Genomic DNA, 60948 nt, shown 5'->3' with positions numbered 1-60948 from the left:
TTTCAGAGCGCTTGGAAAAAAGAATCAGCGGATTCAACAAATGCCTCTTTTATCATCTCCATTGGAAGGACGTCTTGTGTTTAACAATGAAGTGACACCCGAAATGATGCTTGAAGAGTCTGAAAATGCCGCTCCACATTTCCCTTCTTTGGAATAGCAACGGCACACTGACAGATGAGGCAAACGCACGTATGACATAGTGAAATATAGTGAAACAAATCCTCCTCCCATTCTGTATGGAAGTGGTAGGTTTTAGGCTTCCAGCTACGGCACTCATTTTTATACCCTTTGTTGTATTTAGTTTAAATAAATTGGAGGCTAGCTACGCAGCAAGCTAACAAGTTAGCGCAGTTTAACGCGCATGTCTCATCTGTTTAGTTTGGCCTTTGATTAATCTGTTACATATTTACTACATCTCGTATCTTTTCTCCGAGGTTCACCTGGAGAGTAACATTGCAGTCGGAGCCTACAATACCAGCATCGCTGCTTGAACAAGGTTGTAGGATCTAGATAGCAATAGTCAATATTATCTCCAGAAGGTAAAGGGAATCAGCTTTCCTTCGTGAAAGGTGAAATATAAAATAGCTTTTTTGGAGTCTACTGCCATCTTCTGGTGAAATATAAAATGCAGTGGTCAACAGAGGCTGTGGACCAGTAAACATTTGAAAGCATTTGGCAATAGAGTCAACAGAAGCTGCGGTCCAGTGAAAATTTCAACGCGGACCGCATTTGTCCCACTGGCCACACTTTGGACACCCCTGCTTTAGAGTATTTGTGTTTTGACCCTACCTGGTTCTGGTTTTCCACCTAGTCTAGTCCTTTTGTCAAGTCTAGTTGCACATATTTTTACTTGGCTAATGGATTCTACTCAAGACCCACAAACATCACAATGTGCATTCAATAAAGTACCAAGACTGGGAGGGGAATGCGAGAGAGTAATGCACAACACAAAACTTTCTTTTTTTTAATAGTGTTACTATAAAGTACTATCATAGTACAGGGCTGCTGAAATTCCTTATAACAGATCACCCAAGGCTCTGAGTGCCTGGGGGCTTTGAGGTGAACCACTCTTAGTACAGACAAGTCCAGATGCACCACAGTGATCTGAGGCATAGATCCGGGGGTGCCGTACCTAATGTCCCTAATAACAATAATGATCTCTGATGATAATGCTTAATAGATAATGAATATTAATAATTAGCTGATACTAATTATGGATCATATAAATAAGTAAATATTTCAGTAAGGTGAGATCTTGACATTCTAAAATGTAGTTTCTGTTCATTTACTGCTGTGTTTTTGATTATTGTATTAGTGTAAAAAAGTAGCGGTGAAGGTGGTGGCACACAGGGAGTGAGAGGCAAGAGAATGCTAAGATAATCTTTAATTGTCACGTTGAGGACCCCGGCCCCTCCCTTTTGGGCGTGTGTAAACGTTGTCCACGTGCTTTGTCTGCGTCCGTGTATATACGTGGTTAGGGTTTTGTTGTGTGATTAATAAGTCTCACCTGTGAATCTTCTCGTGATCACGTGGGGCTAATGTGGTTTGTCTATTTAATGTGCGCTCGCGCAGTGTCCTGTGCTCGTCGTTGTCTATGTCTGCACGTAGTGCTGCTTGTAGGAGTGTTTATCGTGCGCTATTGTGCAATATATGTTTAAAAATAAAAGTGACGTCTGTCGCCACAAGAGGGATTCGTGTCTCATCCTTCACCCCGACCCCATCGTCACATTAATGTTGATTCTATTCAACACAACGTTAACAGTATCTTTATTGTCCAGAACAAAAGAGGGCAAACAAGAACAGTTGTGTGCAAAAATGAATAAATGGGTGAGTGTGTGTGTGAGAGAATAGTGCTGCACTTATTCACACACCGCAGGAACTGCAGGTGCTGTATGTGTGTGTGAACGAATGAGGGTGTCCCTCCTGCTGGATGACTGGCGCACCATGACAACAGCACTATGTACATTTACTAAAATACTCAATGTTTTTTGCATTAGAACAATGGGCTTCGTGGCACAACATGATTTCATTCTTAAATTCCTCATTTTGTTTTCATACAAGTTTGCTTTGTGAGATTGTCACAATCTGCCACAATCTGCTCTCCCTCAGGCTCGTCTGTGTGTCCATATATGTTCGTCACACTCATTTCACCTGTTCCTTGTTGTTAGTGTTGTGTCTGTATGTTGTTAACGTCTGTGAATTTAGTTGTGCGTCTGTGTCATGGTTTTTGTTTGTCGTTGTCTGAAGTCAGCCCTTTTGTCCATGTTTTGTCAAATAAACTTTGTATCGTTCAAAAACACTCTTGACTTGGAATCCTGCCTCACCATTAAACGTCATTACATCAATACACTGTTCATTCAGAAAATGGTTACAAAACACCAGCATAAAAGAACGTTCAAGAGTACAGAGAAGTGTTCATCTTTAAAAAGACAATTCTTTAAAAATAAAAACAGCATTGAAGTGAAATAGGTATAAACAATTGGTCAAAAATAGGTTTTATCTTAGGCAGATTTAACGGTATGTGACTCATATGGGCACTCTTTCATTTAATTTATGTCTAAAAGAAAATAAAACATACAAGAAAACTGGTGAATTCTATATATTTCCTACAATGTGAGAATAAATTTTCAAATTGTATTTTCTTGCATTTCTCTATGTTCTAGAGTTGCTGTGGCATATACAGGTTTTTAGGTCTTGTAGATTTTCTTATTGAAGGCTCATTGACACAGATGTTATGAAATGCCAGAGATGCCTGGAGAAAAGGGTGTGAACCTAAAACTAAACCAAGCTATTGTGAAATTAAGCACTTTTTCATCAGGACACAATGAATCATATAACAAAACAATATTCTACTGATAATCATCCAAATGCTTTTATATAGTAGTTAAACCTCCATGTAAATTAGTGGTTCAATTACCTAGATTTTAGCCTTTTTTCTAACAATAACCTTTGATCAGGTCACATTTTATGAGCCATTCAGGAGGAAAACATTTCTCTTATCTTTAATCTCCCTTATTAAGCCTATTTCAGTGTTCGGTGTTAAATTTCATTTTGACTTAAAGTAAAACATCATTTCTACTTACACAGAAATACAAGCATAGAGGTACGTAGAAGTACATAACTTATATAGTTTCTAGATTTGCAGTGCATCCCGGTGTCTCAAGGTTGAAAGGTCACTTGCTGGGGTGCAGAGAGCATGTAATCTCTAAGGGAATAATTGATTAGTTTCAACATATGATTGTTATATATTGCTCATTTCTCACCTCAGTGGTTTAATAAGAGTAAAAGGGTAGACTGGTGCTGCTAGCACATTGTACTCATGCAGCGAGGTAAGCTATCTACATTTTATTTATTTTGTTGTGGACTGGAGCTACGAGACTAACATAGCCAACAAATAAGTGAAGCACTGCTGTATGGGAGGGGCACACAGGGGACCCACTGTGTGTGTGTGTGTGTGTGTGTGTGTGTGTGTGTGTGTGTGTGTGTGTGTGTGTGTGTGTGTGTGTGTGTGAGGTGGGTGGGGAGGAGATCGTAAATTAAAAGTAATTTTAAAAATAAATGAAAACACAGGGCCTCCACCAGAGTATGTGTGTGGTACAGAGTGAGAGTGGAACGATGCAGTTTGGCTCAGTGCAAAGAGCAGGTTGCAGTCTGCTGGTAGTTTCCCTTTATTTCAATAAAACATGACACATTTCTTAAAGTGTTGGTTTAGTTAAGCTAAGAACAAATGTTTCAGTTTATTCTAAAACCACTGACTTGAACAGGAAGCAAGGAGTGAGTAGACAGAGACAGAGCAGAGCTGGAGCACAGGGTTTGCATGCACAGGGTCTGCAAGCACAGGGTCTACATGCACAGGGTCTGCATGCACAGGGCTGCATACATAGGGACTGCAGCACATTCTGATGGGAGAGGGCAGAAGGAATAAGAGCTTGAATGGAGTTGGAGCAGAGTGATCACAGAATTTTGTGCATCGCCACTGAAAGGTAACTTATACCGCACATACTTTTTAGTGAACACTTTTTAGTGCTTGCCTAAACTAGCTGTTACACAATATAAAATAGCAAATATGCTTGTGTGGTTTCTGACACTGTATTTCATACTGTTGCTATTGGCAAGGATGTATGTATCGCCTGCATTAGCCTTGTAGCTCCAGAGCTAAAGATATGGATAGCTCACCAGGTCGGGGGGGGGGGGGGGGGGGGGGGCTCTGACTTATGAAGTAACGGGAAAATTGTTTGTTTTGTTAACTTTATCACTTAAGTTATTTATCGTTCAGCTTTTTCAGATTCATTCTGAAATAGAACGTACCTTTTTCAGTGAGCCACTGGAGGTGAGGATGGCGTAGATCATCCAAAGGGGAACCAATAGAGTTGAAGACAGCGTGAACCATGAACCAATAGCATAGCCCCACCAGGGGTAATCATACATGTTGTTAAACTTCAGAGGAGTGAATTTGACCAGAGAGAAGATAAATGTAGCCTTAAAAAAAGAAAGCATTTAGAGTTCAGGAAAGAATTATGGTATCTATACCATCTATATATCTATGTGACTTCATGAATTAATGTTAATTTTTTTCCCTAATAATCTGAAGATAAATGTTACACTTAAAAATTATTGTATGTAACAGGCTATCGCAGATTTATATATGCTAGGTTAATGTGTTCTTAAATGTTTTTTTCCTCTTATACAAGGTGCCAGAAGCAGAATGACTAAACAAATAAGCCACCAACAGAAGGCAAATGAACTATGCACTTTTATCTGCAGATACCTCCAGATGGAGGAAAGTTATGGCAGTTACATATTCACTAGATTATGAGGCATCAGGTTGTTGACTAGTTTGCTGCTACAAGATTATTGTGGTCTATGTGACCTAATGGTAACTGTAGAGAGGAGGACTCTGGAGATAGTGGCAATAGGTGTAACGTGGAGCATGCAGGAGGTGGACAACATCCAGTGGCATAGTCATTTGCCAACACCTATAACCGTCCGAGACATAGTGTACAAAAATATAACAAACAGGCTAATAAAAAGGCAAGCTAAAGATAACAGCTATACGAAGGAAACAAACCATGAACATGTCATGAAGACTGTAAGACAACAGGGCTAAGTACGGTGACCTGCATGGAACAAGGGAAAAACGTGTGTGTGACTAACAAGGAACTAAGCTACACATAGATGTTAAAAATAACCTGAGACGTCACAGGTGAAATGAAAACACACATGAAGAACAAAAACAAATACATGATACAGGTGGGGGCGGGGCCAGACGTGACAATAGTCAGCATGACAAGGAATCAGGTGGAAACTGGATTACCAGAAACTAGGCTTAAAGTCTTATCCCTGGTATATCTTGCCAATCTGTTGAACTGAGTTGACAATCCTAAGTACTAACAGAGCCTACTAATCACATCGACTTATCAAGTATGTTATCAGAATTAAAAATATGACATACTCATTTACAGATGTCTTGAAATGAAAGGATGATCTGCTTAAAAGGAACTGGTCATTCATACTTGGCATGATGAAGAGCTCTAAGTGCTCTAAGTTTCATTTGGACACTTGCTGGACTCACTCACAGTCACTGATTAAAATACAGGGGTGTTTCCCCAACATGCTATAAATATCTTGTGACGTTGCTGAGTGAGCCAGACGAAGGCAATGTGCAGAACAACTTTTAATAGCACAGGCTACAGCACATTAGCGCTTTAGACAACAAACAAACAGCGCAACGTCGCGTCTTCGAAACAACAACTGACAACGAGACACACACTTAACCTCACGGACCACCTAAAGCACGTTACCAAAAGCCACAAATAACTTTAGCACACACGTTGGGCACACACGGAAGTACATATTTGGACAAGGACAAACGTAACACCATATGGACAAGCCGGAAGGCAGGAGTCAGGGGATGTACCATCACATACATCAGATTGTTGGAGATCTGGCATCTTATCACAAATCTGGAAACTATAATTGTCAAAGCACTTTGTAATAAAAATACTTGTATACAAAAAATACAAGTATATTTTGTTCAAATTTGTCTTGTATATAACTTTATTTAACACAGACGTTACAAATGATAGAAAATGGCTCATAACAACTATATTACTATATTGGGCATTTCATTTAATGGTAAAGTCCTCAAAAGAAAATGGTTGAGAGATGCTAATAAGATTGGGGCATAATTAATAAAAATGAAAGCAGTAGAGTGAGTGACTCAGATCACAGGTCACTAGACACCCAAGGTACGCATTTAAGGGACAACTGCACAAATGCATGCATGTAAGCTCATAGTCATCCTTCCACATGGGCAAGCAAACAAACAAACAAACAACACACACTCACACACACTCATATCTTTAAAGACTCCATCATGTTGTTTCCAACACATAGAATATTATGACCTGTACAATTAAAATTTTATAGCCAGCATATGAATATACTGTATATAATTCTAACAGATAAGTCACAAATAACTGATAAGCTGATGATCAGTTAAATACTCACTGTGCAGACTAAAGGGGTGATGTACTTCCAACAGTATATTGTTAAAGACAATGGTGGATAGCCAATCATGTCAGTAATATCATCATGAAGACGATCAGCACCTAGAAGCATTGAGTAATACCTTATCGCACAGTAAAATGATTAGAAAATAAAATCTAAACATTTACATAAACATATTCATACAATATTTATATAATCCCAAACATGAAAAATATTCAATACTCCTCAACATTATTGAAACTTTCACTTGAACTGGAAGAAAGACAAAAGGCAGTGAAAGAAAAATAATATTAAATAAATTACCATGTGACCACTATTTTGTTCAAGCAAATTAACACTTGGGTGACTTAAGACCCAAGTACTGATCACACTACTGTTTATAATACATTCAACTGATATATAGATGGCATCAATCAGCTACTGAATATTTCACACCACCCAGAAACAGGCTAATATAAACAAATGTAGATGGAGTACTCACCATACACCCATCCTACACACACTGACTGTAGAATGGCAAATAGTAGGAGGGTCATCCCACTGCAAGCATAATAATCAAACAACTGGAAGATGTACAAGCCGCCCTGCAGAACAAAAGCAACATTCACTGTAACAGATGCAAGTCTGAGTTGTGTTTATTAGGGTCTATATTATTGCATAACAGCAAAGGCAGCAGAAGATCAAACAAGAACAGGAACGTATGCAGAAAGAATAATTAATAAATTAATAAATGCAGATGCCTTCATGCAATGCTCAACATCTACCATAAAAAGCAGCTGTATATATACAAAGAAGAAGACAAACAAGAAGCAATTGGGGGCAATTATGAGGATCTCTGGGAAGTGACATGATAGGTGTGGTAGGTGTCAAGAGGGTGGAGACAGAAAAGGACATGGAAACCTAAACAAAGCACATGCCAAAGAGCAAAAAACAGTCATATTGCACAAGAAAGAGAACCACAGCAAGACATAACACTTGTCACCATAGAAACCATGACACCAGAAGGGGGAACCTTGACATTCACATTTAAATCATGGGAACTGAAATGTTTATTAAAGCTAGACATAATTACTAAACTGGGGCTATTGAATGTACAAATCACAGCCAGAAAGCTACTCATGGTAGACCATATTATCAACAATCACTGCAATAGTAGATGACTTGACTGAGGGTGGAGCAGGTTAAGCATCATCACCTCTGTAACCATCACCAGGCCGATGAAGAAGCTCACAGCACAGATGAGGAGGAGGAAGAGCTTGCGGCGGTGACCCAGGAGGAAGAAGGAGGGGTACATGTCGGTTATGGCCGTCATCAGCGACTCCAAACCCACAAACTGGAAAGGGAACAGAAATAAATACATGTGAAGTTACAATCAGATAATAGTTGTCATAAACTTTTCACTGGATTTTATCGTGCTGACCTCACTGTCCAGGCCAAGTAGAATGATCATAACAAAGAAACAAATGGCCCATAGCTGAGGAATAGGCATCATTGCAACTGCTCTAGGGTAAGCAATGAAGGCCAACCCTGGACCTGTAAAACAATAACAACATGTTTATGAATGACTACATTCAGTAATATGTAGAAGTATAAACAACTTGGCTGAAAGGTCTAGTCACCTGACTCTGCCACAGTTGAGATGTCTGTTCTCTGCTCATAGGCCATGAAGCCCAGCACAGAGAAGATAGCAAAGCCAGCCACAAAGCTGGTGCCACTGTTCAGCAGGCAGAGATACACACAGTCTCTGCAAAGTAGACATCCAACATGCAATCTCTGGTCATTTTTACCCACATATCACGATTTTTTAAATCAATTTTGTTATCACTGTGGTCTAGTCATAGACACTCAAGTCACAATTTATTCAGCATGTCCATAGAAAAATCAGCATCAACATGCATCAATATGAATTCAACCTATTCTGAAACTATTCACTGAATTAATCACTGTTTTTTTTTGTTTGTTTTTTAATTAATATGGAACTATGATTTACCCATAAGAGCATATGCGAATTTTGAAAGGTAAAAGGAAAATATGCTAAAAAGCTTTGCAATGAGAATTACGGTACATATTGTATACTTCCCTGAGATAACAGAGGACAGTATACTCTCATTTATGTAGTGAGTTGTTTTTGTGTTTAAATTTTGTCAGTCAAGTTCAAAATGGGTAGGCAACCAACATGGAAGGCTGAATTGCCCCTATTAACCTATGGGTTGAATAAACTGTCCCTTTGCCTGGTTTCATTTAAATTTGAAAATTACCATAGTGATAGTCCAATCACCGACTTGGGCTGGGTACTTAAATTTGACACCAAAAAAGCACCAACTGTAGCATGTCAGGGTAACGCACAGCGATCATGAAGCAGACACACGTGCTAAAGGCGATATGCTCACAAAGCTAGGCAGATATGTAAAAGACGTCAAACGTCTGGCTTCTAAAATGTTACTGTGAAAAGTTTCAGGTACAATGAAACTGGTAAAACTGGTAATGTGTCAAATTTTATGAAACATTTGATTGCACATTATTTGCAATCTCTGACAAGAAAAACTGCAGTTCTACTTGTGCTAATTCAATTGCCCATGGAGAAACAATCCACGTGACTGTAGCAGAAAAGCTGAAGATGTCAGTTGAGAGTACCAGCAACTACTTTGATTTGTTATAGGATTACAGCTCTTTTCAACTGTTGATACACAGATAATTTCTTTTAGCTTTGTGACATACGTTTAACAATAATGTATTTGTGCTTTGTGAATATGTTTTATTTATTTCTATATTCAGAGAGATGACAAAAGCATTAAATCCCAAGTTCAGAACCCATCCAGATATATGTTGTCAAACAGGAATACCTACCTGGTATACAGTCGAAAAGAAAATCTAAAGATATCACTGGAAAAAGTCAGACATGTAGCGCTTCTCTGCACAAATATGAATGTAGAAATAAGGAGGAATAATTTGCACAAGGTTTCCTGCTCTGTTCACCATCTTAACCCTGTGTGCTCAGAAAGTTTCCGTAGCGCCTGCAGTGTCTCACAGAACTGCTAAAATCCGAACAGTGGTGGAATGGCTGAAAAGGACTTGGCAAAGCCTTTACTGCAGAAGAAATTATGGGTATACATGTTTGTTTTCTCTTAACAGTATTATAGAGATGTAGAAATAGACTAACTAATTGGAACCAGCTTGAAGATAAGAAAAGGAAAGGCACAGGTAATAACTGTTTAATGTCACTTCTACCTCACAGTAAATAATATAAGCCCACAAGTTATTTCCACTACTGTCCAAAATCTTGGAATCACTGGTACATTTTAGCCATGAATATGACTTTGGTTGCTCATGTGGCGATATAAAATATCACCATAACATGTATGAAATTATTCTACATTATGTTAAGATTCCTTAGTATAATTGTTATAATTGTGTATTTCATAAAAAAATTAAATAAATTTATGTATGATATCCAGTGGATATTATTCATATTGAAGACCAAGAAACATGGGCCGTTAATTAAATATATTGTTTGTGAATAATTATTTGTGAATAATTACTTTGTGTTTGTGGTCAAAATTAGAAAAAAAGTAATTTGGTATCGATATTGAATTGTTTTGGTGTTGATATTAAATTGTTTTGGTATCGATATTGAATTGGAAGTATCGTATCGGTGGACAGATTTATAACATGTTCTATATACTGGTTTTACTTATTTGCGATTTAGGCAAAATATGCATTGAGTCCTTGGACTCATTTTTCCTACAAGTCATGTATGTAAGAGAACATCTTGCGTTTTTGTCATACCCATGCTTCGTAGCTAAGTTAATGCTTTCTGGTAGCTTGAGCAAGCTGAGTTGAGTTTGTTGCCCATCCGAGTCAAATGCTGATTCACCTCTTCAGGTTACATTCAGTATTGAAAGCATCCAATGTTACATAACTGAATTGTTTGCTACATTGCATTGAAAAATTAGTTTTTTTTTATGATTTCAAATTTATTGCCATTTATATTGATTATATTTTGTCAATGTATTTATCTTGTCAAATTAAAAAACACTTAAAGATTGAAAAGCTAGAATACTCACAGGCCAGAGCTAATTTGCCATGTATGTCAAATATAGCACGTATTGAGCATATATGACATTACAGCAGGTACTACCCTTTACAATGACTGAGCAGGTCTAGACTTCTCTGCTGCTGGTCTTCCATGTCTAGACTAGTTCTATGGGTACTCTGTGCTCCATTCGGGTGCCTGTTTCTATTGATACTCCTCTGCCCCCATGCTAGCTAAATGTCACTGGGTTCACCTCTGGGTATCCTTTACACACTGGCTGAACAAGCCTGGTTTTGCCACTCCTGGTCTTTGCCCTTCAGTGGCAGACGGGCCGGGTACTGCTGCTGCTGCGTCCTTTACATCGACTGTGAGTTTGTGTTTGACTGCTGAGCGAGTGTGTCTGCCTTCACCAGAGCTGCACTTCCATTCATGCTATGTGAATGAGCGTGGTTTCACTAGCGATTCTCTGCTAGCCTTGCTGCCTTCCTATTTATGCTGACTGAGAGTTTTTCACTGCTTCAGTTCCCTGGACTTGTGCATTCGCTGTGCTGCCTTAGGCTCCTGCTTCACCTCTCAACATACGCAAACAGGTGTCATACTTCAGTGCTACTTCAAGCTATTTTTACAATAGCAAAAAACTGTATTCATCCAACTGTGCGTCATGCAGGGACATGACAAGGTGCATGAAAAAGGTGAAGGTGCATGAGTCTTGGAGATGTGTCTTTAGTTCACACACTGAATCTTTTGATACCACCTAATTTTTGTTCAACGTTAGGAATTTTAACTAAACACATTTCCATCGACTCTGCAAGAATATTTGGTGTAACTTATGCGTTGTGTAACTTAAATATGGGACGTTGTCACGTGTACCACTGGAGTGGTATGGGAATGAACTCCGAGCGAGAGAAAATACTAAAGCTCTAACTTTATGTGCACCCGCTTCCCGCTCTGGGCAAAATGGCATAGATTGCTCCCTGTTCACCTCTCAGTCCACTCCACACTGCTCCCATATTCTGTTCTGGACTACCTCATACACTCAAGCCCATTCTCTGTGATCTAATGGCAGTCTCTGTAACCTGTATGCTCCAGACAAGAACGTCTAATTTTAATTACATTTGTAAACCCTGTTCTATTAGACAAGGTAGTGGTCACTAATCTGCAATACATCTGCAATACATCTGCCTTACATGTTTCGTCCTTTAAATACCTTGCTCTTAAATATCTGAAATATTAGAACTGATTACTGCTTATTGTTTTTTTGAACTCCTTATGCCTGTAATTTATTGGTCATTTTAATATCCATGTAAATGTATGAGTTTAAATTTGCAAAACACGTCTTACATCATGTTTTCATCTTATACAGTAATAGACCTCACCAGCCATCACAGGGCTCAAAGACTTGAGACCTGTTCCTTTCTGATTATCTACATCCTCTGTTCTTTCTGCTGTCTGATGATATGATCATTTAGTTTACAGAAGGCTATTGGTTTGGGTCTCCCTAAGAAAACTAGTCTTAATGTTCATGCAGTTGTCTACTGTAACGTTGCTAGGATAGAGGCACGATACGGAGGTGTTTTGAGTGGATTTATATAAACAATGAACAAGGAGGGGAAAAGCAGCACAGGACTTGTAGACATTGACTGAGTAATGACACCAACAACATGCACACTTAAATACACATACACTAACCACGCACACAAATCATGTTAACAAAACAAGGAACAGGTGAAATGAGAAGACGCACACACACAGATGCACACACACAGATGAAGACACACAAGCACACACAAGAGTAGTGGGAGCAGCTACCATAACAGTTCCATTACTATTCAATCCCAGAGTGCCTAGCACCAGCGGACTGTCCCCAGACCTGCACTCAAGGATGGGACCAGAGCGCCAGAACTGCATTGTCCAGAACACCCCAGGAGCAGATGCTCCAGGTAGGAGCCGGCTGGCATGCCACACCTACAATGCCCACTCAGGGACTACAGGGGGCAACACACACTCAACAAAGACAGGAACTGACACGATGACAGGGACAAAGACAAGGACAGTAATAGGAAGGGGCAACACTGGGACACACACAAAGACAGTCATGGGGACACAGACTGGGACAGAAACCGGCATAAAGATAATGGAGGATCCTGGACACCATGCTGGGAGCCGGATGCTCATAGGGGGCGCACTGACCCTCAGGGCCTTGAGCAGGTTCTGGGAGGCGTGCACTGGAAGCAGGGCAGTGCACACTGGCCTCTGGGAGCAGAGCCCTCCTACTCCACCTCCATGTCCAAGCCAGAGTCACTAGACGGTTCCTCCTGTTCCATCGATGCCTTTGACCTGCTTGTGAGCTCCCCAGTTTCTCCTATGAGCACTCTGACTTCTCGTAGTAGGACGGAGACTTGAAGGAAGCTTGGGAGAAGCCCCCTTGGCAGGAGTTCCAGGGCTCCTTGTCCCATGGCTAATAGCCGCAGAGGACTGTACCGTTGTGAGGATCGAGACAGGATGCCGAGGCGTTGTTTTCATTTTGAACAGATTTATTTAAACAATCAACAAGAAGTGAACACACAGCATGGGACTTGAATTAAACAAAGATAGAGAAATGGCATATACACATTAAATACACCATTCGCACATGCAACACAACATTAACAAGACAAGGGACAGGTGAAACGGTAACACACACCTACACATATACGAATACAAAGGAGGAGATAAGGGCCGGCTACCATTACACCTACACTGACCATATGCTTAGATGCAGGACAGCCCTGAACACTGCCTGCTTTTCCTGCATTTCAGCTGTTATACATGGTACTGGATTTAGGTCTAGATTGCTTTTCTCTACCATTAACAAACTTAAGCTGCCTGTGATGTCCCCGTCCTTCCATTAATGGAGTATTGCAATGTTTTTCTTGGATTTTTTAAGGACAAAACTAACAAACTCAACATTTCTTCCCTGTATTTTCAAACTTAAACATGCTGCTAAACAGATTTCTCCCTTCAACTCCACCCAAACTTCTCACAATTCTGATCTAATAAAAAATTCTCTATTCCATAATCAACATTTCATCCCTGCCCCTTAACAGGGGTCCTCACACTGGGCTTCACACCCCTTGGGTTATTCCACTTCTGACTGTGACGCTGGGCGGTGGCAGACGGACGAGACACAGAGTCCTTGTTGCGACAGACGCCACTTTTATTTGCACACGTGGATTGCGCAATAGCGCACGATAAACATTCAAACATACAACGCGACGTGTAGACTTAGACAACGACGAGCAGACCACATCAACCCCACGTGATGACGAGACAAGCCACAGGTGAAACGGATAATTACAAGACACACCCGCACCCACGGAGATACACTGACGCAGACGAGTAGACGCAGACAACGTTAACACACGCCCCAAAGGAAGGGTTCGGGGACCGTAGCGTGACACTGACACCATGTGTGATGAAGGCTGAAGGCCGCCGACCTACCCAGGACTTGAACCCAGAGCTGACTGTAAGTAAACAGGAGCTCTGACCACTAGACCAAAGAACCAGTGATCGCCTCCCTCACACCATCCACCTCCTCCCCCATCTCAATCACATGTAGCTATTATTATTATTATTATTATTTATGATAACGGGTGATGCTATGGATGAAATAAGTAGCTTATAAAGTTTAGATCGATGGAAGGAACTTCCATCTGCTCCTGATGGGCATTAATAGGAGATCATGTATAATTGATTAATTCTCATAAAATCCTGATTCAAAGGGCATACAAAATGAACATTTAAAGGCATTTAAAGATAGATTTTCTTTTGAGGCTTTAAGATTAAGATTGGCTATACATGCAGCACATGTTTGTGTCACACAAACTGGAGTCTACATTGTCTCTTGTGCTTGTTGTTTTGATGACCCCAAGCTGCTACAACCTTTTTATTTTTAGACTGACGTTCTCATACATTTTGCATGCACTTGTGTCCCTGTCTGTGACTTTGGTCCTAATTATCCAAAATAGCCTGAATTTGAAGATGTGAGCTTTGGACACACATTGCTCTGGATTCTCAGCACAAAATGTTCTATCAAGATTAACCATGGTGTCACACACAGTTCTTTTTCTCTAGATTTGATCCTTTATCTTATCTTTAGCCTTATCTCTCCAGTTTTGCTATTAACAACAGTGGAGATGTTTTTTGGAGATGTAAATGTAAATGGAGATGTTTTGTTGGTGCAGGAAACCGCTCACATGTTCTTATTTGCCTCCTCTGGCTGCTATTGAGAATTGTTGGGAAACCCTGTCTGGTTTTCCTGGCCTTTGTGAACCCTAAAACCCTAAATTGTGAATCAACTTACACTTCTAATGTATGTTTCAAAACATTTGCAAGATAGACCAAACCAAAGGAAGATGTTTAGAATGTTATATTTATTACTTTGTTATATTTATTTAATTTGAGCTGAGCTGTTCAAACTGTTTGCTTTAGATCTAAACTTAAATAAGGTCACTTCTTCATCCATAGCATCACCTAGTATGATTAAGTTTAATACAAATGTGAGCAACTAAATAAGTAGACTCACCTTTAATGATGGCCAGCCTTCATTTTTTTATTGCCCGTTTGTTTATTGAACTGTATCATCCCCTCGTGGTCAAAGCTGGTATAGCATGCTAACTGTTAGTCATTAGCTCCTCTGTGACATTTATTTAACAAATTATTCTGAAAGATCACAGATGAGCTAATGGCTAAGATTCACATTACCATTTGGAGCAGCTAAAATAATTTTATTTTGCTGGAGGATGATGAGAATTGATGGAGAGCTCCACAGCACATCTTACATTATATACAGAACGTAGCTGTGCTCTCTGAACATTTACAATCTTTTTTACACTTTGAAAGTAAACATCTTTGATGCAAATCCCCAAGTCATTCACACTCCACCCAGCAATTCATCCTCTTCCTGCCTTTCAACTTTTAATGCTATTGATTTTCTTTTAACGATATAACTACTGCTTCTAGATTTACCAACTGCTCTAAATCCCTCACCCACTAATCCTAAAGCTTGCCTAGCTGTTTTTGTTCATCATCTCACAACTAGTGTTAATAAAGTAATGCTTGGTCAGGTTCCCTCGTTCTATAAGACCGTAGTACTCATTCTGCTTTGGACTACTTTACCTCTTACAGTACTGACAAAAAGCAGATTGTCACCTTCTCATGTTACACTTCTATCTCCGTTCTAAGACATCCCACTCGGGTTGCTTTGGTTTTCTTTTGTGTGCCTTTTTTTTTTAAATTCATGATAGTGTCTGTCTTCACACCCCACCCTTGTTTAGTCTCTTGTGTTTAGTCTCTTGTGTGGTTGATTATTGTAGTAAGTACTCTTAGTTTATATGCTGTTTGTGATCTTGCTGTTTCATGTCTATATTGCCTTTATGTCTCCCCTGTTCAATGTAATAGGTTTTTGCCTTCAGTGTTAGGTTAATGTTTGGTTTGTCTTTGTTTATGTCAGTATACTTTCTGTAGTGTTAGTTGTTTTGTTAAACTATTTTAGAGTCTGCACTTGTGTCCAGCCTACCTTGCCAGAACATTTTCAGTTGATTATTTGCAAATGACCTGTGAACATAAGCCATGTTAAAATGGAATTTCACCGTTATATGGATAACATCCAGATTAATCTATTAAAGGTCTGTCCCTCGTGCAACTGGAAACTTGATTATTTTAAAGGAATCACTGGATATAACATAAATGCTACACGATGTTAAATAGTAATAGCATGCTTGTGAGGTTTGAACACTGTCAGTGACTGCTCTAATATTCAAATAGTATCCTGTAAGGTCACTTATCGTGGTCAGAAAGTGCACATAAAGTCTACATGGCTACTGAGAGAAAATATGCTTCTTTCACCCCTTTCTTTATGGAGGTCTTTATTACTCTACGTCTGCCATCTGTCTACCAACCATGAAGTAATACAATCAACCCCCTAATTTGGCAACCATCATATGCCTGAGAATTATTGATGGTTGCCAATCTTGCATAGAGTCAACACCTCCCTCCTTTGTTTGTATAGTCCTTTTAAGTCTTAACCCTGAGGTGACGACTTTAAACCCTCCCCAAATGCTCTCACCCTTATCCCACATTGGCCCCTCCTTAAACTCCTCTTCTTCCTCCTTCCCCCTCCCACATTTCTCAATGTATATAAGGTCCTCCCAAATTAGATTACACTGGGACTGATCGCAATCAACCTTATACCATATACTCTGTGTGTCAATAAACCTATCAACACAGAAGCCGTCCAGTTTCCTGACTCCTGAATCTGAACCTGATTCCTGAAGGCAGAATTTCTAACACTGCAAGATTTAGTGTGGTTAAAGTGTATACAAATTATCTACGTTCATGAAGCATGCCGGTTATTGTAGATAATTGCACATGATTTCTTATGAGCTTAGCTTGCTCACTTGTAGCAGTTGTTGTTGTACTTGTTGTAGCTTCCCAGAGCAGTGAGACACCCCATGCAGAGAGCATAAGAGTAGAAAATCTGTGTTCCAGCATCCATCCACACCTACATGGCAAAAGAGAAAGAAGTGTCCTCACAACTCACTGACCACCTTACTGAGGAACAGGAAAAATATTGTTACCCCATGAAATCCAACATGTGATTATTACTTACACCTGGAACCCATTATACTCTTTTGGATACAAGTTTCCACAACATAGTGTGTCATAAAAAAATAAATGCATTGAATGAGACTATGGAGAATATACTAACTATACACAGGGAACAGTGCTAGTGTTGTAATATAGAATCTTTTTTCAGAATCCATATTTCTACCTGTGGGTCTGCGAGGCGTGTAGGATCTGGATAGAGATAGAAAATGATCCCATTTACAGCTCCAGGTAATGTGAGTCCACGCACCAAGAGCACCACCAACATCACATAAGGAAAAGTAGCAGTGAAATAGACCACCTGAGAATGAAAAGACCAATGTTTCTCCCTCTTGAATACAATATATAAACATGGCATGAATAAATAAAAGATAAATTCATTTTTAATAAATAAAATATTTATTCATGAGTTTGTAAATCCACCACTAAGATCTTCTGAGTCTCATGTTTCTCCCACCTTGCCTGTAGACTTCACTCCCTTCCACACACAGAAGTAGCAGATGATCCAGGCCAGCAGGAGACACAGAGCCAGCTCCCACCTCACGCTGCCCAACTCATTCACACTACCTGTGATATTTAGCACTCTCCTCCTGGAGAACAAACACCACGTTTGGACTAGTGAATGCCTTCTTGGAGGATGGAATGTAATGATAATAATGTTATCATAATCACAACACAAATGACTCACTCCCAGAATTCTTTGACGGGTGAAGTTGCATTCTGCGGTATGCTGAAGTTGCTAAAATTGTCCACCCTGTCAAACTCAACACAAGTTTCTATGGCCAAGAGATATGTAAATATTTGTGTATTTTATAGTATGCTGAAATAAAATTAATGTAATAATGTTAAGTTTATTTTCATTAACCATAAATGGTGCACATTATTGTTATAAAATACCTGTGTTCCAGTGGTTAGTGCAGCTAGCCCATGGCATCTCAGCATTAAAGGAGGAAAAGAGATAGAAGAAAGCCCAGGCCAGAATGATGATGTAAAAGATGCTGGAATACAGAACAACTACCTGCGTCCCATATCCTAATCCTGTGAAATATATAAAAGCTAAAAGATCTGAGTACTGTTAATCACAGAATAGGATGCATTTCATTTCACAGACATGCCCCATAATGTATTTAATTTCATAGATTCATTCGGTCAGTTTCAGAGAAGAGGTAAATTGGACATTTACTTAGGACAGGGTCTTCATAAAAGTATACTTCACCTTCAAAGAGAGGGCAGATCTTCCTCCAGCAGGTGATGCTTCCCTGGCCGGTGTACTGACCCAAAGATGTCTCCAAGAGAAAGAGTGGAATTCCACAGGAAAACAGAAAGACCACATAGGGAATAAAAAACACTCCTGAAAAGCAAAACAATTTTAGATATGTTTGTGACATAAGTAATTTAGGTTACTCTTATAGCAAAGCACTGTAGTTGTTACATGAACTCAAAATGTAAGTCTTCTTCTTTAACACCTTTGTTAATCAAACAACAATATTGTACAATATTGTACAATTTATTCAACAAAAGCTCTGAACATCAAAAAGCAATGCTAGTTCATGATGCGTTTGTTATTCAGATCAAATTATTTGACGCATGATAGTCAACTTTGTATTTTGCACAGAAGCTTTAGAAGACATTAGTACAAAATACCAAATACAAAGTTTTAAGCAGAATTGGTTGACTTTTCACACAAATAAGTAGTCATGGCCTAGTGGTAGGGAACTGGTCTTGTGACCGGAGGGTCGTGGGTTCGATTCCCAGACCTGATGTCATGACTGATGTGCCCTTGAGCAAGGCATCTAAGCCCAACTGCTCCCCGGGTGCCGGGCTAGAGCTGCCCACCGCTCTGGGCACGTGTGATCCACAGCCCCCTAGTAATCACTAGTGTGTGTGTGTGTGTTCTAACTGCACAGATGGGTTAAAAGCGGGGGATAAATTACGATTGCGGTGTAAAAATCACAATTGACAAAATATGGCATATTTACTTTATTTAAATGTCATTCATTCTCTCTCCACTCACCTCCTCCATTCTTGTAGCACAGGTATGGGAACCTCCACACATTTCCAAGACCGATGATTTGTCCAGCAACAGCCAAGAGAAATTCAGTTTTAGTTGACCATTGGCCCCTCTTCCTTGTTTTGAGTCTTGTATTTATTCTTCCTGAGCCTGAGGAAGTCCTTAACTGCACCTCTGACACATTATGTAGCCCCATATCACTGCAAGGAGGTAAATAATTTAGGCATTTATATATTGGACAGGTATATATTTCAGGCTTAGGTATATTACACAGATGCAAAAATAAACACCAAAGAGAGTAAGAAGGGATGACTCTTTAATGTTTATTTGTAATGTGTTGGGATGAAAGCATTTTAACTGTGCAGAAACCTTAAGGAAATAACTGTCCGAAGCTGAGCAATATTGTAACCTGTAGCAAAATGTGTAAGATATATAGACTGCTAACAGTGGGGACCACTCTAAACATATGGAACTGGAGATTTAACTGATACTGGTGAATAATTGGTATATCAGTCTCATACTGTAAGCAGAATTCATTTAGCGAGTTTAAATATATGGACTAGTATAGTCTAGAGCAGGGGTCTCCAACATGTCGCTCGCGAGCTACCAGTAGCTCGCCACCCCTTTCCGAGTAGCTCGCCAAAGGGCCAATGAATGTCCCATCGAGAAATCTACTTAAATTTATGTCCAATCAAAATTCACAGTTGTTCCTCCCCTTCTAATACTAAATGATTATTCGCCAATTATACAACAGTTAGTTCACAATCCGACTGGTTGAGAAGTGTTCTAACCCTGCAGATATGTGTGATAACAGCACGGTACTCTCGTTCTCTGTATCACTCCGCGGACGCGTTGTCAAGTAACGGCATGTACATATTCATGATAACACACTCCCTCTCATGTTCTATTGCTCAATTAGCTGTCAATCAAAAAGTTAGGCTGCCGTCAATATTGAATAAACCAGGGGTCACCCACGTCATGAGTCGCCCGCGTGCTTGTTTTAAAAATAGCTCACTATAGCGCCATGCACCAAAGCGCTGCATCGTTTATGTTTTTGCTGCTATTATAAATTGTCCACGGTTGCTAGCGGTCTTCCCGCTTTACAATTGACACTCGCACACTCGCATCTGGTAGCCCTCCGCAATAATTGGCATCCAAGAAGTAGCTCCCAGTTTCAAAAAGGTTGGCGACCCCTGGTCTAGAGGATGACAGGCATATAAAAGCCTGAGCACTTCTTGGATTTCCATTACTGTTGATGCCTATACGGAAGTCCAGGCACCTTTCTTTTTAGGGTTCAAACTACTTTTTCTCTGTTAAGTTTCGATATTTAAGTACTGATATGAGAGCATTGCGAGAACAGAGGCACTAGCTGTTATATCTATGAATATTCAAAGTTAAGGCATTTCCCTCCAGTTGGAAACGAAGAATGAAGCAACTAAGACACAGAAGATAGAAGACCCTTTTATCACAGATCACCCCAGACACTTTATGCCATCCACACCACCGTGCCTGCACTCTCTTCTTTACCTCTCTTTCACACTTCCTCCATTACTCTGTACCCTCGACCCTAAGTAGGTAAACTTGTCAACCTTCACCAAATCAACTCCTTGTAACTGGAACTGTCCACCGTCTGCCCTCTCATTCACACACATGTACTCTGTTTTACTCCTGCTCACTTTCATTCCCCTGCTCTACAAAGCATATCTCCACCTTTCCAAGCTCACCTCCACCTGCTCCCTACTCTCACTGCAGATCACAATGTCATCAGCAAATATCATAGTCCAAGGGGACTCCTGCCTAACCTCGTCCGTCAGTCTGTCCATGACGATTGCGAACAGGAAGGGACTCAGGGCTGATCCCTGATGTAGTGCTACCCCCACTTTAAACCCATCTGTCATTCTTACCGCACATCTCACTGCTGTCACACTGTTCGCATACATATCCTGCACCACCCTCACAAACTTTTCTGCTACTCCTGACTTCCTCATACAATACCACAGCTCCTGTCTCGGTACTCCATCATAAGCTTTCTCTAAGTCAACAAACAAACAATGTAACTCCTTCTGTCCTTCCCTATACTTCTCCATTAACACTCTCAAAGCAAACATAGCATCTGTGGTGCCCTTAGCTGGCATGAAACCATACTGCTGCTCACAGATCTCTACCTCTCCTCTAAGCCTTGCTTCCACTACTCTTTCCCAGATTTTCTGGCTGATAAACTGATCAACTTTATTCCCCTGTAATTACTACAGCTCTGAACTTCACCCTTATTCTTGAAAATCGGCACCATTATGCTTCGTCTCCACTCCTCAGGCATCTTCTGACCTTCCAAGATTCTGTCAAATAACCCAGTCAAAAACTCCACTGCTGTCTCTCAAACATTTCCATGCCTCCACTGGAATATCATCCGGTCCAACTGCCTTACCACACTTCATTCTCCGAATTGCAGCCCTTACTTCCTCCTTGCTCACCTGAGGCACTTCCTGATTCACAACCTCTACCTCTTCTAACCTTCTTTCCCTTTCATTCTCTTGATTCATTAGTTCCTCAAAATACTCCTTCCACCTCCCCAAGACACTCTCCTCACCAGACAACACATTTCCACCTTTATCCTTTATCATCCTAACCTGCTGCACATCCTGCCCATCACGGTTTCTCTGTCTGGCCAATCTGTACAGATCCTTTTCCCCTTCCTTAGTGCCCAACTTCTCATACAGCTTCCTATATGCCTTCTTTTTAGCTTCTGCCACTGCTCTCTTTGACTTACGAAATACTCTCCTTGTACCTCTGTCTACTTTCTTAATCTCGCTGAAAATCCCAATTCTTTTTAGCCAACCGCTTTCCTCTCAAACTTTCCTGAACTTCCTCATTCCACCACCACGACTCCTTGTCTATCTTCCTCCGTCCTGAGGTCACACCAAGTACCTTCCTAGCCACATCCCTCACTGCATTTGAAAACTCATCCCAGGTATCCAGAACACCACCACCATTACCCAGTACCTGTCTCACCTCATCCCTGAATTTTACACCACAGTCCTCATCCTTTAACTTCCACCACCTGATCTTAGGTTCCGCTCTCACTCTCTTCCTCTACCACCAAAACCATCCTACATATCACAATCCTATGCTGTTTAGCTACTCTCCCCTGGTAACACCTTGCAATCACTAACCTCTTTCAGGTTTCGTCTCCTACAGAGGATATAGTCGACCTGTGTGCATCTTCCCCCACTCTTATACGTTACCCTGTGCTCTTCCTTTTTCTTAAAGTAGGTCTAAGTGTTAACTATCTAACTATCTAATCTACCACCATTTGTCCTTCTGTATTTCTTTCGTTAACACCATATCTACCCAACATCTCCTCATCACCACTGTTCCCTCCACCAACATGTCAATTTAAATCTGCTCCAATAACCACTCTCTCTTCTTTAGGAACCTGCAAAACAACTTCATCTAACTCTCTCCAGAATTCTTCTTTCTCCTCCACATCACAACCTACCTGAGGAGCATACGCACTGATGACATTCATCATCACCCCATCAATCTCTAACTTTACACAGGTCACCCTGTCACTTAATCTCATTACCTCCACTACACTCTTACTAAACTCATCCTTCAGGATTACCCCTACTCCATTTCTCTTCCTGTCTACACCATGATAGAAGTTTGAAACCACCACCAATGCTTCTGGCCTTGCTCCCCTTCCACTTGGTCTCCTGTACACACAGTATATCTATCTTCCTCCTCACCATTGCATCAGCTAGCTCTCTCCCTTTACCTGTCATAGAGCCCACATTTAACGTACCAACTCTAACCTCCACCTTCCTGCTCTGCGTCCTCTCCTTCAGCTTCAGAACCCTCTTCCCCCCTCTCCTCCTCCTCCTTGTCCCAACAGTAATCCAATTTCCGCTAATGCCCTGTTGGACAACAGCACCAGTGGCGGTCGTTGTTAACCAGGGCCTCGACCGATCCGGTATGGAATTATTTTTGATCCGCATCATTTGATTTGGTGCAGTTTTTACACCGGATGCCCTTCCTGACGCAACCCTCCCTATTTATCCGGGCTTGGGACCGGTGTTCTGTCGGATTTTCCTACCTTGTCGAATTTTCCTACCGTATCAGCTGGCAGCGCGTATTTATAGACTAGTCTGTCGAATTTCCCTTCCTTGTCGAATTTTCCTACCATGTCCGTTGGCATCGCGTATTTGTAGACGTATCTCTTAGTTTGTTTACCTTATGGAAACGTCGTAATGTAGCGCAAATCAGCGTTTAAAAAGTAGTATTGTAGACGTATCTCTTAGTTTGTTTACCTTATGGTAGTAATGTAGCGCAAATCAGCGTTTAAAAAGTAGTATTGTAGACGTATCTCTTAGTTTGTTTACCTTATGGAAACGTCGTAATGTTGCGCAAATCAGCGTTTAAAAAGTAGGATGAGCTTTAAAATAAACGTCTTATTTTGCGTATTAATGTATTATTAATAATAATACAAGCAAATTGGATTGTTTACATCTTTGAATGAACATGTTTTTAGCCTGTGTGTCATTATAAACCAGCATTAAGTTCAACACTACAGGTAGTGTTACACGGTTAAAAAACATTATAAATAGCGATAAAACATTAAAAAAAGAAAACGTTCACTTACTGCACTTATGTAGGAGTAAATGGCGTTGAAGTGGAGGTAGTAAAACTGCGCTGTTTAAAACATTTTACACAACTAGTTAACTTAATGCACAGTTGAAAACATGGCAATTGCAAACAAAGAAGAAATTATAAACAAGAAATTAACTTACTGCACTACTGAAAGGACTAAATAGTACTGCACTGTTGAAATTCGCTAGAAGGTAGGAAAAATCGATGGGTGTAGTAGGCGGCCACCAAAATAGTGACGTAAAGCGACTTGCGCATGCGCAGTAATCCTTGGTATGAATTTTCGATGGGTAGGAAAAATCGACAGAACACCGGCACTAAAATATACTGGTGTGTGCACCCTAGTGGCTAGGTTGGAAGATTCAACTGGTTGCTGAACATTATATTGTCTTCATTATAATTTGGCGCATAATTTCTTCCAAATAAAGGAAAATTCTGTTTTATTAGTTTTACAAACAAGCACCTTCACTACGCGTTCAACTGAAGGGGAAAAAAGGACAAAGGAGCTTAAAGCTGACAGACCCAATTTCAGTGTTCGTATGGATGCTTGAAATCCTTAAATTTTAATGATGCATTTTCCAGGTTGAAAAGGTGCAGGAACTTGAAAATGCTTGAAATTAACTTCACAACGAATAGTTATCTGACTGAATGGTTCGCTTGTATAACGTTACAAATACAAACATAAATGTACCGCCTCTTGTAATTCCAGCGGGAAACTTGAGAGCACGTGAAGACGTTAAGATTGTGCTTTTTGAAATTAATTTTTTGATAGCTTGCTAGCTACCGGAGCAAATCCTAACCAAACGAACATTTAAAGCATATATTAGTATGCCATGCACTAATTCTTCGGCTATTACAAAACACGATACAATCTCTGGGATATGGCTGAGATACACGTGTTGCCTTTTTGTGCGCACCAGCCTCCACTGGTGTGACCTCTGCTTTCCGTCCCCAATCACTGACAGACAGGTTGTGGATGACTGGCTTTTTATTTTTGTTTCACACCGCAAACGAGTTTGGTAACCACAGGGTGTCGGTTTACGTCTCTGCAGCGCGCATGCAGCAGTGCATAATCTACTACATTAAACGTTAATGCTCAGGAGCGCAGCGATTTCTCAAACTGCACTATTAATGAAATTACACTGATACATCTTAAAGATACAATAGCCTACAATGCACCACCATCCGCTTTTACAATAAACAAAATACCCGAGCAAAACACTACAAAAATAACCTGCAAAACGACACCCGCTGGCGGAACATCAGAGAATTACAACTCTTCCAATCGCACAATCATCTTATCCTAAAAATTATATTTCGCTATATAACTCTTAGTTATACTTGTATAACTTGTATAAATAAAACGTTTGATACAATACAATTCATCAACCCGAACACTTGCTCACCTGCACATGAATATGGCAAACACAGCGTATTGGGTTACGTCTGGTCAGCGCGCGTCTGCCCACAGGGATCAAGTTAATGTTAGCGTGGAGAAACTTGTAAAGCACTTCGCAGTTGCATGTTTACAACCATCTATATGTATGTGTTTATATATACAACGCTATAAGAGTTATTAGCGCCTCAGTTTACCACTGCAATATAATTTTTTTGTTCAGGTGACTTGGAGAAATTGAAGTAAATTGAAGTAAATACTTACTTGCATTAGGGAATAACCTACTCGTGTCGCAGGATCCTTTAGTCTTTACACAACTCTGCTTTATGAATTTTATTGCATAGGGCTTACGTCAGATGGGTGGTGCCAAACGCCTTTTAGCAGCAATTTCACACTATTTTACCCCGTTACATATTCACGTTTTTTGTGTCAAAATTTAAACAAGAATATTTAGTCAACTGCAATTAAAAGACAATACAGGAAGAGTATAGTGCTGTTGTATCAAAATGTGCTATTTGTCACGATTTCAGTTTATCGTTTGCGTGACAAATATCCGTTGTTAACTTCCATATGGGTATGAAGGAAAAACATCAATATGTAGTGAACTAAAATATTTTCGATGATAATATTCCTTGTATTTTTGTTTTGCATTAGTAAAACAAACAAACAAACAAAAACAACGAAATGTACATAATGAAGTCCTGGCTGCACATAATAGGTTTATCTAATCCAAAAATTGGAAAACGACACACTTTGAATTATAGAAAATTAGGAAAACAAGTCACTTTCTACAACGTGGCTAAATTAAAAACCACAAAATACGAAAAAATGAATATGAACAAATATATATTAAGATAATGAGTTTTTTTTTTGTTTAAATAGACTGGGCTGCAGATTTGAACCAGATGTTATTAACACCAAACAACATTTTGAAAATGATGAAATTATTTTGCTGGTAGTTTGAAAATGAATATACTTGACACATTTCATGATTTAATTAAAACTATGATCAAGAATGGGGCAACATATGCTGAGATGTCTATGGGCAGAAGGGGTTTTGAGGCTAATATAAGGATGTTTTGTGCAGATTATGCCTCGAGAAGAAACCAAAAGAAACTAACAACATTTGGAGCTTGCTGTAGCAATGCAATACTCCAAATAAATTGCATTGTAGTGTCAACAATGAAAAAATTATTTATCTATTGATCCTATGCTTATAATTCTGTGGACGTGCTTTCTTTTACCTAAAAACAAATGATCTGGTATTATGAAATCTATATAATGTAGTGCTTTTCATATAATTCAGAATATGGAAATGGGTTGTTTTTCTGTTTTAGGATTAAAAATGGAAAAACTATTAACAAAAAGTATATGGACCCAGTAACCACTTTTTCTTCCAATTTCTGAAACAACATCACCAAATTCAAGATGACATTCCAGCACAAAAATGAACAAATAGAAAAAAACAAAGGTCACTCTAAGGCAAGTGTGAAGAAACATGGAAGTGCAACATTCCCAAATAGCAAGGTGATGTTGATGCACTATTGATTTTTGATTAGAAGCTTATCAATATCCACTATTTTGGATCAAAGGTAAAATGTAAGTGAAGGTTTCCAGTTACAAATGTTGGCAGCAATGACGTTGATTACTAATTGAGAAATGGTTTATCAAGGATGTGCTACCTGGCACTGACATATTTCGACAGACAAAAAAAGATGGTTACAGTCTGCTATCTCTAGAATAAGAGGAAAATTCTGAACATTAAAATGGGAATTGTTTGAGTATCTGTCAGTAATATATATTCTAAGTGAATAATCATTTTGATTTGTTAATGACCTTTACATTAATTTAATAAGACAAAAGCCTGGTTGTGACTAAACCTTTTAGCTAGCTTAGCTTGCTAACGATACTGTCATCATTATTAGCAATGGGAACTAACGAGGTTACCGCAGCGCAGAAGAGCTACTTATTTGCAGCTTCCAGCTTTCAAATTTGTTTTATTTATTCATAAAGCTTCTTGGGAGGTCCTTATTCATAAAGTGAGTGCTCATGATGCATATTTGCTTTGAATTACAGATATAGATGACCCAACTACACATGTGATCATGAAGGTTGGCACTCTGCTGCAAACTGATCCAGCAAGAGCTGGAGGTCCTGTCCTGATGACGCCAACAGAACCACATCATCTGCAAAATGGAGATGCAGAATTTTGAGGCCACCAAACTGAACCCCTCCGCCATGCGACCCAAACTCCTGCTCCATTTGTACAGGGACTGGATAGCCCATAGCACTGGGCCCAGTACAGTTCCGCATGATATTCCCATGATAAGAACTGAAATCCAGTAACAATTCTGCTCAGGTTCAGATCAAGGAGGCCATCCCTCCCATTTACGCCCTTCCAGATCCTACTGTCATTGCCCACATGAGGACTGAAGTCCCTCAGTATAACATTGGAAGGAATAATGTCTAGGATTGGCTCCAGAACCCGCACTGTGCATTATTTCTAGTTGGTATCGTTCAGCCTTACGCACCAGCTCAGGCTCCTCACAGAGGTCACATTCCATGTTCCAAGAACCAGTTGTTGTTCGTTGTCAATTGTTTCATTAACGTTACGTTTGTCTTCACTGTTTTCTGTCAAACGCATCTGCTTTTGTTACGTCTAAAAAAAATAAATAAATGCTCTGCAAAGCTGCTCCTGCCTTGGCGTCCTGCTCTCACTGAACCGCATTACAAATAGTACACAAATTAATCAAAAGTCGAAATACCAGCTCAGGTTTGAGAGTTTAAATAATTACATGCAAGACATAGGATATTTTCAATAGAGAGTATTCTCCTTGTGTGAGAATTTGATTGCAGTAAGAGCCATGATATCATAAATCATATCTGGCAACATGGTGAATATATATACACGGCCTTGTATATACCTATGGAAACTGAATTTGAGTAATGAGTCCTTGATGACTAGACTCTCCACCAGTAGGTCAGTTTAAATATTTTATATTTTCATCAATTTTTAACACTTTTTGCAATATTAGTATGAGAAATAGAACAAATTTCTAACAAATTCATGATCACATGTTCAGTTGGGTCATCTATCTCTAAAACTAACTGCACAGCAAATATGGGTCATGACCACTCCATTAAAGAACAATTAACTAACTTCAGCCACGAAAAGCTATGAATGACTACGAATGACCTGAATGAATAAGAAACTGCAAATAAGTAACTAACTTCATCGTCTATGTAAGCCAACATGTTGTAAACCATGTTGGAAGTTATATAATTAACCTTCTTCCAGTGTTAGGGTTGTGACCGACCTGTTTGTAATCATTCAAATGATTATTTAGTAAGAATGAATAATTAATTCAGTTTGAAAAAATCTCTTCAGGGTAATTTCAAGATCCTTTTTCATGTTTGAGTTATAATAGTCAGGTTGAAGTGTATTATACAATACTGTTTGGTTGTACATTATTACCTATCAATTTTAGAAAGAAAAAAGGGTTACTTGAGGAATTAAAATATTACTCATAGTTCACCATGTTGGCAGGTGCATTTCTGCATTAGAACATGTTGAACATTCTCCCAACCTGTGAATGTTTTCCTACTGTTTTTACCCCAGAGTTTTGATTAAACTTAGTTAACAGTGTAGACCTCAGATGAGCTTAAAACACTAAGATGACTAAGTCTTAATATATTAGCTTTTTAAACTACATTTTCTATAAAAAAAAAGCTCTATATAAAAGTTATATCTGCACACTAGTATTCTGTAACATCTTATTAATTAAAATGCATCAAATCCTGTTTAGAATGCACTTGAACACTGCTTTTGAAACATTTAAAACACATGTGGATCTACTCTTCTGCCTCACAGCTCATCAGTGTTCAGTCACTCTGTAGCTCACTGTTACTGGCTGTTATCTTTACAGGACTTCTAGGTGGAGCCACTCTTTGCATAGTATGACCAAGCTATTGTAGTATTTATAAAATGCTGAGTCAAATTTATCAAATTATATTTCTAAAATATTGCACATGAAATAATAAAATAAAAAAGAACCAACTGCTTTATTGATAAAGGAATAACATTATAACATTATAAAAAATGCAAGGTTGGGACCGGGCTCAGGAAGACGCTCACTTCCGGACACACCTCCAAAACACCAGTTCCTCAGTCACAATCACTTGTGTATTGAATTTATATATATATATATATGGGGGGGGGGGGGGCAGAGCTAGACCTAACATGATGAAGGACCTCTGTCCAAAACGTCCTTGTCATGTGCGATACTGAGAAGTATGTACACTCAATACATGTTCAGGGCTCCTTTTGCATGAATAAGTGCATCAGTGTGGTGTGGCATGAAAGCTCCAAAAAGCTTGTCATCAGAGGGAAGCATGAAGTGCTCTAAAATGTCCTGGTAGACGGCTACGCTGACTTTGGTCTTGACATAACACAGTGGACCTGCACCAGCAGATGACATGGCTCCGTAAACCATCACTGATTGTGGAAACTTCACACTAGATCTAAGCAGCTTGGACTGTGTGCCTCTCCACTCTTCCTCCAGACTCAGGGACCTTGATTTCCAAATGAAATGCAAAATTTACTTTAATCTGAGAACAACACCCTAGACCTACACCTGCAGCTCTAGGATGGCTCCTCTGCAGCAAGCAACCTATGAACCCACAGAAGGCTCAGGTGTGGCCTTCCTGGTCTGGAAGAAGCAAGAGGAGGTTGTTTGGATGCCTTTGCTCTCCATTAAGCAACAAGCAACAAGGAAAAGCTGTTGTGGCAGTGAAATAACTTGTATGCTCTATAACAGTAAGTGCATGGATAAGTGCAAACACAGGAACTGTCATCCTCATCAGGCTGAGAATGCACAGCACTGACAGGAGGAACCTGTGGGTCTGAAATAGTGACCGTGCAGGTACAATGAACTACAATGAACTAATATTGGGGTGATCATGAGCAGGGTAAGTTCTGACTATTAGTGTGTGTGACAGTAGGTGTGTGTGTGTGTGACAGTAGCTGTGTGTGTGTGTGTGTGTGTGTGTGTGTGTGTGTGTGTGTGTGTGTGTGTGTGTGTGTGTGTGTGTGTGTGTGTGTGTGTGTGTGTGTGTGTGTGTGTGTGTGTAAGTGGCTGTGTGCCTATAATGCTAGGACTGGCGCACCATGACAATTATTAATTCAGCCACATATTATAAGACATAATTTTTCTTTCTCAGCTAAACACACACACATAAACAATCACAGACACACATTATTAATCATCACATAAACCTGCGTCTTGCTACATTTCCTTATTGAAGCCCAGATGTGCCTCCACTCATAGCCCAAAGGACCTTCAAGTCTTCTTTGTCTTTTGTTCACTGTTTTTCTAATGTTCTCATATATTTTTCTCCTCATTACTTTATTCATTAAATACCGTTTTGTCACACACAGATGTTCTTAATTATAAAAATATACTCACGACATGTTAACAATTTTTTCTACAGTTGCTGTAGTTCAGTTTTTTTCTACTCATCAGTATAACATTTCTGTGTATACAAACAATATACCACACACACTATATTCTTTACTACAGCCAAATTTGCATCCTTACATTAGTAAGACAAAATTGCCTGATGTGTTTAGAGCATTCTGGCTCACAGTGGCCAGTGCTCACACCGCCACATTCCTGCTGGTGGTGTCTGTGAAAGAACACACTGCACACAGGGGCAAAATGCTAGTCAAACACTAGATGTCAGTGCAGTGCTGGTGTGAGACCACAGACCATGGAAGAAAGGTCAGTAAATCTGGACATCGCTGAGTGAGCTTCAATGGAACTACACAGTACTCTTGAACGGCACTACCTTGTACACCTTTAGTATGCCCTTCATTTAATGCACCAAAATAGCAGGTGCATTAAATAAGCAGGTAAGTATATGTTTACTTGCAGTTTACTTCAGGACCTGTAAATTCTACAACGTTGAAAACATGCTACAGGTCCTCTACCTACCAGGTCAGATAAGAGGAAAAAAAGAATAGCCTAGATTCAGGTTTTTCAGGTTCATTTCAGTGCCTGGGCAGTGCAGGTGGTGTCCAGTTTCAGCCACTTCAGTAAGTTTTGAGAAACCTAAAAGTGAATTTTACCTTTCCAAGAACAAAAGAAGAAAAAGTTGCAGGTGAGAAAATAACTGTTAGATTGCCGCATTTGCCAATCTCTTTTTTGGACGTAACAATAACCTGAAAAGAGTTTCATGAGGAAGTTGGCACATTGTCAAGTATGATCACATATAGGACATAAAATGTTGTGATGAGTTCACTTCAGCTGTCAGGTGTATGACTTATTAGCCGCATCGTACGTGTGGAAATATATGCACGTACTCTGGAAAAATACATAAAACACAAATAAGTGCATTTTCCCCTCACGGTTCATGCTCATTTCCTGTGGTTGCTTTACCTTTACCATTGTGGGGAAAAAAGGCAGGACAAGATTCATTTTGGTGACTCAACTCAACCTGTGTCAGGGGGCCTCGTGGCTCCTCCTCAATTCCTCTCATTCCTGTCACAACTCAACAATGAGCTGCTTCTAATGGACACAGTCACAGGCAGAGACCGACTTCTACACAAGAAACGTAAGACACAGGTATCTGCAAAAACCCAGGTAAAACTCAACAACACTTTTCTCCTCAAAGTTTTATTCTGTTACTCTCACAGTACTCTCACAGATGAGCTGATCAAAATGTCAGTTGTTATCTATCAGTGTGTACTATAAGGAACAGTGATGTTATTTGCACCGGTGGTCTAATAGTGGTGTAATACAAGTATCACTGTATCACTGTAATACAAGACTTTTAGTTCATTTGCAATTGATGTATGAACTAAATAATTGCATTATTTATAACAACAGCTAAAGTGGGGTATTGATTTGTTTGCAATGCAAAACAGGTGGGTCAGGAAAAATGACATTTGGTTCTCAATGGAATTAAAGGAGACCTGTCATCCTTGGACAATTGTGGGTTAAGTGTACCCACAAAACTGGGTTAAGTGTACACAGGCCTATAGGATGTAGCCAATGTATTTATTCTTTTTTGGTTAGTATTTTATGTTGAATGGAATCTAAGTCCATCAGGATTGGAATATGATTGGTTAACAGTAAGAGTGCCTGTTCTGAATAGGTTATCATACTGAAAATTTTGTTTTGGGACACTGTAGCTAAGGTGACAATGTTTTCTTGCTTGTTTTCTTGCTAAAAATGTATTAGCAGTAATAAAGGGTAGGGTGCAACCGCTGATGTACTGCAGTAATTTTCCACTCACAGATTTAGGGACTGTATTCTAAGTGGGTGTGTCATCTTGAAGCTGAGAGTCTCAGTTAAATTCCAGAATATATTCAGCCCTGTTTTTATGAGTTGTGGATAGAGGCATCTGAGAAACACTTCAGCATCTTTAAAACCATTGTGCAACATGCAATAATAAATGTATAGTGCTATTGTGTTTTCATTCAATATGGTAAAGTTAGAATTTACAGATTTGGCAAAACTTTACAACATGAATCATTAACACAAAGATGGCACAATTATTTATAAACTTTATAATTCAGTTTTTTGTCAAATCCCAAACTATGAATATTTTTTTTCATTTTTTTACTTGAAAGGGAAATCTTTCTAGTAACTATCATTATTAACTAGTATTTTTCAAATGTACTCTGTGAGGAAAACGTTAATGTATGTAAACCAGTGGCATGATTCAAACCGTGTGCCAAATATTAATATAATGAGAAAACTATAAATATACTACCAGTATACATTATTGTGTCAATATTGTGACTAATGTGTCAATATTTATTTTCACAGTAAAATTTTTCTCAGTTACAAACCAAACCACAGTTATACACAGTACATTTGCATTTAATAAAGAAAATAGAGACCCTGTTAAATCCCTGTTTAAGCTTGTTTATGTTTTTTTTTTACTTTTTTCTTGTCCCGTCCACCTTCAGCAGCACCATGGAGCATCGCTTGGAGCCAGTGGTGAAGTTAAAGCTGCTGAATAGTCCATCCTCCTCAGCACAATCCCAGGTCCAAACTGAGCAGAGAGAGCAGTGGGCCAGTAAGCTGCAGTTTCTCCTGGCTGTGGCAGGCCACATTATCGGGCTAGGAAATGTATGGAGGTTCCCCTATCTGTGTTACAAGAATGGCGGTGGTACGTTTTTGCTTATGGAATGATGACCAGTGTGGATTAGTTAAAACACTTCAATAAACCTCAACAACCTTTCAGAGCAGTTTGATGTGGTTTTAGGATGTCATATTTTCGAATGCCTAGTTCCAAAGAACAATGACAAAAATAATCACTTCTTACATTTTTCAAAGGGCATGATTTCAACATTGCGAAATGTTTTTGGAAGCTGTTGTAATACTAATGCAGTAAGATAATATTTACAGTGGTCGGTTCCATTTCGTGCTGAGACCTCAGTAAGAATGTAGCACTTGACTGTTGTGAGTACTGATGTCGTTTGGAAGGTGTTTACTTTTCTCAGCTGTAGCCTATTGCTCTGTGCATAACAAAACTCTTGACCCCATAATTATAATGCCATCTAAATCATCACTTCTGAGTGCACATACTAAGTCAGACATGTTGCATGAGAAACATGAGAAGCTGTGTTTGTCAGTTCTGAAAACAAGCTAATCTGAAACTTGCTCTGCTCTAGGTACCGTGCATTAAAATCACAAATGCTGATTATACCAGTCATTAGCATTATTGTCACTGCTTCATTTCCTCTGCCTAACCTAAGAGCAGTGCAAGCCTTGGGAAAGTTTGGCTCTGGTGCTGGTGAATAAACTTTCCTACTGTATGTGGTGCTGTCTCTAGGGCCGCATGAGGCGGTGGGTGAAGTTGTATAACTGCATACTCAGTTTTGTGGTAAGAAATGCAAGTGTTTTTGAACATATGAGCAGGATTGCAAAACAGAATCCTATAATCCTATGAGTTTTTCTCTTCCTCAAACAATCTGATGTGCATGGTGCGTAATCAAAGCAAGGGTATGCATGTAAATAACAAAACCAGACGTTACATAGACTGCATTAACTAAATTTAAATTAAATGTTGTTAGTAGATACTGAGCTGTGAAAACGTTTTTGCCTCCTGTCTGACATCCTAAATATGTGCAGATTTTTCACATTGGATTTAGATTTTATGTTTATTTCAGGATTACAGGAGCATATAGATACAGGAAAGGCAGGACATTTTGACACAAAAGTTTAGCACATGTCTTTGATGTGTAAGGTATCAATTATGCAATCTTCAGATGTAAAAAGGTGTAACCCCCAATTATCAGCAGGGGGTGACAAGTTATTTAGGATCAGAGTGGGTGCTTCAGTTAATGACTAGCCTTAATTTTGCCCAACCATGCACATTCAAGTTTGGGACTTTAAATCACAAAGTAAAAGCCCCATACGAACTGTGAAGTATGACGGTTGTAATGTGAGGGTGTGGGGATGTTTTGCTGTGTCAGAACCTTGACACCTTGTAATTATTGAGGGAACTATGAATTCCACTCTGTTTCAGAGAATACTTCAAGAGATTGTCACACCATTTGGTGAATGTCACACAACAAGACAGTAATCCAAAACAGCAGGCCTACCTGCTACCACATTTTTTTTACCACAAAAGTCAAATGTTTTGGATAGCCTAGTTAAGTCCAGACCTAAATCTTATAGAAATGTTGTAGCATGTTGTGGAAATATTTTTGCTCTAAGTCCTACAGCTGTCAGTGAGGTGAAGCAGTTTAGAAGAGAAGTCTAACAAGTTCTTCCATTTTCTTCTGAAAATGCTTGGTTGCAGTTATGGCTGCTAAGGGGTTAAAACTGGCTATTGAAACGAACTGGGGAAATCACTTTTTCACACATGGCAACTGTTGAATATCTTCTCTTAATGCATACATCTATCAATTTTGTTCCACAATTGTCCCTTTAATGCATTATCAGATCTTGGTTTAAGATGCAATTTCATTCATTGCTTGAATTTGTACAAATTCAGGAGATCAGACAGGGCAAAAACCTATTCATGGGACATATAAGAGGACAGATTTGAGTCTTTTGCAGCATTATGTATTGAATGAAATTTTCTATCCAAAGGCGCTTTCTTTGTGCCATATGTGTTGTTCCTGTTCTCCTGTGGGATACCTCTCTTCTTCTTGGAGACATCCTTGGGCCAGTTCACCAGCCAGGGTGGGATTACCTGCTGGAGGAAAATTTGTCCTCTTTTTGAAGGTGAGCAACAAAAATATCTCATTACCAGTATTCTAATCATATTAGCTATAGACAGTTGCTGTATGTGTTGGGCAAAAGACAATTAGCTAATGAACAGCGAACTACTTATTTTTCAGTATTAAGTGTGAGAACCTCAAGATATGAATAGAAAGGTGTGATCTTTCTCAGGACTTGGCTATGGCAGCCAGGTGGTTGTCCTGTACACTGGAATCTACTACATTGTTATTCTGGCCTGGGCATTTCTCTACCTGTTCTCCTGTTTCACCTCAGAATTGCCATGGGCTAGTTGCCAAAATACCTGGAACACAGGTAAGACTGCTTATACTGTAATTACCTGGCACCTGTGCTACGTAGGTTGTACCATGTTCTTTCAGATCTGTACAGTTAAGCCAGCTGTTAAACTTTATTGACAAGCTTTGCAGCAATATTTATTTGTGGAAGAATTAACTGTACATGCCCAGGTGAATGGAGCATCAGTTATCTTGTTTGTGGTAGTCTTTTATTTAATGTCAATAAACAAATAAATATGTCATTTGTGTGAAATCAACCCTTAGCACATTTGAAATCATGCAGGGGAATGATTCCCATTATTTTGAGTCAAAGACTATGAAACGCTATTTTAAAAAAATGTGCTGTATTTTGTCAATTGTGATTTTTACACCGCAATTGAAATTTGTCCTCCACTTTTAACCCATCTGTGCAGTTAGAACACACACACATACACATACTAGTGATTACTAGGGGGCTGTGGATCACACATGCCCAGAGCGGTGGGCAGCCCTAGCCTGGCGCCCGGGGAGCAGTTGGGGTTAGGTGCCTTGCTCAAGGGCACCTCAGTCATGGCCTCAGGTCTGGGAATCGAACCCACGACCCTCCGGTCACAAGACCAGTTCCCTACCACCAGGCCATGACTGCCCCCATGACTATTACATGTTTGTGTCTGTTTGCTGCAGAATAATTTTTTTTTGTGTTGTAGAGTTCTGTGTGGAATTTCATAACAGCAACAGTACTGAAACTTTTCAAGAGAAAATTAGTTCTCCAGTTGTTGAATTCTGGGAGTGAGTATTCAGTAACAGTCCTCCGTTAGCACTTAGCACCCAGAGTGATGGGTTCACCCTATCTCATGATAACCAGCATCATACACAAATACATCAGTTAGAGGTAAGCTTAGGTTTTAAGAGACATAAGCACATGTTGAGACTAAATGCTCACAGGAGGAGGATTTTGGGTCTATCTGGTGGAATTGAAGAGTTGGGCAGCGTGAGGTGGGATCTGGCTCTGTGTCTCCTACTCACCTGGACCATCTGCTACTTCTGTGTGTGGAAGGGAGTGAAGTCGACCGGCAAGGTTTGTATTGAGCCTTTTGGGACCAGGTAATGAATGCTGAAATATTTTGCGAACATGAAGTTAGACTTAGGCTTATACCAAGCCTAGTGGGAGTGTGAATCTGGGGTACTGATTCTGCATTGATCCTGAGGTGCCCAGTGTCATCCTCTCTTGCAGGTGGTCTATTTCACTGCTACCTTTCCTTATGTGATGTTAGCTGTGCTACTGCTACGTGGTCTCACACTGCCTGGGGCTGCCAATGGCATCAAATTCTATCTCTACCCAGATATTACCCGCCTTGCAGACCCTCAGGTGCTGAACTGCATAAATTGCTAAAAACATTATTTTCTGTTATAAGGATGCTTTTATTGTTACCTCTTCATCAAACTGCATATTGTAATAAACACATGTTACAAAGGTGAATACTACAACATTTTGATAAAAAAACAAACATATTTTAAAGCAGACAACTAAATCTGTAAGTTGCTTACAGAAATGCATAATTACATATAAATGTTAATTTCTGTTTAAGGTGTGGATGGATGCAGGCAGCCAGGTATTCTACTCCTATGGAGTTTGCACTGGAGTTTTAACAGCTTTGGGAAGCTACAATAAATATGAAAATAACTGCTACAGGTATTTTAAGTTATCCTTTAAAAGCCTATTAGTCTAATCTAGAACTCAGAACCCACTTTATTAGATATACTGTCCTTGTGTACTGACCACTATACACCTATATGTATAAATTGTTACATTGTATATGTTGGGTTTTTGTACAGCACACATGTGTATGATATGCTGTCTGTAATTGTCATCACTGGTCTGTCTATTGGTGCTCTGGCATGAGAGTAGCTATTAGAGAACTAGAGAACTATTCTCCACATACGTATCCAGCAAACAGTGATCGAGTGGTCATAAACTGACCACAAGAGTTAATGAATGGCTAACCCAAAGTGTACATGCTAACAAATAGGCTACAGTCTGTAGATGTGCATATACAATACGAATACATGTGTTTGGTGCATTCAAATATCTTGATTAAGTTCTTTTCATGCAAGTTTTCAAATAGTTTCTTATCTTTTCCATATTCTACAGAGACTGTATGTATTTATGCCTACTAAACAGCATGACCAGCTTTGTGGCTGGCTTCGCCATCTTCTCTGTATTGGGTTTCATGGCAGATGAACAGGGAATGGACATTTCAATGGTGGCAGAGTCAGGTATGAGACGTGAACTGGTACAGAGTTAGCCAGTCCTGCATCTGAGCACAATTCCTCTTACGAAATACTGAGAAAATTACTTTAAATATAATATCAGAGGTAGGCATGGGAGAGATAAAGTCACTACTGTTATACACTCTCATAAAAACAAAGATTTGCATGACTAACCTTTAGCAACTTATATGACCCAAAGTTATAATGGAAAACTTAAGAATTATTGTGATTGTTGTATACTTACCAGTTTCTCATTCTGTAGGTCCTGGTTTGGCATTCATTGCTTATCCACGTGCAGTTTCCTTAATGCCTGTGCCTCAGTTATGGGCCATTTTCTTCTTCATTATGATTATTTTCCTGGGCCTAGACAGTGAGGTAATACTGCTGATGCCATATAGAAGCCCTGCTTGATTAGTTTAAAGTTAAGCTAAAAATGTGATCTTACAATTGGTTCTCTGGAACTGCTGATCAAGAACTGCTTTGGTTTGGTTGCAGTTTGTATATTTTGAAGCCTTGGTCACATCAATCTCAGACATGTTCCCAACCTTCTTCCAAATCGGGCACCGGCGTAAAATCCTACTCCTCCTCATCTGTATTGCCAGCTTCCTACTTGGCTTGCCAATGGTGACAGAGGTGAGAGAGCACCCAGCAAATTGTTGTTCAACTCAACGAAAGGATTAATGTACAAATACATACTTAGCAAAATCGAAGTATGAATACTTAACCATGAACCAAGATCTTGCTTATGTCATTCAGAAATGTGCGTGTCTCTCCGTTTGTCTCCTAAAGGGTGGCCTGTATATCTTCCAGTTGTATGACTATTATGCTTGCAGTGGAATGACCCTCCTGACCTTTGCTATCCTTCAGTCCATCTGTGTCGGATGGGTTTATGGTAAAAACGTTTAGTATATCATTTTATGTAGGCAATTCTGACTAAGTGATCTTGAACTTACTTAATTGTTGAAAAGCGATTAGTGTAATCTGTGCAGGTTATACGGGATTTTTATGCTTCAGGTGCAGACCGTTTGTATGACACCATCGAAGACATGATCAGCTATCGCCCTGGGTCCTATATGAAGTACTGCTGGAAATATGTTACCCCTGTAGTGTGCATGGTGAGTTATATACAGAGAAACAGTTAACTTACAAAACAGTAATTAAACAGTTAATTTAAATATTGACTGTTTTGGTTGTCAAAATTTATATATATTCACCACTTGTATATTTTAACCCTAATATTTAAAAAAGCAATATAAGGTCAGGTCAGAGCAACAAACAATTTGTACAGTGCATTGTACTGTATTGTGTGAACTGTATCAATGCGCTCATAAAATACAAGAAGGAAGTGCAAGGTGATCTTGCCTGTGCATAGAACCAGGCACTCTGTAGCTCCTGAGGCTCTTGAAAGTGTGGTTGTGACATTACCGACTGCATATCTAGAACAGACAGATCTTCACCCTTTGTAGACTTTGAACCTCAGTATGTCATGTGAACACAAAAGCTGCCTGGATAACCACATATCTTCCTCATCCTCATCACCCCCCCCTCCTTTTCTATTTTGAAATTCACTTTGCAGGGTACATTTATCTTCTCCTTGATTAAGTACACCCCTCTAAAATTCAATAACACATATGAATACCCCTGGTGGGGTTATGCCATCGGAGTCTTCTTCACACTATCCTCCACCCTCATCATTCCTTTATGGATGGTGTATAAAGTTAGCAACACCCCTGGATCTATGCGTCAGGTAAACCTCTACACTGTGCATGCCGCCGGAACAACCTTGAACCATGCAGACAGCATGACTGTAAATGAAGTATGTTTCCACTGATATAAATACTTAGTGAAACATAAAGTAAATGAATAATTTTATGTTCCTAAAAATCAGCCATATGAAATAAAATATTTGGTAGATTTTTATATATCCAAACCACACTGAATTCTGTGTTTCATATTGTGTTCTTTTAGTTTTTTGAAACAATAGTTTTTAGAAATTCTTGGTATATTGTTTTTCATTGCTTTGGGGAAATGCTTCCTAAGTTGTAAAGTTGTAACCTCTCCTCCTCTCATCAGAGAGTCAAAGTCTTGTGCAGCCCTGCTGCGGACCTGAAGATTCGGAAATCTCCAGAAAAAGGCCTGACCTCTCACACGTTTGACACCTTCACACACCTCCAGACTTTACGCACTGTTCACACTCACTCTCCTCCAAATGCCTGACCTCTCTGCCAAACACACACACACACACACACACACACACACACACACACACACACACACACGCACACACACACACACACACACACACACACACACACTTTAACAGTTTTCCTGTCATGCAATGTGCAAGGCACTCAGATAATTGTTTTGATGGTAGTGAACATCATCTAAGTCATTAGAAAATGTGATAGAAAATGTTCTAGTTGCTATGCAATTATTGCACATTAATTTATTACATTTACATTTTTACAAAAATGCGCTTTTTTACTGTTACAGTAACATAATGATAATGAGCTATAAAAACTTACACTTACATAGGATGTTATATATTAACTTTTAAGGACACATTCATGCATAACACAGTTAATGTTGATGACTGTGTGTTATTCATAATTACTGATCTTTGTAAATGAATGTATTGGTTAATTATGTTTGCCTTTTCATTGACCATTGTTCAGTTATGTATAGTAACTGATCGTTTATCAGTGTTGAATGTATGACCTTGTGTGGATGTGGATGTGTATGAATTACATTATGTTGTATGTGGATGTATTTGTTACCAGCGTTTAGTTTAACACAAATTGCACATGCGATTGCACATGCACTGGTTCATTCAAAATACTCAGAAAATGCTATAATGTGTCTTCAATAATTAGTATTCAGGTTATTGTAAACCAATCTAAGTCAATAAACACATTTCAGGATTAAAAATACTTGACTGCTACCTGACTGCCATACATTCATGAACTCAATCATATCATTAACATGTCATTATTAGGCTTAGATACAGGTACTTACTTTCATATTCATGATATATATATATATATATATATATATATATATATATATATATATATATATATATATATATATATAAAGATGTTACTGATAGAACCTGGAAATTGCAACATCATCTTTCAGAGGGATAATTACCATTTCATTTACATAGAAGATATATTTTAATTGCATACTTCACACTATAACCTACACTACAGTAACTCCATTGACAGCCAGAGAGGAATAACTCCACCTACTGGTCAAATCACGTTATTGGCTGCCCTTTAAATTTGATCTACAATATACAGACATTGATCAAAGTTTCAACTCTAAATCATTTGAATATTTTTATATAAGCAAATATTTTTATTGGTAAATATACTTTGATCACTTGAAAGTCATCCAGTGTATGTTTTGCATGGGTCTACAATCATAGATTACATTATAAAAGCCATTTTGTGTCTTGATTCGTCAGTCCCTATAAATGTAAACCTTTCAAAGGTTTTAATGTACTCTGTGGTAGTAATTTGTTCTATCCTATGTGCACCATGACAGCAGTTACAATTCATAGATTTTTTAAATGGTAAAAATCTAAAGCTTGCTGCTTTTAATTTTCTTGCTGAAACAAATATTCAAGTAACAGCGCTTTAGGAGTGGATAGAATGTCATTGTGCAGGAGCACTTACAAACGAGGCACTGTTCTCATATGAGAAGATGTTTGTTGCATTTGAATGTCTATATTTAAATTACTTTTTTGTAAAATATACCACAATACTGTGCAAAAATGTTATATACCTAAGAAAATGGATTCATATTGTCTATCTGGATAGTAAGCATTTATTTATTTAGGAAATAAATGAATCTTGAAAGTGGAAGTAATGCGATGAGTTCAATCAGTCATGGTACAAAATGAACCAATCAAGTAGCCCTACACACAGTGCCAGGAGTGGATATCTTCCAGAATTGCAGCTGACCGGACGTTGAATGGACCGCACCAGAGCTCAGACCTTCACACTTGACCAAATGTACCAAAATTACGGAGCAAGTGGACCTGGGTTTGGTAAAGCCTCTAGTTTGAAAATGGCCTAAAATCAGTGCTTGTTAAGGAGATCATTGTGGGTCAATGAACTGTTCATCCTTTTCCAAAATCCAGCATGAAGCACATTTATTCCAACACTACCAGAGTCATCAATGAGACATATTTTACTAAGAACTTCACTCTTTTGCCCAGATGCGTTGTTGATTGGATGCGTTTTTTGGTCCATTGGTACACAGACGATAACACATAACAGGAGCAACAAGACAACGAACAGGTGTCACGAGGAGTCAGGGGCTGTACCATGACAACCACTTTTACTCAGAATGATAGAGCAGCAAAATCAACAAACTCTCCTGAACTACTACCTTCATGCCAGAACTGGGAATGCCTGTACAAAACACTAAATAGTGGCTTTGAACTTGCTTTTGCTTCTAAAATCAAAGGACAGCTTTATTCAATATTCTCAAAGCAAAACATTAACCTTTACATTGGCAGTATAACTAAAGATACAAAGTCTTTGTCTGTGGGGAGCTGAAGGAATGAGACATAACCATGGTCTTCCTGAAGCAGAGTAATTGGTAAGAACTTCAACAGCTTGACTGAATTGATTTTGAGGTTAAATAAAAAAAAAAAAAAAAACATTTCTATTTGAGAATATATATTAATATTGGTGCTTCCATTTCAAGCTTCATATCAGATGAAGTTAATATGGATCACTGACTTTTTAGAACTATATTAAATGTGAACTATATTATGATTATACTGTGCTAAGAGCACCACAAATATAGCAGAGGCTAGTGGGGTAAAATGTAACCGCAGATATGCCTTCATAGTTTCAAAAGGATGACGAGATTATTGTTATTATTATAGCATATACCTTTGCACATAAACAGGCATCAGTTTTCATTTCCATGTATTCTAGGCAGCTGCAGAAGTCAGTGAGCAGGAAACAATCAAGACTTCCTGCAAAGTAACATATTACACTCATGACAGTTCAGACCAATGGAGCAGAATCTATTGGCAATAACATATTACACTCATGACAGTTCAGACCAATGGAGCAGAATCTATTGGCAATAACATTACACTCATGACAGTTCAGACCAATGGAGCAGAATCTGTCAGCAGTAACATTGTACACCCATGAAAGTTTGGACCAGTGGAGCAGAATCTGTCAGCAGTAACATTTTACACCCATGAAAGTTTGGACCAGTGGAGCAGAATCTGTCAGCAGTAACATTTTACACCCATGACAGTTCAGACCAGTGGAACAGAATCTGTCAGCAGTAACATTTTACACCAATGACAGTTCGGACCAGTGGAGCAGAATCTGTCAGCAGTAACATTCTGATGCACTGTGTGCCTTTGACGCTGTATCTGCAAACTCTCCATTCATTAAAAAGGTAATTTCTTGTGCAGAATGAATGTCTGTTTTAAGTTTACATTGGACCTTTGTGATTTATGGTTCAGTTATGTCAGGACGAGTGGTAAACTTTAGTAATATAATGCAACATAACTGATTCATTCTATGTTATTGGCTAAGCAATGTTTTGCCAATATATTGTTAAAATGTGTGGCATTTGTGGATATAAAGTTTTAATTGATATGTATTTGTATTAACCTTCTCCAACACTCCTTTTAGGTCCAGTTGTTCTATGGTGCCAGAGAGATACACAGTGGTGTGCAAACCAATGGGTGGCTTCACGTTTATTTCTGCACATGCTTCAGGATACTTTGATTTGAACCTGGCTCATATCAGCTAGCTGTGCTCTTCTCTCACTTGACCCAGCTCATAAAGCTAACACTAACCATGATATGTTATGAATTAAGGTAGTTACATCAGAACACAAGCTGCCATCAGTATTCTTTTCTCTTAATGCTGTAGCTACATTCTGACCACCCTGTACCGTGGCGAGACAGATCTGTGATGACGCGTCCTTCACAGTGTCAACTTAAACAGAGGTGTCCTCAGTGTGTCCAGCACAGAAGCAGCTCATTACTTGCTCTCCTACTTCATCTCTGCGTGGGCTCTCCTGACATCATCACTTCAAGACTGGACCTTCTGATGAATGCAGTGGTTATGGGTCCTGGCTCATTTATATGTCCCACAACTTCTCAAATATTCCTTAGCTTCTGTATCTTGGCCTTAACAGTCATCATAAGGATTTAAAGATCAAAGTCAGTTAAGTGATGAGAACAACATTTTCAATTGCATCTGTTCTGTAGATAAAATGAACTGTTTTACCTAATAAAAAAAAAAGAAAATGTACCAGCGTGTGTCAGTGATAAGTTTCAGATGAAGAAAAAGCTGCCAGCGACTCATTGCAGTTGTGACGGGTGAGGAAGGTGCAAGAAGCGATCACAGCAGTTTCAGGAAAGAATATAATATAATAAATAAATGCACCAACGTAAAACCTGTGTCAAGTAAAAAAAAAGGAAACACAAACCAGCAGTCAATCGGTACATAGACAAGAAACATATAGACAAATGATCAGGTGGCGAACACCCACCTGAGGGATGACCTCAACGCAACAAAGACAGAACATACATGAATTGTGCCGCTACTGACCGTGTGTACCGTGACAGCATTAACCTACAGGAAGGAGTGAAGTCTCCTTATTCCACACCACCTGCCGTCTCATACATTCATTTTGTTTTCAAAATAATTAGAACCTGGAAATTATATTGGTGCAAAATGTTTGTAACCTCAACAACGCGGTCATTAGCACACTTCTAATGTCTCAATGCACCAGGCACCCTGCCAAAGAGACAAAGCCATGGCCACTACACACACACACACACACACACACACACACACACACACACACACACACACTCAATCACCTAATTATTAATCATGAGCACCTGTGCCTTATTATTCACTTGTTTTCTCTGCTATTTATAGCACACAGGTACTCTCCTGCAGTGCTGTGTATTGCTCACCTGTGCTGTCCTAAGGAAGCGCTTTGAGTTCACTCTGCTCTTCTGCTCAGTTCTTCTAGTGTTTTTTACCCTGATGCTGCGCTCTGTTGTTGCTTTATTTGGTTAATGGAGAATAAAGACTCCATTTAATCCAGTGCACTTCCTGCTCTCTCCCTCTCAGCATCACAAGCATACAGTGTCTTCTATAGCTGAGCTGCTTGGTGTGCTTTGAGAAGAGCTGGCAACCAAAAATCTCACTTCTGTCCTCAATTGGCAAAATATGTTTCTGGTTAGCACCACCATCTACAAGTAAATCTATAGAAAACACGCTAAATATCATAACATCCTGATGTGTTCAATTTTCCAAGACAACATAAATGATTAAGAGACAGTGCAGGTACTACCAGACAGGTGTTCCCGAGATATTCAGAAATGCCCTACAATACGTTAGAGTCACTTTAAACTCTTGTTAAGGTGTGTAAGGAACATGTCAAGAATTGATCTCTGTAGGAGGTGTTCTGGAAAAAAATGAATATGTTCATATTAAAGTAAGCTACGCTGGCTATTTATGACCACAACTAATCTATCTTGCTCACTTCTGTTGCATATACTGTATTACAGTATATATCTGTTACATATTTACCACATTACATATCTTTCTTCGACGAGGTTCTCCTGGGGAGTAACACTGCAGTCGGAGCCTACAATACTAGTATCATCACTCCGACATGGAATGAAAACCTGGCGTTCATCACAAAACATTTACATTGACAATATCAACACCCAGAACTTTCATTCTAGTTACCTTATACTTAGCCTGATTGTGTGATTTGTTTGTGACTTGTGTATTCATCTGTATAATTTGTTTTTGTGTAATTTGTGTGTTAACGGGCTGCCCAATGGAGGATGGGTTCCCTTTTGAGTCTTGGTCCTCCCAAGGTTTCTTCCTATTCCTATTCCTTGCCACTGTTGCCTCTGGCTTGCTCATTAGGGGTTTGGACCCATATGATTGTTAAAACTTGTAAATCCTGTAAAGCTGCTTTGTGACAACATGTGTTGTGAAAAGCGCTATACAAATATATTTGATTTGATTTGATTTGATATTACATGCTTCCTAGGAAACATACTATTACCGAACTCCATGGTCTTCAGTGTGAGCTGCATGCATTGTGAGCTACTGGGTGCATATGGTTTTGGAAATGTTTTCATGATTCTGAAGTAAACAAGAGTCCATTTAGGCTGAAAGAACACTTGCAAACAACAGAGGGCAGCAGCCCCTATAAACTGCTGGCTGTTCCCCACTAGATAAGACTTCATGATCACTAGGTTGCTCAAGCAAGTCCAGCTTTTTTGCTTCTAGGTTCCCAAAATAGTTCAGCAAAGGACAGACAAAATGAGGATTTGCATTGTGCATGTGGGATGTCTTCTGTTTGGGGCCTCTCTCTCTCTCTCTCTCTCTCTCTCTATATATATATATATATATATATATATATATATATATATATATATATATATATATATATATATATATATATATATATATTTGTCTCAGAGCTCGAACTAAACTTCGGAATCCGACCCGACTCGTGTGACTTTTGTAAACAAAATACAGTTCATGCTTTGGTCATATGCTGCTAGTTGGCATTAGTTGGCGTTGTTGTTCAATGGGTTTTAAACCATTTTGAGGCTGTGCTCCAAGCTTTTGCTGTATTTTTGTTTATATTTTGTACTGTTTTAGACAAAAACCATGGGTCCCAAGAAAGACATAGCAGAATAGGAAAACGGTAAGAATAACAATAGAGTTGAAAAGGGCAGTCATAGAGAATTATGAAAAAGGCATTCATGTGACGGATAGCATTGGAATTCAACATGATGGATGAGAATGGATTAATCCGTTTTCAGTTATTTCTTATGGGAAAATTGCTTCGGAACACGACTGCATCGCTTCTCGATGCTCATTCCAGAACAAAATAGCGTCGAGTTCTGGGGTTTTACTGTACTGTATATATACATGACATATGCAGGGGTTGGACAATGAAAGTGAAACACCTGGTTTTAGACCACAATAATTTATTTGTATGGTGTAGGGCCTCCTTTTGTGGCCAGTACAGCGTCAATTCATCTTGGGAATGACATATATAAGTCTTGCTCAGTGGTCAGAGGGATTTTAAGCCATTCTTCTTGCAGGACAGTGGCCAGTCACTACATGATGCTGGTGGAGGAAAACGTTTCCTGACTCGCTCCTCCAAAACACCCCAAAGTGGCTCAATAATGTTTAGACCTGGTGACTGTGCAGGCCATGGGAGATGTTCAACTTCACTTTCATGTTCATCAAATCAATCTTTCACCAGTCTTGCTGTGCGCATTGGTGCATTGTCATCCTGATACATGGCAGTACCTTCAGGATACAATGTTTGAACCATTGGATGCACATGATCCTCCAGAATGGTTCGGTAGTCCTTGGCAGTGACGCGCCCATCTAGCACAAGTACTGGGCCAAGGGAATGCCATGATATGGCAGCCCAAACCATCACTAATCTACCCCTCTGCTTCACTCTGGACAACAGTCTGGGTGGTGCTTCTTTGGGGCTTCTCCACACCGTAACTCTCCCGGATGAGGGGAAAACAGTAACGGTGGACTCATCAGATAACAATACATGTTTCACATTGTCCACAGCCCAAGATTTGCGCTCCTTGGACCATTGAAACCGACATCTGGCATTGGCACGAATGACAAATGGTTTGGCTATAGCAGCCCGGCTGTGTATATTGACCCTGTGGAGCTCCCAATGGACAGATTTGGTGGAAACAGTAGAGTTGAGGTGCACACTTAATTCTGCCGTGATTTGGGCAGCCGTGGTTTTATGTTTTTTTTTAACACAATCCGGGTTAGCACCCGAACATCCCTTTTAGACAGCTTCCTCTTGCGTCCACAGTTAATCCTGTTGGATGTGGTTCGTCCTTCTTGGTGGTATGTTCACATTACCCTGGATACTGTGGCTCTTGATACATCACAAAGACTTGCTATCTTGGTCACAGATGCGCCAGCAAGACGTGCACCAACAATTTGTTCTCTTTTGAACTCTGGTATGTCACCCATAATGTTGCATGCATTGCAATATTTTGAGCAAAACTGTGCTCTTACCCTGCTAATTGAACCTAATTGAACCTCTTACTTATGCAATGTGCAATTAGTGAAGATTGGCCACCAGGCAATTTAGCCATGAACTCTCCAACACTAAAATGACAGGTGTTTCAGTTTCATTGTCCAACCCCTGTATATATCTCATTAAGCTATATACAAAATTGTAGTCAGTGTTATTTTTTATGCAGGTTATTTTCTAATTGGATGACTATATCTGTTTTAGATAGGTAGTATATTTCAATTACTTTAGCAATTTAATGCCTTTTAATTAAGCATATGGACATGGTCCAAACTACAATATAAACTCTGGACAAGCTGAATCCTATACCTTTTGATTCATGGGGTTCCGTGTAAGACTCTGTCAAAGAGCCAGGAGGGACAGATGGACCCCAGGATGACGAAGGTGTACCAGCTCATAACTAAAAACATGGTGTCTTATCATTTTCTGGAATTAGGATTAGGATTAAGATTTTGTGATAATTTTTCTATAGTTTGATTTAAAACCAGACTCAAACATCACTACATGATTGGGTAATTCTGCCTGGATGGAATTAACTGCCAATTGTGTAATTTGCAGAATTAGTTTAATGCATTTAATGATATTTTTTCATTTCTCAAAATGAAAATGAAGAACTCATAATAAGATGAAATCTTGGCTAAGATTATTATTGACAAAACCTTTCTAACCACATGCAGAGCAATCACATTTGCTCACTACCGTACTGCTGTTTTTGTGACATATGGCTATTGTCTATCTGTAGCATGCTGCTCATATCAACATAAGCTCAAACAAAAAAAAGAAAAACCCACAATGCTCATTATATTAAAACACTACAATTATTGCCCTTCAGGTTTTCTTTTCTCCTCCTCTCTCTCTCTCTCTCTCTCCCTCCTCTCTCTCTCTCTCTCTCTCTCTTTGTCTCTCTCTCTCTCCCTCCTTCTCCTTCTCTCTCTCTCTCTCTCCACTCTCTCTCCCCCTCTCCCTCCAGGATATGTAATTGAACCCTACTTACAGCTGCAGACAGTTCTTAAGTTGTAACCTTTTATTTCCTGCTATAAGCCAAATGCCATCAGTTATAGTGCTGTAGCCACCTAAAGCTGCAATTTCAGAGCCTGCGCACCTGCAGGCAGTTAGCTTCCCTGCAGTAGGCCAAGCAGAGCATGAAGTCAGGCCAGAACTCTGACAGGCCCAGAGGTCTTAATTACACACTTATTCCCCCTCATTAGCAAGGCTTAATGAGGAAAACGAATATCTTCTCTATCCTTTTGTCTTGAGCACGAGCAGAAACCATTTTGTTTTTTATGAGGGCTACTGTAATGAACATATACAGGTCAAAAGCAGAAATAATGCTGAGAAACACAGTGAAGATCAAGTACCTGAGCCATGCAATTTGAACACTACTGCTTTGGATTCTCTCTCACAACACATGACTTCATAACAGCCGGAATAGAACTACATAAAGGGCGATGGGTATGGTCTCCAGATGGGTATGTTCTCCCATATGGTGGTTGTGGTATGTCCTTTTTGCTTCAGTGATGTAAAACCAGATGCTAGAATACTTAAGATATTCCAGAATCTGAGTTAAGTCTGCAATGGTATAAATACCATTTCAGGAATTTTTTTTTTATTCCAGCTTGTACAGACTGAAGCATGACTCTAAATATAAACTGAGCTTAGATCTGTGGATATAAGTGGACATTTTGGAAATGCTGCTACCTGTAGATTAAAGAAGGCTTCAACCACAATTGAACAAAGACACATAGTGAATCATAGTCTGGCTTGTGCTTGGGACAGTTATAGTCATTTGCTGGAATTCATAATGGTTTATTCCTTATTGAGACAACAAGGCCAGTGTACAAAGTTTCAATATGATTGCATCACTTGTTTTGACTCTACATCAAAATGATTTTCTACATCACCACACTTCATGCACTGCACATGCACTGTGACTAGACTGAATCATTAATAGTACAGCTCTCTGCTCAGATATTTAACATTTAACATTAACATCTCCAGACATCTTTTAACCTCAGATTGCTGTTTTGGCACAACGGTTATTCGTGAAACTCAGTCATCATCACAACCATTGCAGAGATGTATATCATAGTCCTAATTTGTCACAAGAGAGTTAAAAGTAATACTATGGATTACATGCAAAGATAAATCTGAATTAAATATGTTACTTCTTACATTTGTGAATAGGATACCAAGGAATAAAATCAATAAAGTACATAAATGATTACAAACAGTGGTCAGGTTTACTTGTTTACCTTGTTTACACTTAATGTATTTGACAAAAATAACAAATATATTTTGTATAGTGTCAAAAAATCATACTCTGTTATAGAACATAGACTAACATTAAAATTAGCATGTGTACAAATATTTTATCAGCATTTAAAGTAAACACATACACAAGTTACAGGCCCTTATATTTACACCATAATAAATCTTTAGATTAAACAAAAATATAAAATTACCAGCATAAACTGGCCAGAGGTCAACTAAACTCCTCAGTGTTTAAGATCAGTTATATATATATAGACCATATATACCCATTTAGACTTTTTCTGTATCCCATAGGGCTAATGCCTCTAAATGCTTCTAATCCTATACATTTTCATCTCTTTCCATTCTTTCAGTTTTTCCTACTTACACTGAAGATTGTACAGTGTAATCATTCTGCATAACCTGCTATCACTGACTCTCATTGACAAATATGAGAGGACCTCTGGAGGTAGGGCTTCCCATCTGTCTGTAAAACATTGGTTGACCCAGATTAGTCTGTGGTAGGCTGAAGCCTCCACCCGATATTTCAAAACTGCCCTGGCTGTAGAGCCGCTGTCCAAAACCTGTTCCTGACTGGTCAAAGCTGCTTTGACTGTACTGCCTGAAGCTACTGCTACGTTTCTCAGAGAGAGTTCTGGAGGGGTAACGCTGACTGGACTTGTGCAAGCCTGTCTCTTTATAGGCAAACCAAATATTGCCTGCCCACAAGGAGAAGTTCAAAAAGCCAAAAGCCTGGAAACAAGAGAAAGATTGTTTTAAAGTCATGAAATGCATAAACTCACTGGAAGCAATGAGAAATCCTTCATCTTCCTCACTTTTTTTCAAAGGTCATTTTTTTTCACAATGTCGCACATCCCCATGAAATTTCTGTTGATTTTCTAAGCTTACTAACACTGAAGACCTAATGAGGCAAATGCAGTCAGTGTGGATTTGGGGTGAACAAACCTTCAGCAAATCTCTTATAATTGTTCTGCAATTCACTGATCATTCATGCTGTAGTTGCAATATAATGCAGCACACTTACCACTGACATGTTAAGATTGGTCCATGTGGGCTCCTCTATTGTCTCACACACATTTTCCTGGTCTCTGCATGCAGACATTAAAAGCTGTATTTGATTTATATCAGTAGCTGTTTTAACTCCGGAAAGAGTTTTAGCCCAGGCTATGGAGCTCACAATCCAAAGTCCAGAGAAAACCACAGTCACCAGGAAATCCTGTGGAAGGAATGGATAAAAATTTCAAAGTATCTTAAGTCAAAGGTAGCAGGATCTAGTTTCCATTTGGCAAATTAGATCCTTCTGATTGGTCCACACTTGTTCCTGGCATTTTTGGATGAAGTATATAATTAACAAATGTAATCAAGATTCTTGTCAACAAGATCCCTTTCAATTTGTTAACTCTGTGATTCTGAGAAGCACTCACCACTACAGGGCCCCTATTCTTTTCCCTGTATTTGTTCTGGTAGAAGATGTAGACTACTGTGGCTACGAGTGAATAGAGGAAGGCGAGAACAGACACAGTAACGAAGAACTGGGCTGATGAAGAGTAGTCTCCCTCGAGGAATAACATCTCATGTCTCTTATCCTCACAGAGAGGAGCATTAAAGTGCACCTGCTGGAGTCTAGAGCATATGGGAAATCACACAATCACAGTGTACAGCCTGTTATGCCACACAGTACACATTCATGAAAGATTTGCCAAAGTTACACATTAGTAATAGTAGTAGTAGTAGTAGTAGTAGTAGTAGTAGTAGTAGTAGTACCATGCTATCAAGCGCTCATTATCATCTATCATGTGCCTTCCATTGATTAACATATATGAGGTATAAAAAAAAAGAAAACTGACAGATGATTGAAATTGATGGTGTCAATTTTGACCAGAGCAGCATGATGTACCAATTTACATTTAGATGATAAAATAAAATAGATCAGGTCAAGGCACCATACCGAACTTTGTTTTGTGTTATCAAAAATAGGAAAAAAAAGTATAGTTAGAGTTTATAGAATGGGTGAGTGAACTAATATGGCTTAACATTTGAGGCACTTAAATGTGCAAGTACATTGTAAAGACAAAAAATGGCCACCTTCTAATGGATATGAAACAATATAGACTAAAGTACACACATCTCTATTGTCATTGTATGCCCTTACACTGTACCACATCCAAGCCTTTATCAAGCAAGTCAGCATAGATCAAATGTTGGATTGACTTTACAAAAGTAACAAAGCATTGTACATGACAAAATAATACATGGCATATTTTTATGCAAATGTATTTGAAAATAAATGTTTAAATACAAATAACAAATAATCTCAGTTTCACTGACCATAGAAACTTCATTTGTTTGTTACATTATGGGGATGTTAAGAGGAGTAATGACACTTACCTGAATGGATAGGCAAAATTTATACTAATGTTACTTTGGGATTTATCCACACAGTCCACTTTAACCATAATCTGGCCAGAATATCCACCACATGTTGCAAATGCAAAGACAGCAAAAAGCTGTTGAGGCAAAGCAAATCATATTCAGAAATAATTATATGAATTTGATCTGAATTCTCCAAATGTGTTGACATTTTATAACCAGTTGTGCAGGATATACAATTATCCAGTAACAATTTATGTGAATATGTGAATTAGGTTAAAGCTATTTCTATAATACTAGTATCTAGTACTAGTACATTACTTTCTTGCTGTTTTAGTTGTCTGTATATCTGTTACTACACATCAGGGACAAAATCAGGGACTGTCCATGTCCCCCTCAGAGACAAAGGTTGTCAAGTGAAAAACGCCACTAACGTTACTGCATGACACGAGATGAATAACCTCTTTGAATTGTTTACTGTGTTTGTATTGTTGGCTATAATGAATAGACAGTGTATGTGGATACAAGGTAGATTTTTAATGGACACACTGACACTGTTTTCCATCTCTTTCAAATTTCCCCTCTAACACACACACGCACACAGATTTTTCTGTCTATATTTTTCATTTGTTTATCATTTTATTAAGTATATGAAAAGTTGGATGTATATGAAAAATATCCATGTGTTTAAAATTACAATACACATACTCAATCCTTATCAAGCAAAGAACATTTAAGGCATATTTGTATGGGTGGATCTGCAAAAGTAATGAGGAGCAATTGCAGAGGTACAACCTGAGTACAAAAATGTACAAAAATACCAAAACTTTATAGGATACAGAGCAAAGTTAAGCACATCAGTGCAGATCAGCAGGAAGCCACCTGACAAAAGTCATTAAATAATATAGAGATCATTCTTGACTTGCCAAAGGACAGAAGCATACACACAGGCACACACACACTTTATTTACAGATGCATAAATATACGTGCATAGAACAGCGTAGAGTGCTTATTAAATATTAGCATCAGTCTTTCACGCATACCAGCAAGAGCAGATAAATAATTCAGAAAGGAGAGACTACAAACAGGGGACTGGTGCTGGGACCCCTCACAGTGATTGAACCTGATGAAATAATTTAATGTTCTTTCAAATATTCACACAAAAAATAAATATTATAGAAATTATATATCTTATAAGGTACATGTATGTATGAACACACAATTACTAGGTACTCCTAAAAAAATCTCAAGATGTCTTAGTAAGTAAACTAGAGGAAAAAAGTAAAGCCTTACCGGAGAAAATATGACCATACACATTGATGAGGACAGATCATCAGTTTGTATATCTCTTAATATAGTGACAGCTCTGCTCCTGCCCAAAACCTCTGATGGTGACTGAGAAATCACTACCCAGATGCTTCTACATAGGAACCAGGGTAGTGTGTGTGTGTGTGTGTGTGTGTGTGTGTGTGTGTGTGTGTGTGTGTGTGTGCGTGTGCGTGTGTGTGTGTGTGCGAGTGTGCGTGTGTGCGTGCATGTGTGTGTCTGTGTGGGAGAGAGAGAAGGGGGGAGAATGAGAGACAGAGAGAATGAGAGAGAGAAAGAAGGAGGTGGATTTAAGCTTTCATTTCATTTAGAAAAGCTGTAATTTGTATAACAATGTATCAATGTATAGAAAAACATAAACCTGAGGTATACTGACAGTATAACTCTTTTTTTGATGTAAACCAAAATCAAGTCAGAAATATATTTAAGAATCTGGTACACATTTAAAATTACTACTTGGACTAAAATTTACAAACTTTGTTAAGTGTAAGTGAACCACATTTTGTCCAACAGTGGACATTATGATGGAAAACAGATGTGAATATATAGAGATGAAAACGGACTAATGGGTTATGTCAATACAGCTGTTTCATAACAAAAGTCCTAAAGATTTTGCAGTGCTGATAGAATTAAAAAGAATAATAGATAGATAGAATGATAGATAGAATCAAATGCTTTTACTTTTTAATGAAAAACTTCTATGTTAAGGGTGTGAAAAAATATATAAATGTTAATGTCTGTTTCTGTGATATCATTGCTCATAGAAACGTGTCAGCGGTGCGCCTGAAATTAACACTTTAACGATCAGATCATCAGTTAGTGCTCTAACTCTGAGATAACATTCCTCCATACAAAAGAGGCATGGTGCTTCTGCATCTCAGCTCTCTACAAACGTTTCAGGGTTCATTCCATCTGCATTCAAGTAAACAGTGGAATACTCATCCAGGACCATGATGCATCGCAAAAGAATACAAGTACAAACCGCAATATATATGAAATGCAGGACTAATACTAAAGATGACATATCAGACACCCACCAGAGCACACCAATGAGCCTCATGGGGAAAGATTAACAGAAAAGGTTTAAATTTTTAACATGGTGTCTTATGCGTATTCATATTGCTGTGTATTCTAATGAGGTTTCATAGGGCAACAGTAGTGCAGCAGACTGCACAACTGCACTTCACTGTGTTTAGGTTCTTTCTGTTATTCACCACAACCCTTTACTTCCTACTTACCAAACCCAAATGTTCTGCTCCTGATCCCTGTACCGGTGACATTTAGCGTGCTCCATTAAAGGCCAATGTTTCTGGTTTAGTAACCAGATTTTCCCATCCTGTCTTCTTTTCTGATAGCTTGACTGCGTCCTGATTGTAGAAAGCAGCAAACATCTTTAATTCTCCAACCCTCTTCACCACCCTTCCTTAGCCAGGTCCGGCTTCAAGCATCTAAATGAGAGTGTGAAACTGCAGTTGTCTCATCTTTGTGTATTCTTTGATATTGATATTGTGCACTGATAGATAAGTGAGCACGGCTTGTATATCCATATGTGTACTTACTGGAGTACAGGAGTTTATAAGTAAAAGGCTTTGAAAGCACAAATTCAGAAGTCTATCAGAAATTGTTTTAATCTCTTAAGCATTTTTAGGATTAGTTGATTTCTAGGTGATTATATGGATGTTGACTTGGAAGAGGAAAGAAATAAACCCAGACATGCTCCTCTAGCAAATCAAAACTTTTAAATGTACACTGTGCAAACAGCCATGCGAACTGACTGTGTCTTCATTCTACACTGCACTCGTTATATATGGGACAACTGAATTTGTGTTTTATATCCCAGTGATTGACCCATTTGTTAAATAGTACTTGGGCATCATTTTTGTCTTGTCTTTCTCATGCAATTTATCATACATTAATTGTGTATGTCAATAGGTTTAGATGGTCTTTCATTACAGAAACGTAGACGGCAATAAGCTCAGGACATTCAACTCAAGACATTCAGCCTTGCATAATAGAATGGCTGACTGAGACCTTATTTAAACCCCATTACATCAGTGTAAGGTCTTAAGGGAAGGAAACATTATTAAAAGATCATTTCTGATAAGGAGGAATTCAGTGCTCTCTGGTGTTGAGTTATGCACCATTGCCCCCTTCTGGGCATGAATCTAAATCACACCATTGTTGAAAACCATTCTGACTGCTAGTTGCTTTAATCCCATTTAAAAGCAGCCAGAGTTAATTTTGTGGGGGCAAAAAGGACGCACTAATGGAAATAAACAACTTACTAGTGCAAAAAATAAGTTTTTTTGTAGTACAAATGGCATTTCATGCATGTTAATATCTAAACAGCTTCTTAAATATCACATTTATTATACAGCTTGTTGTCATGAGGTCAGTCTTCAAGCAACCTGCAAGCTATGTTCTATTTGAAACACTTCTTATACTCCCATATTCAGGTTCAATGCTCTTGTGTTGAGAATTATTATTTAACATCTACAATAAATGTTTGTAAGCCTTGAAGTCCTTTATTTAATCAGTGAAACACCTAGGATATGGATCCATTAAAACATGCTCATAGAAAATTATATTGAAGTGATGGTAATAAAGAACTTTGAAGAAAAGGCATATGTAATATAATTGTCATATTTTAATGTTTGTATTGATGCACAACCCATTTTCTGTAGTGCATTTACTGGCACCTTAAACAGTTGTCAGCTTCAGTAAATCTTAACTGTCATTAATTATGCATGCAGTCCTGCCATATACGCACACTCACAATTAAACACATATAGAGGTGTTTTGTTTGGTTAATCAGATTTATGTAACTTTGCATTCAAAATATGTAGGGTAGACCATATAACTGCTTTACCCCATTCCTTATTAAGACCACAAGACAGCTTTACCACATTCATTATTAAGACCACATTACTGCTTTACCTCACTCCTTATTAAGACCACATGACTGCTTTACCTCATTTCTTATTAAGACCACATGACTGCTTTACCTCATTCCTTATTAAGACCACAGAATCATGCATGCTACCAGACCTTCATCACATCATAATAACATACCCAGCTCTTCTAAACAAAATGTATTGTGCAACCCCCTTTCTTGCAATCTATTTCCTCTTAAATCAAAATGTAAGGTGTTAATGTGTTTATTGTCATTTTCTTCCCTTCGTACCTCTGTAAATGTATGGCTTCTGTTGTTTTAAACCTCATGTGGAACACATATCATCAACCTGAAGTCATACAGCACTGCTCCACTGGAGGAGCTGTTGAGCTTTATTGTACTGAGGAAATGGCGTTTGAGAAACTGGATTCATGGTTTTTAAGGATACTGCCAAGATGCCGTCAGGAAAAAGTAACGAGCCTGGTTCAAATGAACTCAAAATGGAGAATATGCATTAAAAACCCTAAATACATTTTTCTTTCTGATATTATAGGTTTCTTGCTACTTCGGTACAAAATACTTTGTTTAGCTGTCGACAAAGGACAGAAGGTGCAGGTCTCTCTAATGCTTCCTGCTGTGCATCATCAAGCTTTTCACACATAACTGCAGACTGACTAAATTGAGTAAGACACACCTGCACTGTGCAAGCTGTGTCATGTCTGTTTTCTCTATGTTTACTTTGCTTTTGTTTTGTTTTTTTTTTAGATACTGTGGTCTGCTCTAGTCTGTTTCAAATTGTGGTATCGCGCTCCAGCTAAGCCTATGTTCATAAGCTGTTGCACAAGCCAGCAGACTTTTTACTGGAACAGGGTCCATCTGTTCTCCTCCCCTCCTCCCGCTGTTCTACTCTTACATTGCTGCTTGAAACATTTAGTGACAATCAGACTATAGAGGTCCTTCCTCTTCAGAGAGAGCACAAAGAACGTCACAATAAAACACAAAGTTATACTCACACACACTTGTCCATTTTCCCCACAATTTAATTACTGGTTGCTCTTTGTTGACTGAGCAAGCTATTCCCTTAAAACACCAATCAGCACCATGCATCACTCTTATTCTTTCTCTCCTTCAGTCCTTCTCTCTTATTCTCCCTCCCCCTCTCCCACTCCCGCTCTCCTTCCTGTGCCAGGACCCAATCAAAGATAATTTCATTTGGGCACCCACCTGCACACATGCCAGGTGATTTATTTTTTATTAGGGAAGGCAGCTAATATATTTTCCAAAGCAGAATGCAGTCAGTATTTGGACAGTGTCAAATGATCTGTGAAATGCTGGACTGACAATAAAAATGTTTAGAAATTAGTGTCTATACTCGCATAATCATAATCAGCACAGGTTTTGTGAAAAGCCTTTTTGCTTTCAAGCCTATTTTTATTAGAGTAGAAAGTTAGTGTGATCTGGCATGGAATCAACACAAACACCCACATGTCTACAAAAAGGCTGATATTTATCCATGCATATCTCCTTAGTCTAATATTGGAGGAACCAACTGATCTCTCTTACTGTATACAGTCAGTATTTTTAGCAGAGATACAGACCAAGGCTAGTTTTTCTAAGACTGAGGCTTGTTTTTCAGTGGGAGAGATTAGCAGGTGCTATTTCAATGACACACAAACCTATCATGCTGTAGACACAAACATTCTTCTTTATCTCTCAGCAGACGTGTTACGTTCTGACGTCGTTCTAAGACGAGCTCACCCGTGTTTGTGTTTAGAGAGGGCTCTGTCTGTATTCCCTAGACTGTTCTGTGGCTCACATTTGCAGGAGGTGCAGGCTGGTATCTCCCCAAGGAGCTCTGGGGCTGACGTTCGGCAGCTGAAGTGTGGAAGGCCGATGCTCCTCGCTGCATAATTAACCACTCTTTTTCTGGCTCCCTCTTCACGCCTCTCTCTCCCCCTCCACCCTGCGTGGAGGAGAGGTGAAAACGAAGAATGGCAGTGATGCGAAGGGTGCTGCAAACCCTGATTGGCCCAAATATTCAGACTCAGCTTTTCTCTGTGCTCCAAGCACCAGTGCAGGAGTTACTTCCTGGAGTAGTTTCTTCACAGCCAGTTCCAAGTAATGTGGCTCTTCAAAGAGCAGACCCCATGGTAGAGGTCTATATTTAGCATGAAGACACTCTTCACACTGGCCTTGCTTTCCACAGAGGAAGGCGGAGCAATCTAAGAGCCAAGATAGTCTAACAGTTTCTAAAGGACACTGTCTGGTAGTGAAGACACCGCAGCTGAGCTATTAGCATCAGTAAATTAACTCCTTTTAACCAAAGTGCTAAAGATGTGTATGATAAATACATGAGTAAAAAAAGTAGTGATTTAGCAGAGCTTATTGCCTAGGTAGAAATAGGGTAGTCACCTAACCTATAGTCAGGAGGATAACATATATATGTTGTGAAACAATAGAGGCTTTCGGAAGCTTTGCAACCCTGAGAGCACTCAGAGAGAGAGAGAGAGAGAGAGAGAGAGAGAGAGAGAGAGAGAGAGAGAGAGAGAGAGAGAGAGAGAGAGAGAGGGAGAGAGAGAGAGAGAAACCTTTGCTGTGTTTTGAACTTTCAGACTCAGTCTTGCCTTTTCATACTGAGTGTCTTTACCAACCTGTCACTCTTACAGTCACTTTTGGTGTCTCATTTGTGACCTCTCATATATTAATTTATTACACACACACACACACACACACACACACACACTACTCTAATAGATACAAATATTAATAAAGAAAGCATTACACTTTATGAATATTTCAGACTATTTCAAAAATGAAATATTCATAAGGATTAAAGCAGGCACAATGAAAGCTGTAAGTCATACATGTTGCTAGCCAACAGATTGTTTCATTGCCTATACGTTCACATTGCTTCATGAATATGCAGATGTGGTTGTTGCAGTGATTGATTACCAGTGGAGAGGTTTTCCCCTCATTGTGTTTTTCCAAGATCTATTGGCCATACACAAAGATGGGAAGAGAGGAGACGAGACATGGAGAGAGAGCAGAACACCCACAATAAAGCATGTCTGCACCATGGCTACAAATAAAGCCTCATCACATACTGGGACCTGGGGCAGGGCTATAAGAGATCTTGAGTACATTTAAACTATATTTCATGAAGACAGAATGTGTGTTGTGAATTGACCAAGCTACAGCAGAACTCTAAATTTACATCCTTTTGTATCTCTCCTTTCTGTAATCATGGTGTATTTAGCAATGTTGGACTTATGAAAGTTAATTCTATGTGTGAGGTTTCCCACAGGAATGGTGATGGTGTGCTGCTAAAGACGTTGCTACGCTAATACACCCAGAGCTCCACAGAATGGCCAGAAAGAGGAAGGGACCCGGAAAGTGGTATTAAACTTTCTCAGTCATCATAGGATTAGTGTTTATTTGAGCTGGGGAAAATGACACAAAGAGTGTATGGGGGTTCGGGTATTAAACTGTCATTACTGTGGTATTAAAGTTAAATGAGCATACATTTAACATGTTGGGCATACATAGTAGTAGCTGGTGACAACCTGTGAGCTATGTTCTATTTGAAACACTTCTTATACTCCCCTATTCATATTTAACCCATGTTAAAGTTATTGAAAAGGACTATAGCTAACTATAGCTATATAACTAAACTATGACCAGAGTTGTATAGTAACGAAGTAGAACTACTTCACTACTGTACTTAAGTACTAAAATGCTGCATCTGTACTTTACTGGAGTATTATTTTTTTTCACCTACTTCCACTTTTACTTCACTACATATTTCCATCAGTTTAATACTTTTACTCCAATACATTTTTTACGTGCTACAATTATAACTGTGACGGGCAGGGTGAGCGAAAATAAATGGAAGCGATCACGCCAAGTCTCAGGGAAATAGGATGGTTTAATATGTAAAGTGCGCAA

The 60948-nt window shown here is 39.0% G+C and overlaps 3 protein-coding genes and 2 long non-coding RNA genes across 10 annotated transcripts; 2 read left to right on the top strand and 3 right to left on the bottom strand.

Moving 5' to 3' along the window:
• Positions 1–1750: 1750 nt before the first annotated feature.
• On the bottom strand, positions 1751–25551 carry LOC143521517 (sodium- and chloride-dependent GABA transporter 2-like). Of its 5 annotated transcripts, XM_077014438.1 has the most exons (17): positions 25504–25524; positions 25250–25304; positions 23839–23888; positions 19203–19399; positions 18405–18539; positions 18086–18226; positions 17877–17964; positions 17646–17778; positions 17355–17489; positions 16981–17084; positions 8130–8254; positions 7931–8043; positions 7706–7843; positions 6992–7094; positions 6511–6611; positions 4309–4479; positions 3238–3899 (listed from the first exon to the last, which is right to left on the bottom strand). In XM_077014438.1, exons 4-17 carry the CDS (start codon positions 19393–19395, stop codon positions 3738–3740), a joined length of 1842 nt encoding a protein of 613 aa, XP_076870553.1. In that variant the 5' UTR covers positions 19396–19399; positions 23839–23888; positions 25250–25304; positions 25504–25524; the 3' UTR covers positions 3238–3737. The 5 variants fall into 5 exon arrangements, with proteins under 5 accessions (XP_076870556.1, XP_076870553.1, XP_076870554.1 ...); XM_077014441.1 differs by lacking the exons at positions 3238–3899; positions 23839–23888 and adding an exon at positions 1751–3205 and having other exon boundaries at positions 25504–25551; XM_077014439.1 differs by lacking the exons at positions 25250–25304; positions 25504–25524 and adding an exon at positions 23987–24070.
• Positions 10797–18037, top strand: LOC143521518 (uncharacterized). The gene is made up of 4 exons (XR_013132790.1): positions 10797–10910; positions 12383–12483; positions 17340–17419; positions 17657–18037. It is a non-coding gene; the product is annotated as an uncharacterized LOC143521518 (long non-coding RNA).
• A 5747-nt stretch (positions 25552–31298) lies between the features above and the next one.
• slc6a22.2 (solute carrier family 6 member 22, tandem duplicate 2) lies at positions 31299–40944 on the top strand. 2 transcript variants are annotated; one of them, XM_077014434.1, is made up of 16 exons: positions 31299–31398; positions 31700–31880; positions 33215–33417; positions 35349–35483; positions 35652–35792; positions 36460–36541; positions 36698–36830; positions 36987–37121; positions 37342–37445; positions 37905–38029; positions 38286–38398; positions 38519–38656; positions 38813–38915; positions 39038–39138; positions 39600–39770; positions 40097–40944. In XM_077014434.1, exons 3-16 carry the CDS (start codon positions 33222–33224, stop codon positions 40238–40240), a joined length of 1821 nt encoding a protein of 606 aa, XP_076870549.1. In that variant the 5' UTR covers positions 31299–31398; positions 31700–31880; positions 33215–33221; the 3' UTR covers positions 40241–40944. The 2 variants fall into 2 exon arrangements, with proteins under 2 accessions (XP_076870549.1, XP_076870550.1); XM_077014435.1 differs by lacking the exon at positions 31299–31398 and having other exon boundaries at positions 31545–31880.
• A 1154-nt stretch (positions 40945–42098) lies between these two features.
• On the bottom strand, positions 42099–44821 carry LOC143521042 (uncharacterized). The gene is made up of 3 exons (XR_013132612.1): positions 44626–44821; positions 44327–44471; positions 42099–44201 (listed from the first exon to the last, which is right to left on the bottom strand). It is a non-coding gene; the product is annotated as an uncharacterized LOC143521042 (long non-coding RNA).
• A 5114-nt stretch (positions 44822–49935) lies between these two features.
• synprb (synaptoporin b) lies at positions 49936–54207 on the bottom strand. The gene is made up of 5 exons (XM_077013624.1): positions 54078–54207; positions 52802–52920; positions 51838–52036; positions 51438–51629; positions 49936–51145 (listed from the first exon to the last, which is right to left on the bottom strand). The coding sequence occupies exons 1-5, from the start codon at positions 54099–54101 to the stop codon at positions 50822–50824; spliced, it is 858 nt and encodes a 285-aa protein (XP_076869739.1). The 5' UTR covers positions 54102–54207; the 3' UTR covers positions 49936–50821.
• Between the last annotated feature and the right edge of the window lie 6741 nt (positions 54208–60948).

Source organism: Brachyhypopomus gauderio, chromosome 8 (genome assembly GCF_052324685.1).
Source record: "Brachyhypopomus gauderio isolate BG-103 chromosome 8, BGAUD_0.2, whole genome shotgun sequence".
Classification (NCBI taxonomy): domain Eukaryota; kingdom Metazoa; phylum Chordata; class Actinopteri; order Gymnotiformes; family Hypopomidae; genus Brachyhypopomus; species Brachyhypopomus gauderio.
This window is presented reverse-complemented; position numbering and strand designations above follow the sequence as displayed.

Bases quoted from the DNA above. Each gene is read 5' to 3' on its own strand.
- synprb (XM_077013624.1), bottom strand. From the start codon at position 54,101: ATGTGTATGGTCATATTTTCTCCG. The intron at 51,630-51,837 runs GTGAGTGCTTCT...TTCCTTCCACAG, and splicing joins AGAATAGGGGCCCTGTAGTG to GATTTCCTGGTGACTGTGGT. The intron at 51,146-51,437 runs GTAAGTGTGCTG...TCTTGTTTCCAG, and splicing joins CCAATCTTAACATGTCAGTG to GCTTTTGGCTTTTTGAACTT.
- LOC143521517 (XM_077014436.1), bottom strand. The intron at 17,490-17,645 runs GTGGGAGAAACA...TTTCATTCTCAG, and splicing joins GAGTGAAGTCTACAGGCAAG to GTGGTCTATTTCACTGCTAC. The intron at 8,255-16,980 runs GTGAGCAAGCTA...TCTACTTTGCAG, and splicing joins TACAACAACAACTGCTACAA to AGACTGTGTGTATCTCTGCC.
- slc6a22.2 (XM_077014434.1), top strand. From the start codon at position 33,222: ATGGAGCATCGCTTGGAGCCAGTGGTGAAGTTAAAGCTGCTGAATAGT. The intron at 35,484-35,651 runs GTGAGCAACAAA...GATCTTTCTCAG, and splicing joins AATTTGTCCTCTTTTTGAAG to GACTTGGCTATGGCAGCCAG. The intron at 38,657-38,812 runs GTGAGAGAGCAC...TGTCTCCTAAAG, and splicing joins GCTTGCCAATGGTGACAGAG to GGTGGCCTGTATATCTTCCA.